The sequence below is a fragment of the Helianthus annuus genome, chromosome 8, assembly GCF_002127325.2.
Source record: "Helianthus annuus cultivar XRQ/B chromosome 8, HanXRQr2.0-SUNRISE, whole genome shotgun sequence".
Taxonomy (NCBI): domain Eukaryota; kingdom Viridiplantae; phylum Streptophyta; class Magnoliopsida; order Asterales; family Asteraceae; genus Helianthus; species Helianthus annuus.
In genome coordinates, this window is record NC_035440.2 from 48,123,262 (window position 1) to 48,195,350 (window position 72,089).

General features: G+C 36.4%; 6 protein-coding genes across 7 annotated transcripts; 5 read left to right on the forward strand and 1 right to left on the reverse strand.

The window, feature by feature from the left end:
* The first annotated feature begins 11,423 nt into the window (after window positions 1-11,423).
* On the forward strand, window positions 11,424-12,230 carry LOC110872842 (21 kDa protein). Its single transcript, XM_022121721.2, has one exon. It carries the CDS (start codon window positions 11,515-11,517, stop codon window positions 12,079-12,081), a length of 567 nt encoding a protein of 188 aa, XP_021977413.1. The 5' UTR covers window positions 11,424-11,514; the 3' UTR covers window positions 12,082-12,230.
* Window positions 12,231-21,160: 8,930 nt separating this feature from the next.
* Window positions 21,161-21,556, reverse strand: LOC110869972 (probable splicing factor, arginine/serine-rich 4). The gene has a single exon (XM_022119169.1). The coding sequence runs from the start codon at window positions 21,554-21,556 to the stop codon at window positions 21,161-21,163; it is 396 nt and encodes a 131-aa protein (XP_021974861.1).
* Window positions 21,557-23,148: 1,592 nt separating this feature from the next.
* On the forward strand, window positions 23,149-23,927 carry LOC110871097 (pectinesterase inhibitor 10). The gene has a single exon (XM_022120054.2). It carries the CDS (start codon window positions 23,272-23,274, stop codon window positions 23,842-23,844), a length of 573 nt encoding a protein of 190 aa, XP_021975746.1. The 5' UTR covers window positions 23,149-23,271; the 3' UTR covers window positions 23,845-23,927.
* An 8,112-nt stretch (window positions 23,928-32,039) lies between these two features.
* On the forward strand, window positions 32,040-35,011 carry LOC110872844 (erlin-2). Of its 2 annotated transcripts, none has more exons than XM_022121723.2 (7): window positions 32,040-32,254; window positions 32,317-32,520; window positions 33,457-33,602; window positions 33,711-33,857; window positions 34,002-34,177; window positions 34,244-34,352; window positions 34,791-35,011. In XM_022121723.2, the coding sequence occupies exons 3-7, from the start codon at window positions 33,591-33,593 to the stop codon at window positions 34,905-34,907; spliced, it is 561 nt and encodes a 186-aa protein (XP_021977415.1). In that variant the 5' UTR covers window positions 32,040-32,254; window positions 32,317-32,520; window positions 33,457-33,590; the 3' UTR covers window positions 34,908-35,011. The 2 variants fall into 2 exon arrangements, with proteins under 2 accessions (XP_021977415.1, XP_021977414.1); XM_022121722.2 differs by having other exon boundaries at window positions 32,041-32,254; window positions 33,963-34,177.
* A 3,172-nt stretch (window positions 35,012-38,183) lies between these two features.
* Window positions 38,184-55,390, forward strand: LOC110872845 (pectinesterase inhibitor 10). Its single transcript, XM_022121726.2, has 2 exons — window positions 38,184-38,870; window positions 55,269-55,390. Exons 1-2 carry the CDS (start codon window positions 38,287-38,289, stop codon window positions 55,273-55,275), a joined length of 591 nt encoding a protein of 196 aa, XP_021977418.1. The 5' UTR covers window positions 38,184-38,286; the 3' UTR covers window positions 55,276-55,390.
* Window positions 55,391-70,045: 14,655 nt separating this feature from the next.
* On the forward strand, window positions 70,046-70,236 carry LOC110871098 (NADH dehydrogenase [ubiquinone] iron-sulfur protein 5-B). The gene has a single exon (XM_022120055.2). The coding sequence runs from the start codon at window positions 70,046-70,048 to the stop codon at window positions 70,208-70,210; it is 165 nt and encodes a 54-aa protein (XP_021975747.1). The 3' UTR covers window positions 70,211-70,236.
* Window positions 70,237-72,089: the final 1,853 nt, after the last annotated feature.

The following is a 72,089-nucleotide window of genomic DNA, read 5'->3' on the forward strand; positions in this document are numbered from 1 at the left end:
GGTTCCTGGTATGGAGGGATAGGGGCCTGGTATGGGTAGGGATTCTCTAAGATCTCCCTAATGTATGCATCACTAACGTTATAGGGATCTTGAGGATCTAACCCTGGGTAGGCTCCTAAGTTGGGTATTGGCACATTTTCCTGTATCGGGTTTTGTTGCACATAGTCCCTAACATCGTCCCACCAGGGGTCGTAATCGTTTGGGTCTAGGGGATTTGGTGTAGGTACCCTAGGTATCTCCTCCGGGTTGAAATCATGCATTTCTACTTGATTTCCAAGGTTTTCTATTTCTATGGGTTGATCAGGAATTGGTGGTTGTGGTTGAGGTGCTAGCATTTGCTCTAGGTTTGGGTCAGCTGCAGTGGTTGCTAAAATATGGATATTAGCTATACCCCTATTAAGCATATCCTGGGCATAGGCATCGGTTTCTCTTTTAGCTGCGGCTAACACTCGCTGTTCCTGCAACTTTTTCATACTCTTTCTACGCTCATGTGCTCCCCTACTGAACCATCCCCTCTTTTTCTAAGGAAATGGCTCTTCAGACTGAACCTTAAACACAAAGATTCCTTCTTCCGTATCAGCAGAGTACCCTGAGAGGGCAGGTTGAGAAGAGGAGGTGCCTTCGCTCCTAGGCGAACCAGACAATTGACGATACGCGTCAGATGGTCCTTGGTCGCTCATACTGTAAACTAACAGATAGTCAGATAACACATAACAAGAAAGTACAATTATGCACGTATTTCCGTAATTTATTTCCTAACACTTTGAATTTTGATGTCAGCAGAACACTTCTATGGCTGAATCAGTGGCATAGCTTTGATACCACCTTCTGTCACAACCCCCGATCCCTACTTCCTGGGAACAGGCGGCCGCGAGCCAGTTTCGGTGGTATCGTGTTATTATCCAATTTGGCAGCGGAAATTTTCATTTGGACCGTAGTTAGGAAATATATTATCAGAGTAAACCACCACATTTTATAACATTAAACACATGGGTAAAACCCAAGTTTTCAGTGTAGACACTTTTATAGGAATAAATCCTATTTTATTTAACAAAACATCTATATTGTTTTTAGGTAACTTTATTGCCACTTTTCCAAGCCTCCAGTGCTGTCCAGCTGGCTTCTATTTGGCTTTCACATTTTGTTACCTGAAACGCGTTTTAAAAACATTTTGTCAGTGGGAAATACTGGTGAGTGAATCCCAGTTTAATCAAGTTTAAATAAAAAGTCACAGTGAACAGTATTGAGGGCGATCCCGCAATTACATTTGTTTCCAAGTTATATCAATTATCACCCGTTGGTACTGTCAGACCTGACTTGTGGAAATGTTACTCCTTGACCAGGTGGTAACAAATTTTGTATACAAAACCCCAACATACCCACGATAATTGTATTCTTACAAATACTCAATAACTGTTATTCGCATGGAAAGGTATTTAAGGTTTTGTAAAAACAATTAACAAAAGGTTTACAAAAAGTGGATCAACTCACATTGCTGTTTTAGGTTTTTCGTAAGGATTTCCTGGGAATAATCTATAAATTACACAAATGCACGTGTGTTAGTACAATAACCCATTTTAACATTAGTAATACCCTCCCCGAGACAGCATTCCAACGACTACGTCGGGCAGAACCACGACAGCTGTTACGGAACCCTAGATCAATCGTGCAGAGTATCTAATACGTCTCCAGGGGTTATAATACTTAAATCGTAGCAGAACCTCGCTATTTTAGGGGTATAATACCCGACTATAATGCCTCTAATTCAGAAAGTGAGATTGAGAATGAAATCGTGAACGACGGAAAGTGAAACCCGATGGCCTTCTTATATAGTGCAGAAATCTGGTCTCCACGCGGCCCGCGTAAAGCATAGGCCAGGGTTACGCGGCCCACGTTAACCTTGGTCAACAGAGTAGCTTAGCTGGGTCAGCTTGTAGACCCGCCACGATGTCGACACGTGTCAGCTCAGGATGCCTCTGCGTTTCATGATCTCACGCGGCCCGCGTTAACTAACATAAACTCTTACGCGACCCGCTTGAACTAAAGAAATCAACGATACCAGGTTCAACCCTGATACCGCCTGCGTGAATGGTTGGGGTGGGTCTACGCGGCCCGCCTCAGCTTAATATTTATTGTTTTTAATTCATTTTATATGTTATGATCTATCTCGAGCTCGGTTTTCACATACGGGTGTAATATAAGACATATTGGGACATTTTAAGATATACTAGGGGGTCAGAACTATTATGAGGGTGTTAGTTTTACCGAGGGTTGTTACAACATGTAACTCATTAAGTACATTAGCAATCCAGACTAACTCACAGGTGGCTGAGCACTTCGCTCTGTACTCAGCCTCTCCTGTTGATCGAGAAACTGTGCTTTGTTTCTTGCTTTACCAAGAAACAAGACAATCTCCTAAAAAAATGCAAAAAACCAGTAACTGACTTTCTCGAATCTGGACATTTTGCCCAGTCCGAATCAACATAACAAGTCAATTCTAAATTGCTACCTTTTTTAAACTTGATACCTTTTCCAGGACTTCTTTAAGTTTCTCTAAAGTCTTAAGGCAATCTTAAGATGAACAACTAAAGGTTTATGCATGAATTGACTCAAATACTGAATCAGGACGGGTTAACGACAAGTAAATAAGTTTACCTATTAATTTTTGAAAACTGGTAATATCCTCTAAATGACCCTTTTCTACACTAACCTTTTTATTAATAACATGACTTAACTCGATTGGAGTGTTAACGGGTTTACACCCTAGGTAACCAAATTCAGTCAATAAATCTAAACAATACTTCCTTTGATTCAGACATAATGGACAGTTCAAATGAGAAGAAATTTTTTGTAAGAAGAAAAAAGAAGAAATTTCAACCAATAAGAATGATTTATTTTAATTCATTTAATAGAAGTATTTAATGTTACTATAAGGGTACATTGGTAAATCTACATAGGTCATTAATTTGTACTCTTCCTCTTTAATAGCTAACTACATTAAATAATTTGTAAGTTATCTTCAAAATATATATTCTTTCAATAAAATAAAATAAATAATTTAAAGTGTAGGATAAATTACGAGTTGTGTATGATAAATTTCAATGTGTAGGATGAATTTGGAAATATTTAGGATAACTTTTGATTTGTGTAGGCAAAAAAAGTTAGTGTGGAGGATAATAGTCTTTATGACTAATTAATTATTCAAAAATGATAATAAATGAGATAAGTGAGAAAACTATTTAATGTTTTACAAAATTACCATTTGTTCTTTTTCTTCTCAATTAAATTTTCTTCTCAATTAAATTTTCTTCTCAAATGAACCTTCCCCTTTAGACATATACCTTCATCATTATAAACCACTTCCAATCTTAGAAAGTACCTAAGTATACCTAAGTCTTTAATTTGAAAGTTATCACGAAGAAGTTGTTTAATTCTACTTATTTCACCATCATTATTTCCAGTAATCACTATATCATCAACGTATACAAGAAGAACAATAAACACATAATTTTTTGACAAAGTATACAAAGAATGATCACAACAACTTTGCACAAAACCTACATTAATAAGAAATCAGTTAGTTTTTCATTCCATTTTCTAGGCGCTTGTTTTAACCCATATAACGATTTAATTAGTTTGCAAACCTTGGTCTCATTTTTAGAATAATAACCTTCAGGAAGAGACATGTACACATTCTTAGATATTGAACCATACAGGAAAGCATTGTTAACATCGAGCTGAAACAAGGTCCAACCACTTTTTACAGCTAGACTTAAAACGCACCTCACAGTTACCATTTTCACCACTGGTGAAAATGTTTCACCAAAATCCAACCCTTCCCATTGATTATACCCTTTAGCTACTAGCCTCGCTTTGTATCTTTCTGTTTCACCATTTTCTTTATATTTAACTTTATAAATCCACTTACATCCTATGGGTTTTCTATCAGCAGGTAAATCAACAAGTTCCCAGGTTTTATTTCTTAGCAAAGCTTCCATTTCTAAATTCATAGCTTCGATCCACTTAGGATCTTTCGAAGCTTCACTGTAACTACTAGGCTCAACAGTTTTATTTAAACTACTAATAAAACAAACTGTACCAGCAGACAAACAAGCATAATTAACAACTTTGTTTATGTCGTATTTTACACTATTGGACAAAACATAATCTTGGAACTTTTTTGGAACATAAATATTCCTTGAAGATCTCCTAAGACCAACAAGGTTTCCCTCAGATGGGCTGATCTCAGCATCTGACACAGCAGTGTCCTCTGCTCGACTAGACTCCTCCCTACCACTACTTTCTACACTAGACTCTAAGTTACTTGGTCCAGGAGTGGCAGATGTAGAGGGAACTGACTGCTAATCATCACTGACAGTTTTGAATTATTTTTGTAGTGTAGAATGTTAGATTTTGAAAGTCCGCCCTCTAATTTTATCAAAAACAGTACAGTACGACAAGTGTTGAAATGCTAAAATGGACTGACTCAAGTTATCAAACTTGAAACAAAGTTATGATGATTTGTATTTGATACCTGTGTTTGGTTTGTGGATGTTGTTAGACAATGTTTGAAGCTATTTAAATCTATAGAGGCCTTGAGATTTTAGAAAAGTCTTTGATAAATCGCCTATAAAATCCGGTATGCCCTAAGAAACTTCTGACAAGCTGGGCCAGACCCTCATACGGGCCGCGTAAGATCTGGGCCGCCCCTTAAGCGGGCCGCGTAGCCCGGTGTGTATTTATACGTACGAGAATACGTATCTTCTTGTAATTGTTAAGTATTCTTATACTAAATTTTGTATTAATTTTCCCGGAATAATATTTTTCTTGACAACCTCCTAGAAGCAGCTTTTCTTGCCACCAGACCTTTCTCCATCAATTATGAATCTGATGCCGCGTTTTGTCATATGGTTCTCATATACGTATTTACAGACGAATGTTTGCAAGCGTTTCGTGTGTTGAAGGAACAGTTGGTGAAGGCTCCTATCTTGCAACCACCGGATTGGTCGAATAGAAGGGTATTTTGATAACTTGCCATATGAAAGTAAGGATATTTTGGTAATTTACCTATAAAGATATTTTAATTTTAATTTAGGGTAAATTACTTTTTGAGTCCCTGTGTTAATCTTCGAACTAGTCTCTTTAGAAGCCACCCATCACCATCTCTCTCCAATCTCTTTCTCTCTATCTCCGATCGCCGGAGGCTTGACGAAGTGAAAACACCAGTTATACCCTCTTCATCATCGGGAGTAGAAGAAATTTCAGGTGTATTTTTCTCATATTGATCAAAAAAATTTAACAGATTTAAACTTTTATCAAAAACAACATTATCTTTAATCTGTTTAGACTTAAAAGGGTATACATGTTTATAAAATTTAACATCCCTAGATAAAAAAACCTTTTTTTCATCTAAACTCCAAAGTTTATACCCTTTTTTTACATTTGAGTATCCTAAGAAAACACACTTATAAGCAAGATAAGTAAACTTGTCAGGATCATTTAAGATCGTACTAAAACAAAGACACCCAAAATTTCTTAAATGGGACAATGAGGGCTTAAAACCAAACATTAGTTCATATGGAATTTTTCCAATTAAAACAAAAGATGGTAGCCTGTTAATAATATAAGCAGTAGTTAGCACACAATCACTCTAAAACCTCAGTGGTAGGCCACTAGGCCACCTTAAAACATCAATGCTCTGGCTATGTTTAAAAGATGCCTATGTTTTCGTTCAACAACCCCATTTTGTTGTGGGGTATATGAACAAGACGTTTGATAAATAATACCTTTTGTTTTACAAAATAAACTCATTTGATTATTCACAAATTCAGTACCATTGTCACTTCTAAACAATTTTACCTTCTTTTTAAACTGAGTTACAATTATTTCATAAAAAACCTTTAAATTTTCACTTCCATTTTATTTCTAAGAAGGTAACACCAAACAGACCTAGAGAAATCATCAACAACAGTCAGAAAATACTTGTACCCTTCATAGCTAGATACTTTATAAGGACCATAAATCCAAGTGAACTAGATCTCCTACTTCCTTAGATTTATGTTCACTTAGAGGAAAAGGAACACGAACTTGTTTAGACCTATGACAAATTTCACACAGACCATGTTCAACAGAATTAACTCCTAGACTGTCTTTTAAAATAGCCAGAACCTGATCTGAAGGGTGGCCTAACCTACTGTGCCACAAATTAGACCTAACAACACTATTAAAGCACATATTAACAGAATTAACATCTCAACCTACAAAATACAGCCCATTATCTTGCCTACCAATCATCAGAATTTTCTTTGATTGCAAATCCTGTAACATACAATTATTTTCATTAAACAAGACAGTTATAGCATTATCCTTGGCTAACTTATGCATAGATAACAAGTTCACACTATATTCAGGAACATAAAACACATCTTTTAACACAACATTATTCATTAACCTCAACTCCCCAATTTTTAACACACTAACACTAGTTCCATTAGGGTGACCAACCTTTAATCCACATTCAGAAACATCAACACAATTAAACATATCTTTATCATTTTTAATCATGTGTTGATTAGCACCTGAATCTACAACCAAACTATAATCATCATTGAAACTCACACAACTAGAACAACTAACAAATTCTGACACACATGAAGACATACCTCCTATATTAGACTTCACCTTATCTCCCTCGGACTTATCACCCACTAAGCTTATTAACTTTGAAATCTGTTCAGGAGTAAGCGGTAACGTAGACACAACAGAACTAGAAGGACCAGATTTTATTATTATTATTATTATTATTATTATTATTATTATTATTTCTAACAAAAGACCCACTAGTTCTCTTCTTCATACCAGGTGGATAACCAATTAACTCAAAACAATGATCAACAATATGACCTAACATGTTACAATTAGTACACTTTAAATTTGGGTTAGGTCCCCTAAAGTTTCTCCTTCTAGAGTTAAAGTTTTGATTAGACTCATTAGACTTAGCAACAAATGATACAGAGTGACCCTTTGACCCACTACTAGAGAGTCTATGTAACTCTTCTCTAGATATCAAAGCATAAGCAGTCTTGACAGAAGGAAATGGTTCTCTTGTCAACAAATTTGTCCTCACAGGTTGATATACATCATCAAGACCCATGAGGAATTGCATTAGCTTGATTAAAGTTGAAAAATCATTGTAGTCTTTGGCTGTTTGACAAGAACATGAAGGCAGAAAAATAAGAACAATGGAAAAAAGATATAGCGACAAAACAAAGGTGACAAAACTCTTATTAACCCAAACCAAAACGTTTACCCCCCAAGATCCCAAACGATCTTACAAAAGTAAGATCCAACCAAAGCAGAAATACAAGACGAATCTGGATAATCATCAATTGATGATCATCTACCAAGTAGCTATGATAATCTCTCAGCACATGAGAGAATACAAACAATACACTGAACTGCACAATACAAATCGCCCAGAACCCTAGTTTACACAAAGAGAAATTGGGGGGGGGGGAGTTCTAACAAACTACTAAATTAACTAAATTAACTAAAGCTGAAGGGGACATAAACTAATACTAAGGACGAATTCAAATGACGGGGAACACACTACCTAGGTCAGAATCCTACACATGTAAGACAACTCTATCGGTTATAGAACTAATGTGGAAACCGGGATCGTAAGATGCTAAACTTAAAGGATAACCAAACAGGACCTTCAACCCTTCTCGAGAAGACACCTATGGCAACCTATTAAGTTGTTCTAATACCGGTTTAGAGGATTCCTCGCAGGCTTTCCTAATGGAATAATAAAGTACCCTTATTCGACAATCTACCTCGCAACACACAAAGTCAATGGTAACTATGGTTTTTTGATTAGACTCAATAAGCAAATAGTGAAAGGGAAACTAGGGGATCTTCTCACAAAGTATCTAACCCTTGCAATCTAACACTAAAGACAAACCGACAACCTCTCACCTCTCAGCTATCGAGATTGTTAGAATACTTAACCATCTTCAAATTACAATTATACCCCTATGGATCACTACGTCTAGCAAACCATCTAATAATCAAAGACACAGTAATCGACCTAGCAAGCAACTATTATTTCAAAGACATTCAACTAGCCACATGAGGGATAATAATCATTCAAAGAACAAGATTAAATACGCATATACAAAAGATTATAAGAACCAAAGTTGTTTACTTTAATTATTTAATCCACAATTAAATCCAAAAATCCAATAAAAATAATTAGTCAAACATGGTGTTTGTTGAAATAATAAACTTGGGCCATTTCGTTCATGTGGGTTTAGTTATTTCTATCTGTTAGGCCAGTGGGTCTAGTTGTTAACGTGTTGTTAAGTGGTTATAACAGATTGTACAGCTGGGAGAAGTGAAGGGGTGCAAAGTGAAATATCTCGAGGAGTGTGAATATCATCCCTTCAGCTTTAGTTAATTTAGTTAATTTAGTAGTTTGTTAGAACCCCCCCCCCCCCAAACAACAAAACAATTAAGTACAGTTAGGTTAGAGTCAGTCTAGTTAGAGTTTAGTATACATAGTCAGTAGAGTCTCGTGGGTCCGACACTCGGACTTACTTAGGCTATACTACATTGACCGGTACAATTGCCGGTTGTGTGGTCTAGGTTTAAAGAGTCTTCGTTATAAATTTAAAACTTAGAGAGTCTAGTTTAGGGTTTGATTTTAGTTAATTTAATTAGACCACTTTTAGCACATTACATGGGCGCCATTGAGGGGGCGTCATTGACCTCTCACCAATTCAATAGCGAACTGCAATTGAGAGAAAGTGGTGGGGCCCATGTTTTCAACCAATCACATTTTTTGTTTTATTATTTTGTTTTTTTCCTTTTTTAATAAGATGACTTTATTTCATTAAATGAGTATTATTGAGAAGAAGCAATGGAGCCCTATGTCTACGTGGTGTAATCATGACGTTGAGGTGGCGCAATAGATCCCATAGTGGCTCCATTCCATACCCACCAGCCTTAGGGTCTGTTTGGTATGGGGCAATGGAATGGACGAGTGAATGGAATGGACGAGTGAATGGAATAGACAAAGGAATGAGATGGATCATTCCATTCCATGGTCTTGTTTGGTTACCATGTGGGAATGGAATGAATCATTACCTTGTAGTGTTTGGTGGGCAGGAAAAGAAGAAGGAATAAAATTGGCGATGGGTGGCGGTAGTCGATGGCGGCGGTGGTGGCAATGGCGATGGTAGGTTGTGGCGGTAGTGATGTTGGTGTTCGGTGGCAGAGGGTGGCGATGGTCGGAAGTGGTCCCGATGTTGTGGCGAAGGGTGGTGGCGGCATGTGGGCGGTGTTAGTGGTGGTGGCGCTGGTGTTAGGTGGCGGAGGGTGGCGACGATGGTGGGTTGTGGTGGCGGTGGTCGGTGGTGTTTGGTGGTTGATAGTGGCGTTGGTGTCGATGTTCGACGGCGGAGGGGGTGGTTGCGGCAACGGGTGGTGGCGGTGGGGCCGGTGTTTGGTGGCGGAGGGTGGCGGTGGTCGGCGGTGGCACGACGGGTGGCGGCGCCGGTGGTCGATGGCATAAGGTGGCGGCGGTGGGTGGTGGTGGCATTTGTGGAATGAATTTGAGGGAATGAGATGCCATATCTAATGGATGATTCCATTACCTTGATCAACCAAACATATTTTTTTTCATTCTCTCATCATAGTCCATTCTATTCCTCTCTCATTCTTGCATACCAAACACTACCTTAGGGTTTTTTTTTTTATTGGGAAATGTGTTGCAAAATTACATAGGAAAACTATACTTTTCTAGTAGAGGTAATCCTTCATCTTACCCCTTGGCAATACATCTTTGAGCCCTAGTTTTGGAGATAAAAGAGTTCGATCTTAGGATTTAAAATTGGGATATATACGAGAATGCAAATTCTATATCGTAGTTGAAGTCATACCAATTTAATATCCTATTTGGTGAAGCGGTAAAGTAGATGCTAAATCAGGAATAAACTACTAAACGTGTATGGGGATTTTTATTTTATTTTTATACCTACTTCTAAAATCTACCCCCTTTTCTCCCATAATACTTGAACTTTCACCACATAGAAGGACACCAAAACAACATTAGAAACTACAAGCCCTTTGCTGTATGGCATATTTAGTAACAGGCCAAAAAGATCATTAGCTAGAAAAAAAAACATAACATATTTTCATTGTTAGTAGAAAATAATCAACATAATGCATTTGTTCATTGTTAGTAGAAAACCTCGAGAACCACATAATGCATTTGTTGATTGTTAGTAGAAAATAATGAAAGTAGTAGGAGAGAAGCTCCGCGAAGTGCTTTGTATGAGAAACTACATGAATGTAATTGAATACATAATATGGGATATTTTCGGAAATCACTAGTACAAAAAAAGATTGGGGCAGTCAGGGCCCAATCTCAACATCAGTGCAAAAGGATAAAATTTATTTGAAGAAACTTTTATAGAAAGCATGCATGTGAGTGTGACTTGAACCATTCAAATATAAAATCAAAGGATACTTCTAGCTAAACAAACAGTAAGTAGTCAGAATCATACACCAAAGGTTAAGGGCATATATGTTTAAAATGTTAAATAACTTTTCATGATTCCAAATGTGTTTATAGGGATTGCAATACACATGAAACAAATAGTCGGTACAACTAATCGTTTTAACTACCTTGTAAAATGGTTAATCCAACCTTGGCCCCAAAGAAAATGATTCAAACTACTAAGTTGAGAGATTTAGTGATCTAAATATATTAGAACTACTATGCATCAATCTGGAACTAAACGTGGCCGTTCGGAATTTGGACCCCTCTCTCTCACATACACATTATATATTTTCTAATTTTTATAACAGGTGTTTGAATTTTTATTACTTGTGAGAAAAATGGATGTTTTTGAATGATGTTTGGAATCTGATATAGTGATATGTGACTGCTGAGGTGACGGTTTGTGAGTTTAAAGCATTGTGGATGCTCGAAAGGGGGTGGGATACGTAACTGCCAACACAAATTTCACTTAGATTCCTTCTTGAAATGTGATCTCGATCAAAAGATCTACTAGATAATAAAAACCGTAACGCTTTGGCAAAATTGGTATACACAAAAATCTGCATGTTTGTTAGAATGTGTGTGTAAGAGAGTAGTAGAGTGGCAACTAGCAAGTGGTTTGGAAAGTTGAATAGTTTCATTAGGCCCGGGTGATTCCACATCGCAATTGTTGTCCTATTTGAAGACCCCAGTGTCTCCAATGAATACCTCGCAGACTCAATAATTAAAGATAAGCCTTCTTAACTCAATTATGTCGGATACGAAAATCCGAATTCTCCTGATCAATAAAGGGTGGCTGATGGATGTATAATTATTGCAGCTTGTGAATATCCACTTGCAACATGTACAACATTCAGTTCCCTATAAATGTGGAATGAATTTGCTCCACTTTCATAACCAACCTCATTGGCTTCACACTAATAATTCTCTTCAGTCTTCACACACACAATATGGAAAGTTCATACTCCCTTATAATATTACTTCTCTTAACTTCGGCAATCTGTTTAATCTCGGCCCTTGAGAAAACAAATGTTGAGTTCATAAGAACATCATGTGGTTTAACAACTTATCCAACACTTTGCTTCAAGTCACTCTCAGCACGAGCTGGTGCAATCCAAACAAGCCCTAAGCTACTAGCCCAAACCGCTCTATCTGTGGCCCTTGACACCACCCGCACCACCTCTTCATCCATGGTTAAATTGTCGAAAGTGCACGGCATGGCTCCTCTAGAGGTTGCAGCCATGAAAGATTGCCTTGAGTTATTGAGTGACTCTATGTACGAGTTGCAAAGGTCACTTCACGAGATGAGGCGACCAGGTTCCAAAGATTCAAGGTTGGTGATGAGAGACATACAGACATGGGTCAGTTCCGCGATGACGGATGAGGACACGTGCACCGAAGGGTTCAAGAATGACCTGAAAATGGAAAGTGTTGTGAGAGGAAAGATTGTGAAGGCTGCACACTTAACCAGCAATGCTTTGGCTTTGATCAACAGTTATGCTTCTCTAAGTAGGTAAGAAAGAGACAATTTAATTAATGTAGCATATGTATAAATGCATAATTTTGTTTTGGTTCCCTTGTAGCAATGAGTGAATGTGTGGCAAACTGCAAATGTAATGAATTAATGAGTGGAAATATTATCTTATATGATTGATTTTGCTTGTCACCTCCTTTCTGCTAAGACTTCACCAATAATTATCATTATGTTGTGTTGTGGAATTCATTTTTTTAACAAATTTGTCTTAATTTTATATTAGATTGAATGAGAGAATGTCATATAACATTACTCAGAATCCTTTAATCGAATTTAGAGTTGTTGTTTAGTTGTTTAAATCATGAAAGAATAATTAAGAATCTTGTAAATTCTAACGGTCGAAAAAAAGAACTAAAGGCATAATTTAAATATCAGTTGCAAAACGAACAAAGAGAGGTAAAAAATAACACAAAATAATTTAAAAATTAAGTTCACGTGACAACAATCCTAAACAGAGTCAGTGGGCTGGTTCCGGTACAAACCTTATTTATCCTACAAACCATAAGAACAGATCCTAGCACTTAAAAAAAGTTAAATTAGCACATACTAAAACAATACATACATAAAAGTAACACTTTTGAATTATATTAGCACATGAAAATTAATCAAGAGAATTGATTTTAGCACATATGTGAAATGAAATCAGCACATTGAAAACAAAAAAAAGATCCAAATGAAGAATAAATTGCTTGTTAGCATAATTATAAGGAATTTGAGATAATTGATATTATTCAAGTTATCATTTTACCATTTCTATATGATTGGTTGGATGACACATGACACTTTCTAAATGATTCTTACAGTTTGTATATGAAATGTAGTTTGTATTTGATCATACTCTCTGAGTCATATGAGTGGTTATGTAAATAGTAATTGAAGAAAAACGCATAGGCTATCAAAGCAACCTCAAAATTAGTTTTTATATGTTAAATCGAGACTATTTACCTTTCCATTTTTTATTACGATATTATGCTTTATAAAATTGCGTCGTATTTATTTTTTTCTATATTTCGATAAAAGTTTTGTTTAAAATCGAATGGGTCAAACACAATTGATTATTTTATTTTATTTTATCTTTTTGCTATTTTTTATGATTACGAACCAAATCCGAACAACTTCGACATGGTTTCGTGGTATTGGGAGGAAACCGGGAATATTGTCGTAAAGGAATACATATTTACAACTACATTAAAATGGTTATTAACTAGTGTGGAGGAATGACCCGATTCGGTCATTCAAACTTGTATGACCCTTAGTAATTTTAACATTACTAAATCATTAAAGTAAACATTTTACATAAAAATGCCACTTAATAAAACCTTTACATCTTAAGTATTAAAACATGTTCAAATCATTCAAAAACTTAGTCATGAGTGTTTACATAATTCACTCTTAACTAAACAAAACAAGGTTTAACACGGAAGCTTCATTTAGATGTGTGTTCGGCTTTTGTTCTTCGCTTGATCTTCATCGGGATGCCTATAACATTCACCTATAGTCAAAACAAACATAAATGTTAGTTTTGATAGTTTTATAAGAAGTTTCAACAAGTCCCATGAGTCAAACAAACAAAAACAAGGAAATTTCAATTCCGGGGGTCGTCGCGTGTCGCGATAGGATTCCCAACACCTGTCGCGTGTCGCGCCCCAATTTTTGGCCTCCGTCACGTGGCGCGAGGATTACAGTTCTCCAGCAGGTTTTGTTTTGAAACCTGCATTTCCCAGCAATCTTAACTTTTACGAAAACAGTTATAACTTGCTCGTTATTTATCCGATTTGAGTCACGTTTCTTCCTACGTGATCGTAATTTGATTCTCCATCACATGGAGTTAAAATCCGACATCCGGATTAAAAATTTTCTAGATTTCAAGCCTCGGGTCAAATACTAACCATTTGAAAGTCATAAATAAGGAAGATATTCCCATATATCTTCGTGCATATACATCTCCGATAAGGTAGGGGTCGCCTAACTGACTTCCCAAAATATGGGGAAACCCTAGAAACTACCCATAAGTATAAATAGAGGAGTTCATTACAAAGGTACGACACATTATTCTCTCTACTCATTCTCTTTACTCCCACCAATGAATACTTAGTCTCACGTTGGAGGGTGATTACAGGAATAACCCCATTCCTGTAACGAGTCCTAATGGTGTCTTGTTTTGAAGACCAAGGATCGGACCACTTCTCATTGGATCAACCATGAGAGTCCACCGCAGCTTAATGAAAAATAGATCGTCCCCAAAAATAGTTGACCATGAAATTAGAGGAATTACTCAGCTTGGTTTCCTGGATAGATAGAAAATGAATGTTGTAATTGGTTTTCAAGCCCCTGACCCAGTCCACCTTTTGAGGGTTCCTCACCCCCTAAGATTTATAGATAGACAACTAATTGAAAACCGTTGTTAACACCTTCATCCTCAATCAACTTCTTGGTTTCCTCTTCAAATCCCTCTAAATTAATACCCACCTTAGAATCAACCATCTTAGTAATTTCTGCTTCCAGTTCTAAATTAATTCGAGAGTTAACTGCTGATGCAGGATCAGAGAAAAGAGAAAACAGGAATATGTGTACCTGGATCCAGATTAAAATTCGACCCCAACGGCTGCGCCGATGACCTCCGGGGGCTTCGCTGAACCACTTACATAATTTCTTCTGAGTCTTCAGTACATCGTTCAGATCCATTAACGTTAGCAGGGGTGTTTAGGCCGATAGATACTTCACCAGTCTCCGCATTTGACAAAAAGAGCGACTAGGTGGGCCCTGCATAGACCCCGAAGAAGGTGGGCTTCTAAATGCTCTGGGCCGTTTGCCTAAAGTATTTGTTGGATCCATGTTAAAACCAGGGGTATTGGGCTATTTCTGATTAGTCTCCAAATTAATTAGGTTTGGCCCACCAGTTTGGAAAGTGCCAGCAAGAGGGTTGGGGTCCTCGTTCTCATAATTTGTCCTTGGAACTTGGTCCGCCGAATTCCTATCCCCATGCAGCTCATGCATTTGGGAATCATAATTGTTATATGGCGTCATAACATGTTCCATAAACTCTTCGACTTTAGGCGTTGAATTTTCGTTTACCGGCGACTTTTCATTGTCCGGCACCGATTGTGGTGCCTCAACCTCCGGAGTCGGTGTAATTTCTCCCTCCTCCACCACGTCATCGTCTTTTTGGCTCTCATCATCATTTGGCTCCCATTCAGACAACTACTCAGGTTTTTCGACGTCAAGCTCCGATGACCAACAACCTGGAAGTTCCGAGGCCCATACGACTATCTTACGGTTTTTCCGGTTCACAATCACTGTTTCCTCAATACGTGACCCCTAAGATGTTACGATAGTAACCACACCATCCGAATTATCATGTGATTGCCATGGAAATTCTGATGGCTAACCGATTTTGTTACACCCCGACCATGTAAAACGACAAAACGTGGCGGAAACGTCGGGGAGTGTTGTAACAGAATCATTGTTTCACAACCATGGAATAAATAATTTCGTTCTATTGAATTAATGAACTCGTTGTTCTAATACAATTAAATAAGTACAACTATTATCTTTCAAATTTTAAAGTCGCTAAGGCACGAGTCCATCCTATGTATAGCATGCATCAACAATCATCACATAACAGTACCTGAAATATGTGTAAAAATAGGTACGTCAGCATAAAAATGCCTGTGAGATACATAGGTTTTATTGATTTTAGGATTCATGACTTATAAGTTTAAAGAAAAATGTTTAAGAAAAGTTAGTCATGATCCTTGTAAAAATGTTTTTGTTTTGTAAACCATATAAAATCGATAAGAAAATAGATAATATAAAAGAAAGATGTAATAAATAAACAGGTAGGTAAAAAATGAGTTTATATATATATATCGTTTGAAAAACAATATTTTGATAAAAAGGTTTATAGTATATATAAGAATATACTTTAGTTTTAAGAAAGTCGAATAAGTAATATATTAAAATATATTTCAGTTCCAAAATCGTTAACCCAAGTGCACTAAATAACGCCACGGTATGCAATGTGATGAAAACACTTATATATAAGAAGTACCAGCGGCGTATCTACCATGTTTTCATCACATTACACCCGTCCTGTTATCTAAACACTAATCCAAAAACCAGGAAGCACACAGGAAGCAAACTCGACTTTCTGATTTTCAGGACACTGAACGTGACGAAACATACTTTCAATGCTCTCGAACCACTGTAGGAGCCCAGTTGCTCCTTCAGAACCACTAAACTTGAGTGGGTTAGCTGAATTGAAGCTTTTGAAATTGCATAGAGCATTCTGGTTATTGTTGGCTTGATTCACTTGAGCAATAGTATCTGGGAGTACAACAGCCATATGTTGTGCCATAATATGTGCCATTTCGGCATTTGGAAGCGGATTTTCGCGTCGATGAGGCATTCTAAAAGGGGAAACAGGAAGGAAAACAAGTGAGAGGATTAGACAAAAAGAATGAGATGAAACAAAATTGATGAAGCAAAGATGGTGGTCATTTGTTTGTTACCACAAAGCAACAAACGATGCACGGTGATTAATCAAAGTAAATAGGTCAAAAATAATGTATCGCGAAGACATGCTCGCCTTAAGTGGACACTCACCCCATGAGTTCTCAGGTAAGAGTGACTGGTCCGATATTGCGGATTTATACGAACACTCTAGCCTTAGACAGAAAGCTCAGGGTACAGGCACCCACCCTTCCAGTTTGCACGTGTTCACATTATTTAGACCAACTCTGACGAGATTTTGAAAACTTAAAGGGTTCAAAACCTTATAATGAATCATCCTAGAACAGATGATTAGTTTTTAAAGCGGGAACGAAATTTGTGTTCTTATTGTGGTTGTCACCTAAAGATAGGCGACGGTATTGTTTTAAAACTAAACACAAGATAACTTGTGTTAGGGTCCTAGGAAGGTTATAGTCTAGGTCAAAGCATTACTAATAACCTAATTCCCTATAACCATTGGCTCTGATACCAACTTTTCTGTCACACCCCGACCACGTAAAACGACAAAACGTGGCGGAAACATCAAGGAGTATTGTAACAGAATCATTGTTTCACAATCATGGAATAAATAATTTCATTTTATTGAATTAATGAACTCATTGTTCTAATACAATCAAATAAGTACAACTATTATCTTTCAAATTTTAAAGTCGCTAAGGTACGAGTCCATCCTATGTATATCATGCATCAACAATCATCACATAACAGCACCTGAAACATGTGTAAAAATAGGTACGTCAACATAAAAATACCTGTGAGATACATAGGTTTTATTGATTTTAGGATTCACGACTTATAAGCTTAAAGAAAAATGTTTAAAAAAAGTTAGTCATGATCCTTGTAAAAATGTTTTTGTTTTGTAAACCATATAAAATCGATAAGAAAACAGATAATATAAAAGAAAGATGTAATAAATAAACAGGTAGGTAAAAAGATGAGTTTTTATATATATATATATATATATATATATATATATATATCGTTTGAAAAACAATATTTTGATAAAAAGGTTTATAGTATATATAAGAATATACTTTGGTTTTAAGAAAGTCGAATAAGTAATATACTAAAATATATTTCAGTTCCAAAATCGTTAAGCCAAGTGCACTAAATAACGCCACGGTATGCAATGTGATGAAAACACTTATATATAAGAAGTACCAGCGGCGTATCTACCATGTTTTCATCACATTACACCCGTCCCGTTATCTAAACACTAATCCAAAAACCAGTCGTTGAATAAATAGTATCTTAAATATACTTTAGTTGTTAAAATAGATAAATTTTCAGTAGTATATCAAAAGTATACTTTGAATTTATAAATAACATATTAAGCTATGTTTTGGTTTTACAAATAACATAATAAACTATGTTTTAGATTTTTAAAATAACATATTAAACTATGTTTTGGATTTTTAACAAAAGATATGTTGGTTTTGTACAATATCACATATGAGAGCATATCAAACTATATTTTTGGGAGTATAACTAAATATACAAAAAAATGTGATTTATGAATTCATTCAGACCTAGTGCATCAAAATACACCTTTGAGACTATAGGAATGCCATAAAGGCAATCCCTATTTGGATGGAGAAATAAATTGGTTTCAGACATTCCATGACAACAGGAATGGGGTGTCAAATCCTATAGCGCTATATCATACTACCAACCGGTCTGGTGAACAAAATAAGTACTATTCCAAACATTAATTTTATAATCTTTAAGAAAAACTAGAGTTTAAACCATAAATAATCATTCAGTTTGTATAAAGATAAGTACTAGTATGTATAATCAATTATACTTTTGAAAACAAGAACATAACAAATAGGTACACATGTTTCACCTCAAAACAGTTGAAAACAGTAAAAGAGGGGACTATGTACTCACTTGAGAGTGCTTAGAAGTCTTGAACAACTACCAAGCAAGCTAGAGGGAGCACGGAGATCAAACGGCACCTAATATAGGTAACTACATAAATAACCGGACCTAAATCGGGAGATCGGATAGTATGAGGTCTCGTGAACCAAATGAGCGTGGGAACTCATATGATATGGTTTAACAAGGCCTACATACTAAAATGAAACCTATCTTAAGTGCTTACGACCCATCACGACCCATTTAGGTAGCTTACGCTACTTTAACGCGTCGTTTGCGTAAAACGCGTTCGGACCGCCTAACTAATCCTATGACAAGTATTATATGCCTAAATATGTTTAATTAGGTTGCATAATCAGTTAAGTGACAAAATTTTGGGTTACATATGCTTAAATATCAATTATGCATAAAAAGAGTATTTTGGTAATTTTCCTAAGGCATATAAACTACCTATCATATGACTAACTAAACGAAGTGACCATAAGGTATAACCTCGGAAGGTTATTCCCTATACAACTATGGTCACTAATCATGTTTGGTCGGATCCTAATGATCGACCAAACGGGTCTAGTTCGGAAGTCTAAGCGGTTGTTTAGACCGCTTGACTTACGACTCTATCTAAGCACTAATCTAAAAGTGACGAGCTAAACATGCTAAAACATGTTTAGTTAAGTTAGAAAATAGGTTTTGATATCAAAACAAACGGTTTTGATACCTATGTAGTTTGGTTACAAAATACGCAAGAATACGCATTTTGGCCGAAACTACGACTCGTCACTGAGCCTAGATAACGTGGTAATCAGTAGGTATAGTCAGTATGGACTATAACCATCGTGATTATGCTAACGTTATGAAGTTTAAACGAACTTCGCATTGACCATAAACTGGTCAATGCAGAAAGTCAAACACAGTTTGACTTTTAAGCTAAAAACGAAAGAAAAGAACGAAGGAATACTTACAAAGGGTCCCTGCAAGCAAATCTTGATCCAAGTAGCTCAGGTATGAAGCAAAGGCTTCAAGTTAGAGCATCTTAGATCAGATTTGAATGAGGAGGAAGTGAAACTATGGTGGGTATTTATAGGAAAATCACAACCATTAGGATCGTTCCTCGATAAACGAGCTTGAATCTCAACCCTCCATGTGTGCCCATTGTATTTCAATACTAGGGGACCTTAATACCAGCCCATAGAATGCTCAAAAACCATTTGCAACACATGGGAACAGCTGGATCAAGCTGTTTACAACTTTCTACACATCTGGTAGGTTCACACGGCCCACGTAAGCATAGCCATTAGGCTACGCGGCCCACCTAGCCAATCTATTCAGAAATGACAGAATGGCCCCTGAACTTAAGAAACATGCATTTTGAGGTGTTTTTGATACGTTTAAGCCCCATTAACCTCATTTCAAGGCTCTAAAATGATGTTAAAGTATAGGGAACTCAAAAAATGCTCAAAAAATATCTCGGATGTCGGTTCGTTTGGCCGTACGGTTGCGTTGTTCGGTTAATTACGACGGAAGTCGTAACGAACGCAAAAACTATCCAAATTAAGCGACGAATGAAATTTTATCATGCCAAACACTAAAATAAAATATTTTAATGCTTACATAAATTTTTGGATGCCTGGATATACTCAGAAGTAAGATATGCGCGAAAATGCAAACTTATGCACTTTTTGACGCTTTTAGTCCCTATTGATCAATAAAGTTTATTTTAACATATCGAACCCCTCAAAGCCTATTTCTAAGCTGTGTAAAGGATATTTAGGGTATCTTTAACTTATGATCAAGTTACGGAATTTTCGTTACTATACAAATCGGTATAGTTTCGCAGTTTGACACAATTAGTCCCTGCGATCGAACAAACTTGATTTCAACATACCAAACCATCCAAAACTTATTTCTAAGTTATGTCAAGGTTATCTAAGGTATGTTAAGCCTATTTCACTATTCCCGAGTGTTCGTTGCATTAAACTGGTTATATTTACGCATCAGCGCGCGTATAACCCTCCAGAAAGCGATTTAAAGCTTGAAATCGAACAAGAATTGATATGTGCAAACGATGCACATATTTTTACAAATCCCAAGTATGAAATACAATATTTCATTGGTTTGGCATTTGTTTGATGGTTGAAGTGACATAGGTGTCACAGATTTTTCCGAATAACGACCCAATCCGCTCAAACAACACGTTGTCTCTTAACACGAATGGGACACCAGAGATTCGTATAGACACAATTCGCTCTAGTGGTAAATCCTCACCGTTCCAGACATAGTATTTTGAAAAGACGCTGGCTAGCACCCTTTCTAAGTCAACCATTGTTTGATTGGCATCTTGCCTACTGTGCAATGTGAGCAAAACACTCAACCACTTACGTAAGATAGTCCAAATTCCTTTAGTCCACCAGCTTCTAGGATCTGATTGACATTGTTAAGAGCCGCAATATCCTTTGCCATTCCTAATATGGATCTTCCAATACAATACAATGCAAAGCATATACCGAACCATTTCCATCCACTGTGATTGATTTCGAACCCTGGTCGTTATTCACAGTCTTGCCTTGGAACAAATCCAGAAAGGATTGTCCCTCCCGAACGAACGCTGGGTTTGACGGTCCAGCAGTATTAGCTTGATTATTGTTAAAACTTGTATTATCGTTTATAGGAGCCGATTATTTCGCCTGCCATTGTTTCCTTCCTCCCCTCATATCAGATGTATAGATAAACCTATTATGGTTCTTATCATATTTAGCCAATGAAACATTTAACTTAGCTTCGAAAATCCTTACTGTGTTCATTGCCTGTAGAACAAGGTCCACCTTTTCCGCAACCACGTACCGAACGAATCCAAAATAATTTCCACTTGAGTCCTTCTTCCGAGCAACATATGCATCAGTTATGAATCCGTGTGGCTGAAATGCTCTCCAAAGCAGAGTTTTTGAGACCCGATTAGGTAGATTTTGAACCAGAAACGTCATCTCTACGCCATCGGGAGGGGCCCTCTTGTTCTTCCGGTATTGTACTTCTGACCATGGAATCTCCCCTTCATAAATACCATAACCCGCCATACTCCCCCGGCTTTAGGTGAATACCAGATTTTTAAAAGGTTAATAGGATTCGTATCGCCCTAGCTAAACTATCACGATAGTCGCAATCAATAACAGACCTACTAAGCAATCAAAATCTGGATCCACTAACTTTCTACAACTACAAACCGGAAGACGAACAGGCCGCGAATGGATGAAACAGGAAAATCAAAGGAAGGTTAGATCAAGATTCACAGATAGACGTAAATCGATTAAACCTCACACTCTAATTCACTTTAATCTTCATCGTCGAGCCAACCTATTCATCTTAAAAAAGAGAGAAAAACTTACTTGTCTTGTATTGATGCGTCAATTATCATAGCTGATGCATTTTGGTGGACTAAATCACTAAAAAAAGTTTGGTGCCCCCAAGAAAAAGGATCTGCTATGTCATGTTGATCTGTTGCGTCAATGGAATCTAATATGGTGTGTGCCATTTTAAATATGTTGAGCTAAGGTGATAAAATCTGCCAAGCCAAAATGAAATTTGTAGTGATAGATGAAAATCTGTCACGCCAAATGACACACATCCCGCCTTAATTAATTAAGAGATTTAAAAGTCGATGACTATTTTGGTAATTTTGTTTTCATCAAAATGGATGATTTGGTGAGTTTCCGTTATTTAATTGACCACCGGGTGGTTCCACTTAGAACACATTAATTATGCAATTTTCGTATACGTCTCTAGAATGTGGATCATATCCAATATTATTGAAGACAAGCCCATCCATTGAATTATGTCGATCAGATCGAAATTCCAATAAGATGGCTAAAGGTTGTATGATTGCACTTTGTTGAAGAGCCACTTGCAAGGTATTTTGTCACACCTCACATTATCTTATACAAAAAATAATCAGAGCTTGAGATCATTTTATTAATTACTAGTATTAAGCCCCTGCGTTGCAGCGGTTGTCATAAAACTGTGTTAAGTAGTAGTAATACTATACCATTGTCAACGATCACCAACACCAGAAAAGCTCGTAAAAACAAAATAAATAAAAACAGGAAAAAAAATAACGCCGATCGAAAAGCAGACGTAAAATCTTTGAATCACGCACGCTCGTTGCTGAGAAATTAAACCGAAACGTAAAACATAGAAAAAAATAACTAAGTTCATCTAGGACCCGCTTGTTGGACGAACTTGTCAAACGCAGAAAAGTAGATGTGACGCGACGGGTCAGTCAAACAGGAAAAAAATATACGGAAAAATGTTGAACTCCGCGCGCACGTTGCGGTGTGTTAACTCACAAAATTTAGAACGAAACGAAAAGCTTGGGAAAGATGAAAAGTATGGTGGACCAAAGTTGAAAATAAAAAAGAGTTGGGATTAAATTGCAAAAGATGAAAAACTTTGGGTTAAAAGTAAAAACAAAGGGTCTAAATTGCAAAATTGAAGTTATTTATTAATTTTAGATAAAGATAAGAATAAAAATAAGTGATATCTATATATTGGTTATTAATTAATATTAATATTAAAAGAAATTTATTAAACAAATATAAATAAATTTTATGAGGTTAAAGAAGAGAATGACATGTGGCATTATTTGGAGTCTTTTATTATATGTTAGATTATTTATACTTTTAATTAAAAAAATTAATTACCACATTCCTATAAATGTGGATGAATTTGCTCCACTTTCATAACCAACCTCATTAGCTTCACATTAATAGTTCTCTTCAGTCTTCAAACACACAATATGGAAGGTTCATACTCCCTCATAATAATACTTCTCTTTACTTCCTCCATCAATTTTATCTTAGCCTTTGAGAAAACAAATGTTGAATTCATAAGAACATCATGTGGTTTGACAACTTATCCAACATTGTGCTTCAACTCACTGTCAACGCGAGCTGGTGCAATCCAAACAAGCCCTAAGCTACTAGCCCAAACCGCTCTATCTGTGACCCTTGACACCACCCGCACCACCTCTTCATCCATGGTTAAACTGTCAAAAGTGCACGGCATGACGCCTCTAGAGGTTGCAGCCATGAAAGACTGCATTGAGTTGCTGAGTGACTCGGTTTATGAATTGAAAAAATCACTTGACGAGATGATTCGACCAGGTTCCAAGGATTCAAGACTAGTGATGAGCGACATACAAACATGGGTCAGTTCGGCAATGACGGATGAGGACACGTGCACCGAAGGGTTCAAGAATGACCCCAAAATGAAAAGTGTTGTGAGAGGAAAGATTGTGAATGTGGCACGCTTAACTAGCAATGCTTTGGCTTTGATTAATAGCTACGCTTCTATGACTATGAGCAGGTAGTTCAAGGAAATTAGATGCGTAGCATGTAATATAAAAATGCATAATTTTATGTTGTTGTCTTTGTATCTATGTTTCTTCCATCCAACACGAAATGAAGTACTTTTTATCACAAAATAACTAAATTAGTGCATTTGTTGATTATCTGTCATATGTCGTTTATGGCATATTTTATCAAACAAATGGTCCATCCAATGCAAAAGGATGTAACTTAGATTTTGTTTTTTGGGTTATACTACTTTATTTGTGGGATAACACCAGACAACTTTCATTCAATAAAATTATTGTAAATAGTTTTTTCTTTTTCATAAATAAAGTTCAAAATATTGTATTTTTTTTATCATATATCGATTGTGGGTACCATACCAATAAGGGTTCCCGGGAGTAAGCTCAATGGTCACGCGGGCTGGGACAGGTTCCACTGGAACACCGTCGCAACTCCCGAATTGTCTATGCGGGTTGAATCATGAGTTCACGAACCCGTTGCTAGATGGAATGCTATTGGATGGTCGGTTGAAATAGGGAGAGGGGTTAAATAAAAAGGTGTCCCCTCTCTTTAGGGTTTGAGTGGGTTAAGGTGGTGTTATATCTTCGTATTGGTTGGGTTCATATGTTCAAATGAGTTACTAGATGGGTGCCATTTCCTCCAAAATGAACTGATACCAACCAGGTAATATCGATACTGCTATTAGATTATCAAAACTGATGTCAGCATTTGTTTTAAGGGTTTTCAATCGATATAACATATATTGTCACTTTTTCATAGATGTTTTATAAAATTCTTATTATACCATTGCGACACTCTTATATATAGGGTTAGGTTAACGTACAAATGCCCTTATCGTACATTACGTACGCGATAATCTCAGCCGTCAGATCTTTATCCTACATTGAAATCGCATGTTGTTTTTTTTGTAACAATTTCGCATGTTAATTTTGTAATGTGCGATTTCATCAAAATTACCACATGCGAAATTGTTACAAAAAACAAACATGCGATTTTATCAAAATTATCACATGCAAAATTGTTACAAAAAACCAACATGCGATTTCATCAAAATTATCACATGCGATTTCATCCATGCTATTTTATAACATGCGATTTCACTATATCGTACGTACTGTACGTTAAGGGATATTGTATTTTACACTTTACCCTTATATATATCCACATTTTGATATAAATTTTATTTTGAACAAAACCGTCACAACACGTGAGAATGACCTATATGTATAATATAATTATTTAATTACGTTGCTTTTGTCTGTTCTTAAATATATTTGTTTAGTTAACCAACTTTGAACCAAGGAACCAACTCTAGACCATCCAACTGTGCACCATCTTGCTTTGGGCTCATTCATCAAACACCAAAAGAGATGCCGATTTATAAAAACTTTATGGCATACACAAGTTCGAATTTTCTAAGCCATTCGAACAAGAAATAACAGCCCAATGTATAGACATAGGTGTGAGAGTAAACCCCAATTGAATAAGCTTGCCAAGCATCTCAGCCCTTCACTTGGCTTCTATGTGGGACACATTTTCGCTAGTTGTGAATCTCTCCTTTCGGATACTTACAAATTTTAAATTTTATATCTCACATTTACATACAACTATATGTGTTCAAATACAATGAACATCATTTTTCCACTGGTTTTCCAACAATCCCTCTTGTGACTGGAAACGGTTGAAAACACAAAAAAAATGTCCCCGTTGTGACGGCTTACTCATTCATCATATATAGATAGGTGTTACATTTGAACATTTTCTTATATACAAAGGGGTTGTTTGTTTACCTCTTAATGATGCTCTTAATGGTTACCTCTTACTGGTTCAGCACTTAATGGTTCAGACTATATGTTTCGTGAGTAGATGTCTGAAAGATTCAGACATTTGTCTCTAAATGGTTAACTATTATACATAGTCTGAATGGTTAAGACCTCTAATCTGAATTGATTAGACATTTGCCTCTGAAGGGTTAAGCATATACTGACTCTTAATGGTTCAGACCTCTTACTAGTTCAGCACTTAATGGTTCAAACCTCTTACTGATTCAGCACTTAATCATTCAGAAGTTACCAAACAAGCCCCAAGTCTCTTAGAAGTTAGCTGTCAAGAGTGATGTCCTTGAATGGAACTTGCTAGTTGTGTAGATGAATGGGATGGAAACTACACTACAATAAGAATAACTTTCATCTACGGATAAAAGACTAGTTGAAGGTGGGTGATATGGTAATCTCTCAAAATCGAAGTGTCGGTCAACACACTTTAGCGACAATCATCAGCAAATGTTTTAGCTGCAGTGTTATTGATGGAATTTAAAAAACAAGAAATATATTATTTTTACTTGTGGCAGGGCCGGCTAACTAAGGGTGCAGGATGGGCATGCGAATAGGCCCAAATCAATAAAGAGCCTGAAAATTAATTTTAAATTATATATATATATATATATATATATATATATATATATATATATATATATATATATATATATATATATATAGGGGGCTGCTAGAATGAGAACCACCCCGAGTTGTAAAAACCACGAGAACCACACCATCCGGGTCGCCGTTTACCACGATTTTTTTTTTTACAACTAGATGTGTAAATTATAAACACATCCGTAAAAAAAAAAAATATTTAAACGCCCCCCCTCCCCCCCCCCCTAAGGGGGTAGTTTTTTACACCACAAGTTTGGTGTTTTTATTTTTTTTCTTTTTTCTTTTTTTTTTTCACCAAACTTGTGGTGTAAAAAACTACCCCCTCGGGGGGGGGGGGGGCGTTTAAATTTTTTTTTACGGATGTGTTTATAATTTACACATCTAGTTGTAAAAAAAAAAATCATGGTAAAAGGCGCCCCGGATGGTGTGGTTCTCGCGGTTCTTACAACTCGGGGTGGTTCTCATTCTAGCGGCTCCCTATATATATATATATATATATATATATATATATATATATATATATATATATACGTAAAGGTTCCTATAAAAAAATGTTTTTTTGTGAGAAAGGTAAGAAAGAATCTACACCATTAGATTATGATCTAATGATTGAGATCATAATGGCAAAATTGTAAATAATGTTTACTATTAAATATATTAATTTTCTAGATTAAGGGTATATAGGTAAATTTAACATTTTTGAATTAAGAAACTAACAATAATACACATGTAACTTCCCCCCCTCTTTTTTAAACGTCAATAACTTTTTATACGTAACTTTTAAAAAAAATTACACCATAATAACACGAGCGTTTTTTTATCTTTAATATGAGTACCATATTGCTATACTTATATAAAGAAAAAAATATGTTTCGATCAGATGTTTAGTCCATGAATGGTGTTATATACTTACTCAATGGTGTTATATACTTGCTGAATGATGTTATATACTTACTGAATGGTGTTCTATACTTGCTGAATGATGCTTATAGAGATCTTTTAAAAAAAATCAAGTTCCTATAATTAAGGTGGCGGTTATGAGAAGTTTTTAATTAATTGAATTAATGATAAAATTACTTGTTTACCCTTTTGAATTAATTTAGATTTAGGACACATGTCATCTCCACAATATTTCTCACATTTCTCACACTTTTAACCTTTTTTACAATAACCTTACCCATAACTACTATATAATTATTTGTACATAAATATTGTAAATTAAATAATTATAAAAGATAATTAAATTAATTGAAAATTTAGTTATAACAATACTAAGTATTTGTACATAAATGTTGTAAATTGAATGCATACGATATAATTTTGAATACATATAATTTTATACACTAAGTAAATAAAAGAGAGTTATATTTTTTAAAATTACGTGTATTGACCGAGTTGAATATAATGTAATCGATTAACATATATAGTCGTCAAGACATATATATTTTTTATTAAAATATACTTTTTGTTAGGTTATCATTTATGTATTTTATTATTACTTGTATTTTCATTTATATTTTTACATTAAAAAGATTATTTATGCTTATTTTATTATTACTGAAATAGTTATGATTTGCATATCAATGTTAATTCCAAAGTCCATATGTTAGTGTACCAACTTATTATTATTATTATTATTATTATTATTATTATTATTATTATTATTATTATTATTATTATAAATTTCAAATAATTCTTTAATAATCTTAGAAAACCTTTTAAACCAATTAAATTTATCCTCGTCCATTGAGTTTTCAAATTCCATAAATTTGGTTTATCAAAAGCTCACCTCTCAACGATTGCAATTGCCACATAACAATTATCACTTCCTAATTTAGTGCATATAGGATAAATAGATAGGAAAAACAAAAGAGTAAAAAATAAAAAGATAATTCAACTAACTTATAGATGACCTTAAATTAATTAATAGTCATAATATCTATTTATTTAGGTGGGAAAATACAATTGAAATCATCCATAGAGCGCCATGTGTCCATATATATATATATATATATTTAAAAAAATCTGAATGTTTTTATAAATAAGAGCCTACTTAAAACACCCAAAGTATTTTAAATAAGGGCCTGCTTAAAAGTTAATAAAAATTGCCCAATTTTAAAACCCAATTAACAAGCCCAAGTGTAATAAACAAAAATAAGGGTCTGCTTAATTTGTTTTATCTATTTCATAACAATTATCGTAGTAATATGAATTTTTAGTATTTATATTTGATTGAATGATTGATGAGTTTATATTGTATGAATATTTGCGAACAGGGCCCAAATTTTTTATCTCGAACAGGGCCAAATATTTTTTTTTATTTTCGGAGACGGCCCTGACTTGTGGAGCTAGAAACTAAAAAAATTACACTTTTAATGACGGATCACCGACTGATCTCAATTAATTTTTCAGTTTTTGTGTCAAGATTTGTCGCGTATCCATCGCTAAAAAACCAGCACAATTTTTGTTTATATCCGCGCATATTTTTTTTTGAAAAGTTAACTTCATTAAAAACGTAGACACACCTCAAAACGAGGCTGTCGAAACACAACTACATATTTACAAACTTACACCAATCCTCCCAATTAATGTTCCTATTCTTTGATCTACTTTTATACCATAAAAATCCCACCGATTTGATCTAAGCGATAATATTATCGATCTTCATAGGATTGTTGTTGAACCTGATGCCATTTCTTGCCCTCCATAAACTCCAACACCCTAGTCTAACCAACCCTTTCAAAACTTCTTTCTGCTGCTCCCTCAACCCGACATGCTCATGAACCTCGATAAGATCTTTGAACAAAATATAAAGAAATTTGGGATCCTGCACCAGTTACAAATATGCCCCCATAGAGTCGCAGCAACATAACAAGAGAAAAATAAATGTTCCACCGTCTCTTCCACTTGCCGCAGAACAAGCATGATGGATCCGTCACTTCAATATTTCTTTTTTATTTAAGCCTCCGTCGTCGCAATCCTGTTCAACTCGGATCTCCAAATAAAAACGTTACACTTTAAGGGAAGCCATCTGCACCAATCATGAACATGAACTACCGGATCAGACCTGTTTTTGTTTAAGAGTTTTTTTACGGCTGCCACGCTAAACTCTTCATCAGCTGACCCAATCCAGCTCCAATTGTCGCTATCTTCTTTCGGCTCAAAATTATATAACAAGCTGCATAAATCCAATAACTCATTAACCTCTAGACCTACTGATATGGATCTACTCCACTGCCACTCCAAAAACCGACCGTTATCTAGGTGCTTAATCCGATCAGCCACCCTACATTTCTTATCCAGCTCAAGTTTGAAATGTTCCGGAAATCTATCTTTCAGAGGCTCATTAATAATCCAAGGATCAAGCCAAAAAGCCGTATTCAAACCGTTACCTACCGAGCTTTTAAAAAATCTCCTTAACTGGATTCCGTCAACTTGAATTTTCGATAGCAAACCCGCTATGTTGCACCATACTCCTCCCATCGATTTTCTTGTCGGAATAAAATCACATCCCGATCTCGTCACATGAATAGCTTCTATTACCTTTGTCCAAAGTTTATTTTTGTCGGATAAAAACCTCCATCCACACTTAGCTAGAAGAGACGTGTTAATATTTTTTAGCTTACTGATCCCGATTCCTCCGCTCTCCTTAGGAAGCGTCACCATATCCCATGCAACCCAATGAAGTTTCTTAATCGAAGCATCATCACTCCAAAGAAAATTCCTTATTTTCGATTCGAGATCCTTAACGACTTGAACTGGAACCTTATATAAGGAAAAATAATAGTTGGGCAAACTTTCCAAAACCGATTTTATAAACGTAATCCTCCCACCAATAGATAATAAAGATGCCTTCCATTTCGCAAGTCTTGCATCAAATATGTCATATACCGGTTTCCAACTAGAAACACGATTCATGTTCGCACCAACTAATAAACAGAGGTATTTAAATGGAAACTGGCCGTATTACATCCAATGAGATTAGCCGTTTCACTAATCTCCGCCGAACCCACTCCAATAGCGAAGATGTTTGTTTTTGACATATTGATTTTGAGCCCCAAGCAAGCATGAAAAATACGAAGAATTCGAACCACATTCGAAATGTTTGATTTTGACCAATCGCCCAAAATAATTTGGACTGACACTAATAGACTAAATATGCACGGATAATAGTGATCGTTGCTAGAGTCCGCTTTCGGAATTCAAAATATTAAACCGTGTCACTAATATCCTAGACACATATGATGGATAAAATTATTTCAACACATTGAGATTCAATGAGAAGCCCACTTCATTTAATTATATAATATATAATAAAACACAAAATCCAAAACTCGCCTCATATCAAGCAATATAGTAAGGTTAAAGATTGCATAATTGCAAGATAAGATCTAGATATATTGGCAAATAATTTGGTCTCGTGTACACATTATTAAACACATAAGTACAACTTCGGATCTTTTCATTAATTATTGTTTGTAGGCAAAGAATTTGGTCTCGTGTACACATTCTTAAACACATAAGTACAACTTCGGATGTTTTCATTAATTATTTGTTTGTATTTTGTAATCGTCTAATCATAAATCATAACTCAAGCTTAAATGTAGAATAATAATGCAGAACTTTTATATGGTGTTTTCACACTTTATGCAAATTGTTTTAAATCTAGAATCACATTATAGTGTTGGACATGTTAACTTTATAACAACTTTTATAAACTACATCATTCTATACAAAAGATTATGCCAAAACATTTACCATTGTGAATTGTTTTTTATATGTTTTATATTTAATTTGTTCAGAGTAATAGTAGAATTAAATGTCATTACCTGTTATAGAGACGTATTGACTCTTGACTTCCTTTGGATTCAATAAGGTGTTCGATAAGGTTTTATACTTGTGCCTTGAAAAATACATATAGATAAACTACCATATTTCATAATTAAATTGTAATTGATTAATCACTTTTTTATTGAAAAAACGTAATTCTTATAATAGATCCATAATGTCTTCGATCAGACGGTAAATCAAACTATTTTGTTTCCATCCTACATCCCAATCATCTGAACGAACGAAAGAATGAATCGTCATTCATTTGTATATGAGTTAGTCTAGCTTGTATTCACGTAACAAACCAATTTCATTTGCTTGTTTGATTTATCGACTAGTGTTGCAAATTCTTGAAATCGTGAGGCATAAAAGAGTTCACCAACACCATACTACGTAAAAGGCCATAATTCTAAAGTACGTTTTATTCCCTAAAAGAGATTAAAGCCATGGCCTCTCATATACCCCAATACCATGTGTTATCGTTTTATAAATTGTTACTGGCACATCAAAAAATGACTACAACATTAATGCCACGTATGCACGAGCTCTCACTCACTTTGTTTTTTCACTTTTAGTGTGTAATGTCTTTGAAAGTTTTTACTACCCATCACACATTAAAAATATTATTTTAGTTAAATAAATTAAAGAAAAAGAAAAAAAAGTAGAGATGAAATCTGATTGGTTGAAAAGCTTCAGACTCACCAACATTCATCATCTCATGCTCGTTATGAAAACAACAAAGGTGGCCTTTCACGTCTCTCGAGCCGGGGTTTCAAGTCCCTTCATATGCCACCTCACCGGGGCATTATATATACCTCTAATTTACAACATACTTGTGCAATAGGTACTTGTAACTCTTGCTTTATTTGTTTTGTATGCATAAATAACCTGTACATTTGCTTATATTGGTTGTACACTAAACCTTCTTTTGGAAGTTTTATATTTCTAGAAGATAGAGAATCATAAGATAGAGATGCAGATTCGTTGAGAGAGAGAAACGGTGGAAGGACCATCGTTTACGGTGGTTTACCAGTCGCGCACGGAGGCGCTTTTCAACTACCACCTACATGAGCGACACACAAAGAATCATCGATGAGGAGTGCGTTCCAGTGAAGTATGACGAGTCTCCGGCAAAGATCCGGTAAGTCTTTTATCATGTTACAATTTCAGTTAGATCGGCTGGCTCTTGATGTGTCCTTTCAGACCTTTTCCGGTAATAAATAATTCCGGCATGAATCCGGTCAAGTTCCGACCAAGCTCCGGTGAACGGAAGTCGCAGCGACCACCGCCGGAACAAAACCACCACTGCCGTAGCAACCGCCGCCAGAACCACTTCGCCAACAAGGAAATGTAGACTGCACCGCTATTGTCGCCGTCCTCTTTACCTTAATTGTCATCGTCTCCATGGTAAACACACCCACACATATTGACTTGAATACTTCATATCATATGCTTACACAATCACAACACTATGTTGCTTGCTTGATACATTCTATTATTTGTTACTTATAAAGAAACATTTGCTCGGTTATGGAACTCTTAGGGTTTGTTTTAGTGATGCCAGTGTTTGTTTGTATTTGAAAATTCATCCCAGATATTTTGTGTTAAATTGATGCCTAATTGTTTCAATTTAGGGACAGAGTTCTTTGTATGTTATCTATATCTTTGGGAGGCAATGTGTAATGTTCAGTTTTAACAGTCATAATGGAGATTCCACGGCCAGAATTACCATAGCCAATTACAGAATCACAACAATTTTTTAATATTCTACCAAAAAAAATTGTGTGCAGTTAAAGATTTATCAAATGTTTAAATAAAAACCAAAGGGGATTTAGTTTAGATACTACTAAGAGACAGATGGGAATTTTAGGATTTAATGAAGAATGCTGCTACTAAATTCGCTTTGGTTAAATCCCTTAGTAGGTCTGTAGGAATTCACTATATAATTAATTTTAACACACAAATCAAAACTAATGGCGAACCAACGCCGGCTGTAATCAACGCCGGCTGAAACCGAAGCCAACTGTAATCAATGCCGGCTGAAACCAACGCCGGCTGAAACCGAACAGTCATCTCCCCAACGCCGACTGTAATCAACGCCGGCTGAAACCGAACAGTTATCTCCCCTTTGTTGCGTGTTTTTTTTATATTGTCTCTCCTGCAGTGTGATTTTTGTTAGGGTTTTGAAAATTTTGAAAGGACAATTTTGGAATTTTGTGAAATATAATTAAAGAAGGGGATATATGCAATTGTTTTTTTAGGTTGGGTAAATATGCAATTTAAAAGCTATAGAGGGGGATATTTGCAATTCTCCCTTTATATAATGATTATATTTGTCTACAGGTTGTTAACCTCCTAAAAAAGGAAGCTGTTTATGAGACCCTTCTCAATTACGGCCTTACGGGATATGCGACAAAATCCATCACTAGATCAATCAATTCTGCAGTGTTCACTCCCTTCAAGAAGTTTATATCGACATGTTTGATCAGGTATTGACATAAATGCATTTATAATGTTAGCTTTATAGGCTTGCCCTTTTCGGCATTGTGATTGTTGCAAACGTTTGCATTTATAAAGCGCAAAATGTAAAATTTCAGATTGATGAAACAATGAAAGATGCCCTTCAAGCTGATTGTACACGTTATGCACCAAGCATTGAAATTATTAGTGTCCGTGTCACAAAGCCTAGAATCCCTGAGAGGGTAAGGCGGAATTTTGAACAGATGGAAGAAGAACGCACCAAGGTAGATCAATTGTCTACCTTTCAATATACAAAATAAGGAAACCTGGTGAACTTTGACCAATACCATAATATATTTTTGTAATGATCATGATGTGTGTGTGTATAGGTGTTGGTAGCAGTAAAAAGGCAGAGGGTTGCTGAGAAGGAAGCAGAAACACAAAAGAAGATAGCTATTACAAAAGCCGAGAAGAATGCTTATGTCAGCAAAATTGTAATGGAACAAAAGTTGATGGAAAAAGACAGTTTGAGAATGCAAAAAGAAATTGAGAATGCCATGTACATTGCTCGAGAAAAAAGCTTAGCTGATGCCAAATATTACCAGTGAGTTACTCTATTAATTTCTTGTACCAGTGTTTTAAGTTAGAATGATACTCCTTTTGAGTGTAGGACTATGAAAGAGGCTGAAGCAAATAAGTTGAAACTCACACCCCAATTTCTGGAGCTGAAATTTATCAAGGCGATTTCCTACATCACCAAAATGTTCTTTGGAAATAAGGTCATTTATCTCACTATCGTAAATAGCGAATACACCCATTGTGTTGTGCTATCACTTGAATATGATACACGTAACCAAACAACATGATGACAAAACGGGCGGGTCGGTAACACGTAAAACTCAACATTTATGTTTTCTTTTTTGTTTAAAACCACTAAAACTCTATTGTTACAGTTTTTATTCTATTGATTTTCACATAAAGCGATTTATGAGGTCGTGTTTATTAAAAATACACTTTGGTTGACTTTCGACCTAATTGACTATTTTGGTTTAACTTCCTTTTTTAAAATTGGACGCTAGAGGTTAAACATAACCTAGATGTACCCCAAGTGGGTTCAAATTGTCACTTTAACACGTATATGTAGGGTGAGGCTTGTAATATTCTCATGGTAATAGTATGAGGTTTTGCATTGTAATTTGTAAATGTGAACTCTGCAGATATCGAATATGTTGATGGATCAAAGGCTACTTGGGAACTTTTTGCGACATTTGAAAGGGAGAAATGTTAGTTACATAAGTTGCGCAAAGGATTGTGGCAAAAATGTATCAACTTAATGGAAATATAAATCTAGCCCCGCCGCATCGCGGCGGGTTACTTTTCTAGTTACTTTATAACACATAACCTAATAGAATTTAATGAACAGGGAAACCATGGATTAGATTAGGACATGTACATACTACTACCATAACTAACTAATTTAAAATTCAGGCTAGATGCGTGGCAATCGTAAGGGGAGTAAACATGCTTATTTTTATAAGCATGTTTAAGATTACAACTTATGTAACTTGCATAACCTATACAAGGGTAAACGTGCATAAAAATACACATGTTTAGTATTACTTAGTTTTAATTTTTAGTGTAAAATAATAAAATTTACACTATTTTATATGTTTTCATTCCAAAAATTAAACTAGCATTGAAGGTAAAAAAATATTAAAATTAGTAAAAAAATTTAAACAAAAACAAGTCAAAAAAATTAAAAAAAAGCAACCCAAAAGTTTGTTATCTAATATTTCATACAAAATTATATATATGTTTTTACAATTTGAGTGACCGGTTTCCTATCAACCTTTTCATGTACCCTCTAGTTGTGTCTTTAATTAATCCTGTTCATTTCGTTCAAATCCATCCATACGTGTATGTTCATCTCATTCAAATCTGAAGTGTGATTATACAACTTTTTAAACATCACGAGAAGTATCTAGGGTTAAAGATGCATCACCCTTCAACGTGATACTTGGTAGCTAAAAGCAGCATATCATGATTATATACCTGTTTAGAAAAATGTTTTTTGGAAATCAACTTTATGAAAAATTTATAGTAAATGACTAAGGTCACACACTATTATGGAAATGAGTATTATTAAGTCGAAATAATGAATTTCCACTTGAATATATTTTTCAAAATAACAAAATACAAAGTCTGGGCCATATTATTCATTAATAATACTAACATAACAAAATTCAAAGTCTGGGCCATATTATTCAATATAGCATGGCTAAAGGTTGCATAATTTCACGTTGTTAAGAGCAACTTGGAAGATATTTCGCCAAAAAACCTGAAGCACACGCTTGTACGCAATATTATTCTTAGAACATATAAGATCCTTTTCAGTAATTAAGTCTCATGATAAATAATGGGGTTACGGACTAACGGTCCATTAGCAAAGGCAGCGTCTTTAAAAGAAAGATCTTAAATTCAAGTCACACTGACAATAGATATTAAAAGAAATTTACCATACAAAAAAAAAAAACTTAATTGTCATGATATTTTAGGGGTTACCAGGAATCCACTCAGTTTAGAAAAAATAGAAACAATTAGTAGAAACATTGTATGATTTGGAAAAAAAATAGTAAGAATTAGTGAAAGTCTATAAAAAAAAACCCCCTGTAAAATTTTCCTGAATCCGCTATTGGTTCAACTCGTAACATTACTTATCAATGTTACTATATAAAGAAAGAATTTTGGCATTAAATCAAGTAGCTTCCTCCTCAATGTTTCATCTTCGATAGCTGATCCAAAACTTCTTACCTTTGACACCATCGCACTTAATTTTCTTGCAAAGATGTCAACCGAGTCTCCCGCTTTCATCTTTAATCCTTCAAACTCTCTCCTGAAAGTTTGAAGTCGTGTTTTCTTACCTGATCCACCACTAGATCCTTGTCTTTAGTGCATCCCAAATTTACTTGGCATTGGTGCAACTTAGAAGTTGTAGCACAAGGTCCTTGCGGTATGGCTTGAAACGGGAAACACGATGGCCATCTTGGACTTCCTTGGTTCCAGCGTAGTCCCATTTGCGGGGGTTCAATAGCTTCCCATATCCCGTTTGCATCCATAATGGTTCAGACCTTGACCGCCTACAGATGATAGTTTAATGACAACAAGGAACACCGATAACACATCGATCCTTCTTCTCTAGTAGGTACCGTTGTTGCCTTAGGTTGTGTTGTTTCCATCATCTGCTCGACAACTTTAATCCCTAGCTATTTGTAAGAAGCATGACATTGAAACGATCAACATGAATGACAATTACATTGACCGAATTAAAAAGTAGAAGACAAAGAACTAGCATCACATATCTCCATTATTATGAATTTGATTGTATCAACACGATGCTAGATATGCAAATCAAAGAGTGTGAGAATCGTTTTAATGAGGTAACATTCCGATTACTTACGTGTATGGGTACTCTAAGTTCATGTGATAATTTCTTTTGAATTTAACATTATAAAGAAACTAAGGTTGTTCGAACTATATCCATATATGATTTTGATTATAATAAAAAAAAGTTTGAACTCCTGATTATTTGAAAGCAGGTAAAAGAGTTGCCAATGTCTATTTACTATTATAAAATTGATAATGGAAACAAAGAAACACTTTTTAATTTTTTTAATTTTTATTGTTTTATCATATATCGTGGTTATCGTCAATTTACAGACACAAGTGTTGATAGATGTTTTTTTCATCGAAGTATGTAAATTTTATTTGTGTAACCGGATATTGGTATAAATATTGCCCCGTTTGATTGCAGTGAAGGGGCGGCCGATCCCCCGAACTTTTCGCCAAGTAGTGGAGATGTAGTTTTCATATAGAAATTTTTGGGTATATACGTTTTCGACCCCCTGTTTTTATAGAATTTTTTTGGTATATACGTTTTCGACCCTCGGTCGGAAATCTCAAACTTCGTCACTGTTTGGATGTTACATCAAATAATAGTTGCTTAGGAATGTTTCTATTGACTGCATAACTTTTAGAAAATGAAAGCTCGTATAGAAAAATTATATGTAATGACACTGGATTTTTATCATATATTTTCTAACTTCATATTTTTACTATGTAGTTTTCTAAGGATAATTAGGTCAAGAGAAAAAAAAAATATTATAGTGTATATGACTTGTTAATTAACTACGTCAAGAAAAAAAATATATAAATTCACTTACGTTCTTGCATGTAATATATCTACCAGTCTACTAGATAATTTAAAAGCATTACGTTTTTGCTGAATTTGCTTCCATAAATATCTACATATATGTATAGAGAGTGGCCCGGAAAGTTGAATACGTTTCTGCTTTCTAGACCCCACTGGTGCAAATACGTCCAATTTGACAATTACCTCACATAGGATTGCTTAAAATATCGAAGATAATAGGTATACTGCCAACATACGCCCATTATTTGTATCATGTCGATCATATATATCCAAATTCCAATTATATCTAACAAATACCATCTATTGGTTGCATAATATATAATATCTAACAAATACTCTCTATTGGTTGCATAATATATATTACGTGTTGTGAGGAGCAACTAGCAAGGTATTTTGTCAAATATCTGCATTAATTCAATTTCCTATAAATATGGAATGAATTTGCTCCACATTCATAAACAACCTCATTAGCTTCAAACTTCTTCACAATTCACACACACAATATGGAAGGGTTATACCCGATCAATTCTTTATCGAAGAACATCCTCATAATAATACTTCTCTTCACTTCCTCCATCACTTTAATCTCAGCTCTTGAAATAACCAATGTTGAATTCATAAGAACGTCATGTGGTTTGACAACTTACCCAACTCTGTGCTTCAACTCACTGTTAACGCGAGCTGGTGCAATCCAAACAAGCCCTAAGCTACTAGCCCAAACTGCACTATCTGTGACCCTTGACACTACCCGCACCACCTCTTCATCCATGGTTAAACTGTCAAAAGTGCACGGCATGGCTCCTCTAGAGGTTGCAGCCATGAAAGACTGCATTGAGTTGCTAAGTGACTCGGTTTACGAGTTGCAAAAATCACTTGACGAGATGATTCGACCAGGTTCCAAAAATCCAAGGCTAGTTATGAGTGACATACAAACATGGGTCAGTTCAGCAATGACGGATGAGGACACATGCACCGAAGGGTTCAAGAATGACACCAAAATGAAAAGTGTTGTGAGAGGAAAGATTGTGAATGTTGCACACTTAACTAGCAATGCTTTAGCTTTGATCAACAACTATGCTTCTTTAAGCAGCTAGTGTAAGATTAAATATATTATGTAATAATATTTAATCTATAGCCATCATAATCATTTACATTATATGGATCAAAATATATAACAATCCTATTAAATAATTAGTTGGTAATTGTTGATGGGCCCAATTACCCTTATTAACTAATTAGGGTTTCCTCCTGGATGCTTATATAAGGAGAATTATATGGAGGTTAAGGGTTAGACAGTTACACAATCAGATACCCTATTAGCCATAACATCATAATGTTCGACCTCCCTCTCCTACGGCCGATACCCTTTTCGGTTTTCTTAGTCACCATCATTAGATTGCACCATAAGGAGGAACCAGACCAAAACTGACAACTATGTCAAATACTATTGCTGCATCTACATCTGTATTCTCTGCTGGCTGTATTGATGCAATCAAAGGTATGTTTTCATGTTTTTCCATTATGTTTAAACAGAACTGAATCAACGTGTGGTATCAAAGCATATGTTGATTAGTCAGTTCTGTTTTTCGTATCCATAATTCTGGGATTGAAACTTGGAAAACGGATTTTTTGTAACTTTAAAACGGTGACAGCCGGTTTCGAGTCATGAAGATCGACTCGAGATCTCTGTTTTCGGGAAAAAAGATTAATTATATGTTCACTCGATTTCAACTGGGTTATGTTTTGACCGAAATCTGTTTAGAAAAACTATTAAAATTCAGGTTTTGGGTTCCAGAATTATGTTTTATGTTTTTTTAGGGTTCATCATGTTCTTAGGAAAATTCGAAAATTCTATTATGTTTTGGAATGTTTTAGGATTAATGAGTGTTTTTTCCATGTTTGATCCAATTTTATTTTTTAAGTTTATTCGAAAACTGTTATTAGATAAACCGTTATAATTTTCGAAATATGCTGATAAAATTAGATCATCTTAAAACAGGAAATAATATCTCATAATCCCTTAGAATTCGAATTTTCAGTTATGCTTTCACATTCACAGCTGTTAATAGGAAGCTTCGAGATCATCAGATTACGACTCGAGACCATCAGTCTCGACTCGAGACCATAAGGTCTCGACTCGAGACCATAAGGTCTCGACTTAAAATCATCAGGTCCCTAAACCTTCACAAATCGAGACCAACAGATCTCGACTCGAGACCATTAGGTCTCGACTCGAAATCATAAGGGCTCAAAGGTCTACAACTCGAGACAAAGGTCTCGACTCGAGACCATAACGTCATAACTCGAGACCATAAGGTTGCGACTCGAGACCGTGGTTGCGACTCGAGACCTCATCATGACTCGAGATCTCATAAGATATAGTAGTCGAGACCATGGTTTTGACTCGAGACAACAAGGTTACGACTCGAGACCTCATAACTGACTCGAGATCTCATAACTCAGTCGAGACTTGACTCGAAACCTCATTATTTTATGCTGTTTAATGTGAACTCACCGCGGAGTTCGATCCGCGCTAACGGGTGGTTTGCTATTAAATGATTGGTTTTTGTAATTAATTAGTTAATTAATGAGGATCAAATAATGTTTTACAAAACCAAAATGGCTTAACTTGAATGAGTTTTTGATATATCATTTCTGGCCAAAGCTGACTTGATACATCTACTTATCGTTCAAGTATTACGTAAGCTATGTTAAGTATGCATCATAAGCATGAATGTTTTAATATCTGGCCAAAGCTGATTTAATTCATTCATAGATGGCATACTTAACAAGTGCATAACTAAAGTGATTGTCTCAATTTCTGGCCAAAGCTGATTTGTTACAACCACTTTGCACACATGCTTAAATGATTACATTTCTGGCCAAAGCTGTTTTGTCTTCGTTTAAGTAGAACTTTAAGTAGTCTATTATTTTGATGTTAGTAATAGACATATCACAACCTCTTCACATAATGATCCTTATATTAATGATCCTCAATTAATTTTTGTGATCTTTTGTCTGCCTTATACTTAGTACCCATATTTTTTACTCACTATAATTTTCTTCTATAAATCAATATCTCATCCACTCTAATTCCTAAGCCTAAAATGTTTTGCTTTATTTAAAGTTTCTATAAGAATTAGCTCTTAAGTTAAATCCTTGATTATCTCTTAAGACACGATAATTCTATTGCTCTCTTCTGATAAAGCACTACAGAAGAAAAGTAGAGCATGATGATTAGGATAAATCGAACATGATGTCTCTTATGATAATCAAAAACTCTCTAACATAATTGCTATCACTAAAGTTATTCCAGATTAAGTTTTTCCTAAGACTAATCTATAATTGTGGAATAATCACAAGAACTCCTAAGGCGCATGTCTTCATTTAAAATTATAAATTATAAGGTTAAGTGGTATATGTGAACATATTATAATGTACAATACCATGACCCATAAAGTTAAGGGCTTACGCATGGAAATAAGTACATTTTCCAGTACATTACATACTAAGTTTTCATTTGTACAATTTGATGCATTATAAATCAGCTATAACACTCACAAGTACCAAAGTATAACGAGTGTGTTGATAAGCAACATATGTACATAGAAATAAATGTTTGAAACTAGAAAATAAGATTTTATTCACCTTACAACCACTAAAACTTTAAAAGAGGATTGTTCTAAGGTCCATAGACAAATTACAAGTGCTAATCCCAATGTTAAGGTTCTTCAAGGGAAAATCTCACTGCATAATTATGTCATTAGACTAGGCATAAGCAACGAGACTATCCATTATTCTAAAGAACAGTTGGATAAATTAATTAGATAGTAAATTACTAATGATATTTAAGTCTGATAATTTTAATATTCCAATTAACACATGATTAGTTGACTCTAGTTCCATACGTTTTCTTACCAGAACTTGACAAATAACTAACTAACATGAGAGTTAGTGACAAAATTAAATGTTAAGACTATAAGAACCATAATGAAGAGTCTTCCAACAACGCTTTTCGATACCTTATATATATTCTGGAGATTAATCAGAATATAGTATCATAATTAAGCAATGTTATGAAGGTTGTGAGGTTTGCATAGTCAACATAAAGTCACACTTATCTTAAGCTCTCCTCTTATTTGTTCTAAATACCTGGATAGAAACATTACTAAGATGAAACTAGATGATACCTTACTTTTTCACAACTTTTGTCATCATGATAATGAGAATTTGACAAAAGGTAAATGAGACTTATAAATTTCATCCATTAGAACCAAAATTCATGAGAAATCATGACATAGTTAATGAGGATGATTTTTTCATCTAATCTCATTTTAAGTGATTTTAAATCATGACGTTAAAGCCCTAAAATATGCCTTGGCTTAAGGAATAAGCATGGGTCCATCATAAGTCATTCATTGATATTCGTGGAACTTATTCCAAATGGAATATTCAGACATAATTCATTTATCATTTAACAGACTATCAACTTGTATCTAAATTTTGTCACATATGGCCCACGGTCTTAGAAGAAATTTATTCATACATATACTTTATAAGATTTCTATTAAAAATGTCCCTAAGTTTCTTATGACATCTGGACGTTAAAGAAATCAAATAAAGTCTAACATATATGTGATAGGTTCTTACGTCACGTAGCTCATTGAAACTTCTCTTGTAGCATTCTAGAGATATTAAAGATCAGTGGGAGCATTAAGTGTCTTAATAATAACTTGCAATAGTTGCAAGAGGTGGGGGAGTGAATCTTTTAAATTTACACCTCTTGTACAAGACATCGCTCCATCACGACATTGTTCTATCAAACCTTATCTCCTTAAATCTAATGCTACTCTTACAAAAGTTTCATTATTGCCTAATTGTGCGCGCACTTAGATTTCTTACCTAAAATAACATAATCCTCAACAAGAGAAACTACAAAGACTAACGTCATTAACTTGTTTCTCTATTAGAATTTGTTGGTCGTTACATATTGACCCTGCGCATGCTGAGTTCCTAAAAATTTCTAAGCTCGGTGGGAGCAGTCAAAGTCCTTATCATGATTTGCAAGGAATACAAGAGGCGGGGGGAAGAGTGTCATTAAATTTCACTCTGAATTTAACTCCGATTACACCTCTTGTATACCATACTGCACCAACCCTTACAACTTAGAATGAAAATGATAGCAACCTAACCAAGAGCTAATCCACAAAACTGAAACTTCTAATGAACCCAATAATCAACTCAAGAGGTCATCTAGGTTTAAAAGCCTACTAACTTTGATGATTACATACCCTCCCTAATGAAGTTGAAATGGATTTTGGAAATGTTTAATGATCCTATCTCTTAAAATCAAGCCATTAGCGTAAATCAATCATCTGAATGAAATAAAATTGTTTTCTAGTAAAACTGATTTTATGTGTTCGTGTAACGTTTGGGATTTGATTGAATTACCTTCGAGTGTTCATAACTAAACCAAATCCTAATATATGCGTTAAGACACTAAGAAGCTTGATTGATTGTCAAAGTTTATACTCAGGAAGAGATAAATTATTAAAGAATCTTTATTACATATCTAACAAAAGATTTCTTTGAGGATCACCACTGTTCTAGTAGCTTATAATAGTTTAAAGCTACATTAGATGAACATTATAAATAATTTTCCATGACAAATGGCTGACACATTTACATATTCATTAGATAACAACCTAAAGTTTCAAACTGAAGGTTAAAGAACACTTTATTTGTAAGCCAATAATATCCATGTATGGGTTAATGCAAACATCATAATGTGATGAAAAGCTAACGTAATTATTTTCATCAAGAATCAAGTGGATTAATGTACCTACCTCAAGATGAGTGGGAGCAACTAAAATAAACTTGTCTATATAGATAATATTCTTTTGACAAGTATATGTTACATAAGTCAAAGCATTGTTAACACAAACTTTGATATAATAGATCTCAGAGATGTCTCTTATGTAATAGATATCATAACGTACCGAGATAGACCCAATGGGACAATAGTTTCGTTCTATAAGTTTAACGTTAAATGGGTTCTTACATATGTAACAAAATACTGCTCTCCTTTAGAGGATAATAGGATAAATGAGATTATTTCCTTACGCTTCATAAATTGGAAGCCTTATGTAAGTTTAAGTCTATACTCGTTTAGATATTACTCACATTGCAACACACTAGATATGTCTAGATTAATGTGTAGCATCTAATGGAGTATTACAATATCTTTAAAAGAAACGAGAGACTACAATTTAAAGAAGAAGTGAGAATTAAAACCGGTTTATTACTCTAACTTTGTGATATTCAAAGATTATAAAATGTAATTTCGGGTATATATTTATGTCAGCAGACAAAACCTGTTTCATGGAGGAGTCATAATGCACTGATGTAAACAACCTAAGTTATAACGACATAATATAGTCACTAAATGTTGTTGGAAATTATCAGTGGACTCATAAGTTTATTTGTGACAACCCGTAATTCTGAGGTTAGTATGACTTAGATTCCACAACCTTTGACGCGTATCTCGGTATTTAATTATTTTATTTCGCGATCGTGCAAATTCATTTACTTACGTGTGTGTTGGTAATGCTATGTGTGCGAAGTGTGTAACGCGAAGTGTGTACTTGAAATCGTTTATTGGACCTCGCGTACCCGACTATTTAGATTTAACTTGTGTATGGGCCAATCGGACCTTATGGGCCTTAGTTAGTGGGTCGGGTAAGCGAGTCAGGACCACTCACGACATAGGTCCGCACCTAAGTCTTGATCCAATCCAATACCAATTCAATAATATGTTTAGTAAAGGGAGCCGGCCCATATAACTCTCGTTTTGCTAAGTAAGCCACCGACCCAAAACCCTCATCTTTATACCCCTGTGTACGTAACTGATAATGCACACACCAAACCCTACTTCCTTGTTCTGAGTGGCGACGGCATAGCAGGCTCTCCTTCGGAGCATAGATCACTCGGTTAGTATTATCACCCTCGATCTTTGCTGCTTATGCGACTGTGATTCTGTGACTAAGACCTCGTTTATACGCAACCTAGGGAACTCGTAAAAGGGACGGCAGTACGGAAGCTTCCACTCTCCGGTTTGGGTGCATCTTGGTCGACTGAATCATAGGTTATTACCCTTCATTTGTTTGTTATATGTTATATGTGTGCTTATATGCCAGTCAGATGTCGAGTAGGGTTAGAAACGAACTAGGGTTACGTATGGTCATGCATGAACTGTAATGTTAATTGTGTAAAGTATATGATTTGACTGCTTAATTGTTATGAACGGAACCGAGCCCAACCAAGTATATAGAACCCTATCGTGATGACTCATGGCCTCATAGTTATGCCATCTTCCAGATCGCATTACTAGACTGCCTTAGAACGTTGTGTCGGGTATTATCGAGCGAAACCGCAATGACTCATACGCATGAAAGAACCACTGTTGAATACTTATCCTACCTGATGTTATGCTGTGAATTGAAAGTGATATGCATTAGTTGATTTAATGTGTTGAATAGCATGGTGATAAGATTATATGCTGATTTAATTAAGCCCATAATAGTCACTAAATCAAGGAAATCGATGCATGTCCACAACTGTAGTGTATTAACATATGGTCAAGTTAGGGAATGTGAATTGATGCAAAGAGTGTGCTTGACAGATTGATTAGCCGTGTATGAGGTGTTGAACATGGGCCATGAAACTTGGGCCGTCCCACTTAAATAAATAACCGGATGGAGTGGGTTGTGTGTGATAATCGAGCCCACTAATGTGTATATACTAAACTATGAGAATGTGTGAACTAAATGAGTAAATGGTAAGTGATACAAGGACCGGACATATATACTGTTTATGCTTGTGGGAATTATCGTGTGATTCAATGTACTGTTTGACTTTAAAGACATTAAAGAATTGAATGATCATATGCATTTCTTATACGTGACTTATGTGATGATACTTGAAAATGAATTGTGAAACTGATAAACACCAAACACTCTCCTAGGTCGCGAGTATTGAATAAATTAACAAGTCGCTTGTCTAAACCGAGCAAACCTAAGGTGAGTTCATTGCTCTTTATCAAGCATGGATCCCAGGGAAGGGATAACGGGTAACGTTCCAAAGAGGAATGCATGTGTAATGAGATGTTGGGTATCGTACTCAGTTTTCTATCATTGTAAGACCACTATATCTACCGGTACGTTGCTTGTAGGGCAACGGGGGTTATTAGTTGATAGCGCTATTAGGTTTGGCACCCTCACGACGTTCGAGGAGAACGGGCGTGAACTAATTACCTTAAAACATGACCAATGCTTTGATAGAGGCATTGGGGTTGGCAATTACATATCATATGGCCATTCGGTAATCGAGTAATAACAACATCGAAACATCAATCATCACAATAATAAACAACCTATCGTCTTGCAAACAGTTTTACTCACAGTATTGATAACACAACATGGTAACAAACACAAACCTTGAACTCACCAGCGTAGTCTGACACACTTGTTACATGCTTGTAGGTAATCATTGAAGGAACTTGGGGAACTTGCCGTCTGATGCTGCTGGAGTGGTTGTGGTCATGATGAACAATTACATTGATTTGGTTTTGATACATTTACACACTTATACATTTATGCTTCCGCTCATTACTTTGGTTTTGGTTAAGTTTACAAACGATACATTATTTTCAATTGGGTATTTTAATACATTATTACTTGTGTTTGATATGATTGGTGGCTCTTAGTTGGATCGTTGCACCTCCAATAGGGACATACCCTAGGTGGTAATTTGGGGGTGTGACAGTTTGGTATCAGAGCCACTGGTTATAGAGAACTCGGTTTCAAAATGATTTCATAAAACCAGACTATAACCGAATTGATCCAACGATGACCATGACACTCAGCTTCAGATTGCAAGGTTCGTTCCTCGTTAGTTTACGCATTATATACCTAGTAAACGTAATTATATTCATAGCATGCATGGTAGCCTTCATGACACATTGATAGTGTAACATAACACTTGCATCTAGTAAATCCTAATCTTGTTGAGAGTGATTATTTGTGGATTGGGGTGGGAGAAACTTCAAACATAAGTTAAGAAGCATCGAGAGGAACATGCAAACCGCCTTATTATCATGGGTGCACACATGATAATAACGCGTGGTGCATGCAAATCCCAATGAGGCTTAACGAGTGTAAGAGGGGTTCTTCCCTGTTTGTGTATGAATATGGTAGATAACCGTTCCTAACGTGATAAAACTGAACACTTTCCTCGTTTTCGACTCCTAAACTAGTTCATTTCCATATATCTATAGAAACATGAGTGGACGAGGACACGGACGTGGTGGCATCAACATGACTCAGGCTGAGTTAACAAATCTGATAAACACACGTGTGGCTGAGGCTCTGGCAGCCTACCAAGCTGGTATGAACTATACCAAATACTTTTAATCCTGTATCGTGTGCACAACTCTTACCCTCGTGTTGTATTTTCTTTCACCCAGCGCACCCGAACAACCAGCCTGCCTGTACGTTCAAGATGTTTATGGATTGCAAGCCACAGACCTTCAGCGGGACAGAAGGGGCTGTGGGACTATTGAGGTGGTTCGAGAAAGCAGAGTCCGTGTTCGCTATGTGCAACTGCCCCGTGGGGGACCGCGTGAAATATGCGACAGGCACACTTGAGGATGGTGCCTTAACCTGGTGGAATGCCCAGGTTCAGCTGCTGGGTATCGATGCAGCAAACGCTACTACTTGGGATGACTTCAAGGAATTAATGAGGGAGGAGTACTGCCCTCGCGATGAGATACAGAAGCTAGAAAACGAGTACTACGATTTAAAACTGGTGGGATCTGAGGTTGAGGCATATGTGAAGCGATCGTATGAGCTGGCTGACTTGTGTCCGAATTTGTCTCGACCTATGTCTCGAAGAATTGAACTATTTATCAAGGGGTTACCTCCACGAGTGAAGGGTTTGGTTACTGCTGCAAACCTTAATAACTTAACTCAGATTGTTCGGCTGACTCACAAGATTGTTGATCAAGAGGTGGAAAGCAACTTGCTGCCACCGCGTATCTCTAAAGCTACTGCTACCACAGCCACTACTCCTACCACTGATAGTAAACGTAAGTGGAGCGATATGGACAAGGCGTCCAACTCGGTTCAGTCCCAAAAGAAGGCAGACACTGGCAGTACTCGCAGCTTTAGCCAGTCATCCTCTGTGAATCAAAGTCAGAACTCTTATGTGGGAAAGAAGCCTCAGTGTAGCAAGTGTGGGTTCCATCATTATGGGCAGTGTGCTCGGGTTTGTCGCAGATGTGACAAGGTAGGCCATGAGGCAAAGGATTGTAGGGCTCCTCAGCCAAAACAGCAGCAGCAGCAGACTCAGCCGAATCAGAGACAGCAGGGGCAGCAATCTCAGCAGGGTCAAGGGTTTAGAAAAGGGTGTTATCATTGTGGGGCTGACGGCCATTTCAAACGAGACTGTCCACAATTGAAACAGAATACTGGGGGTAATAGCAACGGGAACAACAATGCTGGAAGCAGTGGGGGCAATGTTGCGCGGGGGCGCGGGTTTGTGTTAGGAGCTGGGGAAGCACGGGATGACGGCAACGTGGTTACTGGTACGTTTTCGGTAAACGGTGTATATGCTTCTATTTTGTTCGACTCTGGTGCCGATTGGAGTTATGTGTCTTTGAAGTTTAGTCGTCAACTAGGATTAAGTCCTACACCCCTTGTATCGAAACACGTAGTAGAGATAGCAAACGGTAAAACAATTGAAGCATCGCATGTTCTGGTTGGGTGTAAACTCGATCTTCTGGGTCAGGTATTCGACATTGACCTACTCCCCATTACTCTTGGAAGTTTCGACATGGTGATCGGCATGGATTGGCTGTCCAAAAATCGGGCGGAGATTCTCTATAAGGAGAAGATTGTTCGTGTACCTCTCCTTAACGGGGAAATTTTATCGGTTCAGGGTCACCGCAGTGGGATCCCGGTTAGTATTGTTTCATCAATGAAGGCTCAGGAGTATATTCGTAAGGGCTATCCTGTTATTCTAGCCCTTGTTACTGATTCTCAGACTAACGAAAGGAAACTCGAAGACCTTCCTATTGTTCGAGAGTTCCCTGATGTTTTTCCTGAAGAACTCCCTGGTTTACCTCCACATCGTCAGGTGGAATTCCAGATTGATCTCCACCCAGGAGCAGCACCGATTGCTCGTGCTCCCTACCGTCTGGCACCAGGGGAGTTGCAGGAATTATCAAATCAACTTCAGGAGCTTTTAGACAGGGGTTTTATCCGACCCAGCTCTTCACCTTGGGGAGCCCCAGTTCTGTTTGTGAAAAAGAAGGACGGGTCTTTCCGCCTGTGTATAGATTACCGTGAACTCAATAAAGCGACAGTCAAGAACCGTTATCCTTTACCACGCATCGATGACCTGTTTGACCAGCTGCAAGGGTCAAGTTTCTACTCCAAAATCGACTTAAGGTCGGGTTATCATCAGGTGCGGGTTAGAGAGGAAGATGTTCCCAAAACGGCATTTCGAACGCGGTACGGTCATTATGAGTTGTTGGTCATGCCATTTGGGTTGACTAACGCACCAGCGGTCTTCATGGATCTCATGAACCACGTGTGCAAGCCATACCTCGACGACTTCATTATCGTTTTTATCGACGACATCCTAATTTATTCCAAGAACAAAGAGGATCATGCGCGACACCTACGTCTTATCCTAGAGCTCCTGAGGAGGGAGCAGCTGTACGCGAAATTTTCTAAGTGTGAATTCTGGATGCGGGAAGTACATTTTCTGGGTCATATCGTTAATGAGACGGGTATACATGTGGATCCTGCCAAGGTCGATGCTATTAAAATTGGGCGGCACCAACGAACCCTTCTGAAGTACGGCAATTTCTTGGTCTAGCGGGGTATTATCGTCGTTTTATTCGGGATTTTTCGAAGATTGCACAGCCTCTCACATCCTTGACACAAAAGAAAGTGGTGTATTCATGGGGAGCAAAACAGGAGAATGCCTTCCAGCAGTTGAAACAGAAATTGTGTAGCGCGCCGATTCTGTCTCTACCAGAGGGTACCGAAGATTTTGAAGTGCACTGTGACGCGTCAATTCAGGGTCTTGGTTGCGTGCTGATGCAGCGCAACAAGGTGATAGCTTATGCCTCTCGACAGTTGAAAGTACACGAGAGAAACTATACGACACATGACTTGGAGTTAGGAGCCGTAGTCTTTGCGTTGAAGATTTGGAGGCATTACCTGTACGGTACCAAGTGTACCATCTATACTGATCACAAGAGCCTTCAGCATATCTTCGACCAGAAAGAATTGAATATGCGTCAGCGTCGTTGGGTGGAGTTGTTCAATGATTACGAGTGTGCCATCAAGTACCACCCGGGTAAAGCTAACGTTGTAGCGGATGCTCTTAGTCGCAAGGAACCAAAGCCGAAGCGTATTCGTGCCCTACAGCTTACCATTCACTCTGATTTACCTGCTCGGATTCGTTCAGCTTAGATTGAAGCATTAAAGGAAGAGAATATCGAAGCTGAAGGATTACGAGGTCTACACAAGAAGAAGTTCGAGCAACGGTCTGACGATATCTACTACTTCATGGAACGAATATGGGTTCATTCATTTGGTGATCTTCGAGAACTTGTGATGGAAGAAGCACACAAGTCACGATATTCTATTCACCCAGGGTCCGATAAGATGTAAAAAGGTCTTGTATTGGTGGCCGAACATGAAAGCTATTATTGCCACCTACGTGGGTAAGTGTTTGACCTGTGCTAGAGTCAAGGCAGAATACCAGAAACCTTCGGGTCTACTTCAGCAGCCAGAGATACCCATGTGGAAGTGGGAACAGATCGCTATGGATTTTGTTACGGGGTTACCTAGAACACAGGCTGGGAACGATACTATATGGGTGATTGTCGACCGTCTCACCAAGTCAGCACACTTCCTAGCGATCAAGGAGACAGATAAATATTCGCAGCTCGCAGCAGTGTACCTTAAAGAGGTGGTTTCTAGGCACGGGGTGCCGACTTCTATTATTTCTGATCGAGATCCTCGTTTTACTTCGGAGTTATGGCAGGCTATGCATAAGTCGTTCGGTTCACGTCTCGATATGAGCACGGCCTACCACCCACAAACGGATGGTCAGAGTGAACGCACTATTCAGACGCTAGAGGATATGCTGCGGGCATGTGTGATTGATTTTGGGAAAGGATGGGAGAAGCACTTGCCGTTGGTAGAGTTTTCCTACAACAACAGCTACCACACCAGTATCAAAGCGGCACCATTTGAGGCACTGTATGGGAGGAAGTGTCGTTCACCTCTCTGCTGGGCTGAGGTGGGTGATAGTCAGATCACAGGTCCTGAGATGGTACTCGAAACATCAGATATGATCGTGAAAATCAGAGAACGTATGGCAGCTGCTCGTGACCGCCAGAAGGCCTATGCGGACAAGCGTGCCAAAGAGGTAGTGTTTGAAGTGAGTGACCGGGTCATGCTGAAAGTATCACCGTGGAAAGGGGTTGTACGCTTTGGGAAACGTGGCAAGCTGAACCCACGTTATGTTGGGCCGTTTAAAGTTCTTGAGCGTATCGGTAAGGTGGCTTATAGGTTGGAGTTACCTACTGAGCTGGGTAATGTTCACGACGTATTTCACGTATCACAGTTAAAGAAGTGTTATGCTGACGACCCATTAGTGGTACCTTTTCAAGAGTTAAAGATCGACGACAAGTTACAGTTTGTTGAAGAACCCATCGAGATCATGGACCGTGAGGTCAAAGTGCGTAAACACAGTCGTATTCCCATCGTTAGGGTTCGTTGGAACTCAAGACGTGGACCAGAGTTCACGTGGGAGCGCGAGGATCAGATGAAACTAAAGTACCCTCACCTCTTTCCCAAAGACAAAGCAGAGTCAAGCAAAACTGGTGAATCTCGGGGCGAGATTCCTCTTCAAGTTGGGGATGATGTCACAACCGAGCAGAACCCACAACAATCTTGATCTCCCCATCTCTCTCCCCAGCGGCTGCTTGTCAAATTTCGGGACGAAATCTCCTTCAAGTTGGGGATGATGTGACAACCCGTAATTCTGAGGTTAGTATGACTTAGATTCCACAACCTTTGACGCGTATCTCGGTATTTAATTATTTTATTTCGCGATCGTGCAAATTCATTTACTTACATGTGTGTTGGTAATGCTATGTGTGCGAAGTGTGTAACGCGAAGTGTGTACTTGAAATCGTTTATTGGACCTCGCGTACCCGACTATTTAGATTTAACTTGTGTATGGGCCAATCGGACCTTATGGGCCTTAGTTAGTGGGTCGGGTAAGCGAGTCAGGACCACTCACGACATAGGTCCGCACCTAAGTCTTGATCCAATCCAATACCAATTCAATAATATGTTTAGTAAAGGGAGCCGGCCCATATAACTCTCGTTTTGCTAAGTAAGCCACCGGCCCAAAACCCTCATCTTTATACCCCTGTGTACGTAACTGATAATGCACACACCAAACCCTACTTCCTTGTTCTGAGTGGCGACGACATAGCAGGCTCTCCTTCGGAGCATAGATCACTCGGTTAGTATTATCACCCTCGATCTTTGTTGCTTATGCGACTGTGATTCTGTGACTAAGACCTCGTTTATACGCAACCTAGGGAACTCGTAAAAGGGACGGCAGTACGGAAGCTTCCACTCTCCGGTTTGGGTGCATCTTGGTCGACTGAATCATAGGTTATTACCCTTCATTTGTTTGTTATATGTTATATGTGTGCTTATATGCCAGTCAGATGTCGAGTAGGGTTAGAAACGAACTAGGGTTACGTATGGTCATGCATGAACTGTAATGTTAATTGTGTAAAGTATATGATTTGACTGCTTAATTGTTATGAACGGAACCGAGCCCAACCAAGTATATAGAACCCTATCGTGATGACTCATGGCCTCATAGTTATGCCATCTTCCAGATCGCATTACTAGACTGCCTTAGAACGTTGTGTCGGGTATTATCGAGCGAAACCGCAATGACTCATACGCATGAAAGAACCACTGTTGAATACTTATCCTACCTGATGTTATGCTGTGAATTGAAAGTGATATGCATTAGTTGATTTAATGTGTTGAATAGCATGGTGATAAGATTATATGCTGATTTAATTAAGCCCATAATAGTCACTAAATCAAGGAAATCGATGCATGTCCACAACTGTAGTGTATTAACGTATGGTCAAGTTAGGGAATGTGAATTGATGCAAAGAGTGTGCTTGACAGATTGATTAGCCGTGTATGAGGTGTTGAACATGGGCCATGAAACTTGGGCCGTCCCACTTAAATAAATAACCGGATGGAGTGGGTTGTGTGTGATAATCGAGCCCACTAATGTGTATATACTAAACTATGAGAATGTGTGAACTAAATGAGTAAATGGTAAGTGATACAAGGACCGGACATATATACTGTTTATGCTTGTGGGAATTATCGTGTGATTCAATGTACTGTTTGACTTTAAAGACATTAAAGAATTGAATGATCATATGCATTTCTTATACGTGACTTATGTGATGATACTTGAAAATGAATTGTGAAACTGATAAACACCAAACACTCTCCTAGGTCGCGAGTATTGAATAGATTAACAAGTCGCTTGTCTAAACCGAGCAAACCTAAGGTGAATTCATTGCTCTTTATCAAGCATGGATCCCAGGGAAGGGATAACGGGTAACGTTCCAAAGAGGAATTCATGTGTAATGAGATGTTGGGTATCGTACTCAGTTTTCTATCATTGTAAGACCACTATATCTACCGGTACGTTGCTTGTAGGGCAACGGGGGTTATTAGTTGATAGCGCTATTAGGTTTGGCACCCTCACGACGTTCGAGGAGAACGGGCGTGAACTAATTACCTTAAAACATGACCAATGCTTTGATAGAGGCATTGGGGTTGGCAATTACATATCATATGGCCATTCGGTAATCGAGTAATAACAACATCGAAACATCAATCATCACAATAATAAACAACCTATCGTCTTACAAACAGTTTTACTCACAGTATTGATAACACAACATGGTAACAAACACAAACCTTGAACTCACCAGCGTAGTCTGACACACTTGTTACATGCTTGTAGGTAATCATTGAAGGAACTTGGGGAACTTGCCGTCTGATGCTGCTGGAGTGGTTGTGGTCATGATGAACAATTACATTGATTTGGTTTTGATACATTTACACACTTATACATTTATGCTTCCGCTCATTACTTTGGTTTTGGTTAAGTTTACAAACGATACATTATTTTCAATTGGGTATTTTAATACATTATTACTTGTGTTTGATATGATTGGTGGCTCTTAGTTGGATCATTGCACCTCCAATAGGGACATACCCTAGGTGGTAATTTGGGGGTGTGACATTATTAACTTCATATAATTAATGTTTTGAAGAATTAGTGTGATAAAGTCAGCTACCATAACTCCTTGAACAGTAAGTTCAAGAGGTGCTGCATTAAGTTTCGATACGCAATTAATTATTCGTTTATGAACGAATTGAGGAAACTAAGTTTTGTATCGAATACATTCATGATATGCTTAAGGATCCTATAACTGAAGGGCTATTACCCATAAGTCTTATTAAGAGAGCTCATAGACGGGTATTAATTAATAGTCATGCGCAATTGCATATCGTACTATGAATGACTAAGTATTAGTTAATTTTCCTCATCAGTTTGATTTTGTATGTCTATAAGAATATGTCAAGCTAGCATAATGGCATATAGACAAATATAGTTACAAATCAAACAAAGGGCTTACGCGTATTTTGATCATGATGATTAGGTTTTAAATTAAGGCTATAGTATGATTAATGGGGGTCCTGAGTCGCATAATGATTCAACGGCTGTATTTTTCTGCTATAGTACTTGTTTAAGGCTAAAATGAGTATTAACTCCTGATCAGGCTTATCTAATACTCATAGTAAATGATTATTCGGCTAAGTGGGAGAATGTAAGATTAAATATATTATGTAATAATATTTAATCTATAGCCATCATAATCATTTACATTATATGGATCAAAATATATAACAATCCTATTAAATAATTAGTTGGTAATTGTTGATGGGCCCAATTACCCTTATTAACTAATTAGGGTTTCCTCCTGGATGCTTATATAAGGAGAATTATATGGAGGTTAAGGGGTTAGACAGTTACACAATCAGATACCCTATTAGCCATAACATCATAATGTTCGACCTCCCTCTCCTACGGCCGATACCCTTTTCGGTTTTCTTAGTCACCATCATTAGATTGCACCCTAAGGAGGAACCAGACCAAAACTGACAACTATGTCAAACACTATTTCTGCATCTACATCTGTATTCTCTGTTGGCTGTACTGATGCAATCAAAGGTATGTTTTCATGTTTTTCCATTATGTTTAAACAGAACTGAATCAACAGCTAGTTCAAGGAAATTAGATGTAGCATGTAATGTAAAAATGCTTTTAAGTTTGTTACTTTGTGTCAATGTTTCTTCTATCCATCACGAAATTATGAAGTGCTTTTTGTTACAAAATAACTACATTAATGTATGTGTTGATTTTTTTAATCTCATTTCCTTGAGTATAGATAAGGTTGATGCTCACCAGGTATTCACATGTTATTGTTGCTAACAATTTAATGCTGATGTACATAGTAAAGAATGAAGATGTTTGTTGTTGCTAAGATTCATCATTATCATTGATACTGAATATTATGGACATTGTTGAGGTACTGAAGTTCATACTACTGAGAAGATCTCTATGCCAATATCGCATAGCTTACTGGTACCACCGATGACCTGTCATTGTTGGGGCCATGCAAGAACCTAAATAACCTAGGTAGCTAGAGTAAAGAGGGTATCGTATCCACGAGGAGCACGCGGTCAGTTTTACATGTTTTGTCTTATAATTTATTCTAAAACTTAAATTAAAGCTAACTTCTGTTTTTGATTTATCAACTATAACCAATGAAAATTGGAACTGATCCGAAACAAATATAAGAAAAGAGTGAACCAGGGGTTCAGGTATGATAAAACACAATTGATCTAGCTAACCTAGTGGGAAGCCATTAAGTGTGACTACGTGTATGATTAATCAAGTTGTAGATGTGGAATCGAACTTAAGGGTCCTGTTCACACAATACCAATTCAATTATATGAAAACAAAGTTCCAACACATTTATATCTTTAAAACGAAAAACCACAATTGAATCCAATCAAAACTTAAATGGTTGCAGACTCAATCCCATATACCTAGGTTAAAACAAGAAATGAAAATATCTAACACTAACCCTACGACTGTAGAAGATCACAAGTGAACTAGTCTCGCATCCGCATCACTAATCTTGCGTGCTTGTGCCTTTTTTCTCAGCTATAAACAACGCCCGAAAATCCCATACGCATCCTACTGCATCGAACTCTTTATGCCAATCCCAAGCGGCAATAACAGTCCCCTGTCTTAGTGTGTGATGCCCCCTTTTATTTTATTTTTTAGGAACGACAACTTTCATTAAAACGCTGCGAACTAGCAAGATGCTAGTGCCCAAAAGGAACAACAAAAACATAATTACATATCAAACATACATCAGTCCTTCCCAAGTTTCGTAAGAGGATATCGAGGGTTGTCTTCGAAAATCACAAAAAAAAAAAAAAAAAAAGAAATTGGCCCTGTGCGAGATAAAAAATTTGGGCCCTAGTTATTAATCGATTATGTTCATTTATTGATTAGACCCAACTCATTAATCCATTACATATTAAAACAGCTAGGCTTCTGAATTTGATTGTCAAAAATAGTTGGGCTTCTAAACTGTTGGGTTTCAACGTGTTTGGTTCATAAATCTAGACCCTTTAAATGATCTATGTAAATGGTTAAATGAGAAAAAAAACTTACAAATTTAAACAACAAAACATGTAAACTTTTTCTATAGAAATTAAATGGTTAAATGAGAAAAAAAAGAACTTACAAATCATAGGAAGCCCAAATTTAAATGTGAAAATTTATAAATTTAAACAAGATAACATGTAAAGTTTTTTTTATATAAATGGTTAAATGAGAAAAAAAAATTTATAAATCGATAGAGGCTTTGAAAATTCAAAACTAAAGGCTAAAAAATAAGCTTTACGAGGGCCTTTAGCCTTGTTAATATAATATGCTAAATGCCTAAATCAACACCTTGAGACCCAAAAAAAACATGGAGCAACCCAAGAAAAAACAAACGAAAAACCTACAGCTAATGGGATTCGAACTTGGAGCGAACGTATCCATAAACAAGTGTTGTTTCCATTGAGCTGAAAAGTTAATTTGTATATACTAGTTCTATAAAAAGTTTTTATATAAAATATACATATAATTTTTAAACATTTTGGGCCCTCTCTCATGCATTATAATATAGTATAGATATGGAAGTGTATATATATATATATATATATATATATATAGAGTGGGGATCCTGCGGAAAGTGTGTTTTTCCTAGAAAGTCTAGGAAGCGATCCGGGCCATCCAATGAGTGTGTTTAATGGTTGAGATCATCTTGGTGGCATTTTGGTAATATATGTTTCTTAAAAATATGATTATTTAATTAATCAGGGGTAGATATGTCATTTAGCACGTTTTAAATATGGAAATAACTGTCATTCCATAAATTACCTCACATTTCTTGCGATTCTCTCTCTCTCTCTCTCTCTCTCTCTCACTCCCTTTCTCTCTTTCTCTCTCTTCCTTCTATCCTTCATGAAGAAACATAACATCAAGAAAACACATCGTGACAAATGTCACACATCGTACAAACATGAATGGTAAAACACAGCGTCAAGAAATCCTCCAGCATTACCAGCATGAATGCTAAAACACAACAGTATTAATCTGCTTGCTGTTAAAACACAATGTCAAGAAATCCTCCAGCATTACCAGCATGGATGGTAAAAAACAGCGTCAAGAAATCCTCCAGCATTACCAACACGAATGCTTAAACATAACTGTATCAATCTGCTTGCTGTTAAAACACAATGTCAAGAAATCCTCCAGCATTACCAGCATGGATGGTAAAACACAGCGTCAAGAAATCCTCCAGCATTACCAACATGAATGCTAAAACACAACTGTATTAATCTGCTTGCTGTTAAAACACAGTGTCAAGAAATCATCCAGCGTTACCAGCGTGAATGCTTGCTGTTAAAACACAATGTCAAGAAATCCTCGATCATTACCAGCATGAATGGTAAAACACAACGTCAAGAAATCCTCCTTCTAAAACACAACTGTATTAATCTGCAACTTTTTTTTTGAATATACAGATAAAATTATTACCAAGAAGGTTCACATCTTACTATGTTTCGAAACCATCATTGAGAAAATCATGGAGAAACAGTTTCCATAATCTTATGCATTGTTAGTTAATGAGAGATAAAATTCCAAAAATAAAATAAAATGTCAAATTACACAAGTGCCTTTTTAGTTAAAATCCCTCCATGCCACATGTCACATTCTTATTGCTTCCTAGACTTTCTAGGAAAAAACCCATTTTCTACCCAACTCCTCATATATATATATATATAGGGTAAGGTTCATGCGAGAACCACCTTTATTGCGAGAACCGCGAGAACCAATGTGAACACAACCTAAAATAGCTAAAAAAACCCTAAAAAAAACCTAACCCCCACCCCCCCCCAAAAAAAAAACCCTAAACCCCCCACCTCCCCTCCCAAGCTAATGCTAAAAACTAAAACCCCCAAAAAACCTTAAAAAAACTACCCCCCCCCAAGCTAAAATGCTAAAAACTAAACCCCCACCCCTCCCAAGCTAAAATGCTAAAAACTAAACCCCCAAAAAACCTAAAAAAAATCTAAAAAAATCAAAAAAAAAAATCTAAATTTTTTTTTAATATTTTTTATGTTAAAATCGCTACTTTTAGTAGCAAAAAAAAAAAAAATAAAATTTTTACTAAAAGTAGCGATTTTTTTATAAAAAATATTAAAAAAAAATTTTGTGTGTTTTTTTAGCTATTTTAGGCATTTTTGGTTGTGTTCACATTGGTTCTCGCGGTTCTCGCAATAAAGGGTGGTTCCTAACGGATCTTTGTCCTATATATATATATATATATATATATATAGAAATCCGCTAAAATAAGAACCACCTCCAGTTGTAAGAACCGTGAGAACTACTTGATCCGGGGCGAGCTGGACCAAAATTTTTTTCATAAACGTAGATGCGTGTATTATAAACACATTTATAAAAAAATTCAAAAAAAAAAATGTCGTATATGTAGTTTTGAGCACCACAAGTTTGGGCTTACGGGTACCGTAAATATTAAATAATTTACGGTACCCGTAAGCCCAAACTTGTGGTGTTCAAAACTACACACACGACATTTTTTTAATTTTTTTTTACAAATGTGTTTATAATACACGCATCTACGTTTATGAAAAAAATTTTTGGCCCACCTCGCCCCGTACGGTGTAGTTCTCACGGTTCTTACAACTGGAGGTGGTTCTCATTTTAGCGGTCCCCTATATATATATATATATATATATATATATATATATATATATATATATATATATATATATATATATATATTGTTGGTGCATACATCTGTCGACTTGGTCTTGTATCGAGTCTTAGTCTTTGAATGTTAGATCAGGGCACATTGTACGGGTATATAGAGTTGTAGTAATGATTTCACACGAAAGTTGATTTCACACGAAATGGACATGTCATTTCGTGGGAAATCAGAAGATTGGTCATTTCGTGGGAAATCAGAAGTTGGTCATTTGGTGGGAAATTAGAGTTGGTCATTTCGTGGGAAATCAGCATGTTGATTTCGCTCCAAATGGTTGATTTCGCTCCAAATGGTTTTATGACATTTGGAGCGAAACCCCTTCCCCTATAAATACTGTCTTAGCGAAATCATTTGTAGAGATCTTGTTTCCGGTACCGAACTGCTGCCGAAGTGCCGTTTGACTTGTAATAGCTGTGAAATCAATATATAAGGCAATATTTAGTAGAACAAGTTGTTTTTCAAGTTCGTTTCTTGTTTTCCGCACTTGAAACGGATTAGAACACCTCCGATTGACTCGTTCGGGTCAGCACGCGATCCTACAAGTGGTATCAGAGCTCAGGACGAGGAGTTCTTGCCAAAACAACATCATTTTCTATTTTCTACACCTTCTTTTATCTGTCCAGGAAGATTTCACGGTCAGAATCGGACCAAATTTTCACAGAATGTTTGAAATTGGACATAGACAAACCCTTGAAAGTTTCACGTCAAAATTCAACCTAAAAATAGCAAAAATGGACCTCCTAGTTGATTTCGCTCGAACTGACTTAACCTGATTTCGCCCCAAATGCCCTGATTTCGCCCCAAAAGCCCCAATTTCACCCCAAAGACCCCTGATTTCGCCCCAAGACCCCTAATTTCGCCCCAAAGACCCCTGATTTCGCTCCAAGACCCCTGATTTCGCCCCAAAGCCTTGATTTCGCCCCAAAATCATTGATTTCGCCTAGGGCTGTAAACGAGCCGAGTCGAGCCGAGCTAGACCCAGCTCGAGCTCGGCTCGAACTCGATTCGAGCTGGCTCGGCTCGAGCTCGAATTTCAAATCGAGCTGAGATTTGAGGCTCGAGCTCGACTCGATAAGAATTCGAGCTAGCTCGGCTCGGCTCGATCTAGCTCGAAATAACAAAAAACCGCACAATTTTCTACTTAAAAAGCCCTTAAAAATGAATTTCTTCATAGACTAAGGGCCATAATTGCTATTTAATTTAACCATATGGCTAAATAGGCAATTATAAATAGTTAATTCACTTTGTACATTGTCTATACCTTCTTTTATAGGGGAAATACTCCCTTAGTTTTTATTTTCTAAGCGATGTGGGACAAAAAAAATGAAGGATGTAAACCTTATCGAGCCAGCTCGCGAGCTCACGAGCCGAGCCAGACCAAGCTCGAGCTCGGCTCGTTTACAAACCCAGCCGAGCCGAGCTGGCTCGTTAAAAACCGAGCCAATTTCGAGCCGAGCTTTCTTCGAGCTTTTTTCGAGCGAGTTTCGAGCGAGCTGCGAGCCACGAGTTTTTTGAACACCCCTAATTTCGCCCAAAACCCTTGATTTTGCTCCAGATTACCTGTGTAAAGATGATGATCAGCATTTTACAGCAAGCAGTTAAAGAAGACATCTTTTTCTTACTTCAACATAACGGAACTGCTAGATCAATCTGGGAGGCATTAATTCAGAAATTCAGAGGGAGTGCTGATATGATCAAAAACAAAAAGGCCTTATTGAAGAAATCGTTTGACATGTTTACTGCATTTGATCATGAAACCACGAAGCAAACCATAGATAGATACTATCATCTGGTTCTAGAAATGGGAAGATTGGATATTCAGAAAGATGATGATGAGTGGGCTGATAAATTAGCAGAAGCTTTACCCCAACAGAAGTGGGGAACTTATCTGATGATTGTGAAACTCATGAGGAAGACTGAGAGTATGAACTTGGCACAGTTTATCCAGAAGATTGAGGAATAGGAGCTGGATATTCAAAAGACTGCTATCATGACAAATCCAAATGCCAAGCAAGATGTCAGTCTGTACTACAGAGGGAACAAGTTTGAGGCCACTCCAAGTCAAAGTCCAAAAATTAGTACTGCATTTAGTGCTGATGGTTCTGCAAGTCCAAATGCAAGTACTACAACTCAAAGTAGTGGATATACTTCATCATTCTCAAGCTTTGATCCAAACAGCAACACACCTAGTCCTCAAAAGCAAAATCATGCTAACCTGTAGTGCAATGTTACTTTAACTATTCAGAATGGTCAGAATTTATCTCCTGAAGTGGCTAAGCAACATATGGCATCTCTTGTTGCTATGTTAGAGTCGTATGAAAGTTTGATTGCTGGAAGAATTGGTAATCCAATGCTCACAAAAGAAGATTACGACCAAATCGATGCAGAAGAGCTTGAGCTGATGGATGTGAAATGGTGTTTGGCTAGTGCATGCAGGAGAGGTGAAAAATTTCAACAGATTACTGGCAGAGATGAATTTTGAGGGATGGCCACCTCTCCACTTGGTTTTGACAAGTCAAAGGTTACTTGTTTCCGATGTAAAGGAAAAGGTCACTTTAAACGGGAGTGTAAAAACCAAGAATCAACTGGATGTCAAGAAAAGAGCAATTATTATTAGAAATCAATCTTTCATCAGATCGATCAACAACGTCAACAAAAGGAACAGAAAACTGCTCATGGGACAATGATTGAAGAAGCTAATAGGAAAGCTTATTTTGGGATAATAGATCAAAGTGATGAGGTTGTTGCACAGCGGTTTAGCTGGGACAAGTATATACCTAGTGGAACTAAACCTGATGTGGCACTTGTTACCAGAATTCTGAACCAAAATGAGGATTGTCAGAAAAGAATTCTGATATTTCCAGATCTTGGAAGTGATGTTGATACGGATGATGAGGAAGAATATCTTAACAAATGTAGAAAAAGCATTGATCCTGACAGTTTTAATTTTTTCTATGCAGATAAAGTTGAGATGCTGAATCAGAAGAAGATTGCTCGATTGCAGAGAGAGCTAGAAGCAGCAAAGCTACTCGCTGATGAAAAGGAGAAGACTGAAGCTGTAGAAACTAAAGTTGAAGCAATCACTGAGAATGTAATAGAAAAGATTGTTGAGATAGATAAAGTAGTGGAGAAAATTGTTGAAGTCGAGAAACTAGTGGAAGTTGAGAAAATTGTTGAAAAGATTGTCGAAATAGAGAAGATTGTTGAAGTCGAGAAGATTGTTGAAGTTGAAAAGACTGTCGAAGTTGAAAAGATAGTTGAAAAGGAAGTTGAAGTCACGAAGCCTTGTGAGAAATGTACAGAGTCTTGCAAAGTTTGTGAAGAAAAAGATAAAAAGATTGCTGATTTAGAGAAGATTAAGGAAGATTTACTGTCTGATGTGAAGTACGTGAAAGAGTCATACGATGTACTGAACAGGACAGTTGATGGGTTGAAAAGAACAAATGCTGAAATCGAGAAAGCAAATGACAAAATGAGTGCAACTTTGATGACAAAACAAAGCGTCATAAATGATTACATTGAAGATTGTGCTAAACTGAAGAAGGAGCTGGAACTTGAGAAAATTGAGAGTGAAAGGATTAACCGATTACTTTTGAGTTATACTACTTGTGATTATCTGATTGATCGGGTTTATCCTACTGTTCCTGGTCTTAAAGCTTTCAAGAAGAAGAAAGAAAAGGAAGAGGACACTGGTAAGCCACAAAGTGTCAAGTATAACAGATGTCCGCCTCCTATCTTTGAGAGTTATTCCCCCAGGAAACCAAACGAGGAACAAGTTGACAAGGCCCTAAACATCAAATTAAAGTCTGAACTCACTGATGAATTACCAGACAATATTGATGTCACATTCACAGAGTCTGACACTGATCATGAGTCTGAGTTAGTTAAGAGAGTTGTCGATCAGGTGTTGGATATGGATGAAGAGTCAAAGTCGGAGTCTAAGTCAGATATTTCGAGTTCGTCTGAGAAGAGTCCGAGTTTACCAGTTAAAAGGGTTTATAATAAAGAATTCTTGTTATCAAAGAATAATTTGAATGATGAAATGTTTAAGGTTGCCTATACCTTGAATAATTCGGACAAATTATTTTCTGATGAAGAATTCCCAATAAGAAGTGTTAAAACTGAAATGATCAAAAAGGTTTTCAATTAACAGAAATTAATATTTCTGAAATAAAAGATTTAAATCTTTCTGCAAAACATAAACCTTACACTTCAAGGATTCAACAAAGAGTAAACAAGAAAATGGGTTACGGTTGTGGTTATAATTTCCAAAAAAAACCAAACCATAATGGTAATCTCAAAAAGAAAGGTCTTGGTTTTAGTTCGTCAGAAAATTATAAAAATCAGAAAACTCATAAGCCAAAAACAAAATTTGTTTCAGGAGGAAGCTCAGAGGATGAACAGAAGAAACCATTCTGGAAGCAGTCAAATCAAGAGTTTCTTGCTGAAGTGAAGAAGAATGTGAGAAAGTCTGCTAAGAGAGTTGACAGAAGAACCTGTTTCAAATGTCAAGAAATTGGTCACATAGCTTGGAATTGTTCTAAGACCAATTACCAAAAATAGGGAGTTTCTTCTAACTCAAATTTGAAAAAGATTTGTGTTGATAGAAAAGAACAATTGGTGAAAAATGGTAATTTGTTTGAAAATTTAAGTTCTGAAAAGGGTGAAAGTTCAAAACGTTTTTACAAAAGAAGAGGTGATTTGAACAAACAAAAGTGGGTTGTTAAAACAGAAAGTAGTTCTGACAATGAATCTGATTCCATAAAATCAGAGGAGTCATCGGTTGAGAAAAGTGTTGTGATTTCCGTTCCAGAAGTGAACGATGAAAATTTTCCTAAATTGTCAAAGGAAAATTTAATGAAGAAAGTGGGAAAAGTTGAGATCTCAAATCAATTCTTCGTTGATAAGGGAGAATTTGATGTTGAGAAAGCTTTCAACGGGAATGTCAAGCACATTTTCGGGAAAATGGTTGATAAGAAAGTTAAGGATGCTAAAGAGTTTTATAAATCAAAGTGTTGGTGGGACAGATGTGTTCCAAAATCACCCAAGGCTGGTCAGGCTTGGGTGGATGTTATGTTTGATTAAACACCTGACTTGCCGGAGATCCCAAGTTTGTAATCGTGGATCAGGAATCGGCATCTTTCATGTTTAAAGAGGTTGTATGAAAGTTTTTGATAGTGTTAAAATTTACAGGTTGAAGGACTATGCCGGAGCTTCCAGGTTGGTAAGTGTGAAGCAGGAATCGGCACCCTGATTGGTAAAATGGTTGTGTAGATGTGATATTCCTACAATTGGTAGTGTGTTTTCTTCAAGTGGTACAGAGGTTGCTTAATTGCAAATGGTAAATCAGGGACATTAAGTTGTACTTGATTTACTATACATGATAAATAGATGAACAAAATGATGAACCACATCCCCGTACTTAACAAGTGCTAAACCTACAAGTGGTAAAAACAAACTCATTTTCCGGAAAATCATTTTGATTAAAATAAACTTAAGTGTCTTGAAATCTAAATGAGAAAATGGTTTGTTGTGAGAGGGAGTTCTGATTGTTTATGCCAAATGGATGGCGATTTGAAGTGATTTGATATCAGTTGTCACTTTAATTGTACAGTTTGTTTTGAATTTTTTCTTCAAGTGGGTCAAGAGTTTAGTTTGTTTTCAATTTTTCTTTAATGTGTTTGCGTTTTAGGGGGAGTAAAAATTTCACAGAAAATCCAAAAACATTAAAAAATTTGAAAAAGCCAAAAACATGATAAAATGAAAAATGAGTTTTGTTGTATAAAAGAGGAAATGATAGTACATCAGTGGACGATCACGACATGCTAAAGAATTGGAGAGTTAAAATAGTGATAAACGGTCTCACTGATGATGTGTCAGTAGGTTTTTGCTCATTTAATAGACTGTGACGAGATATAAACCTAAATTTCAAACTTGCTTAATTCGTGGGTAACATCTCTCGGATATATGGGTAACCCCCGAAATCTTGTTTGAAAGGTCCCTCTTTCTGAGATACTAGGTCTTTATGCTTAGTGATATCTGGGGTATTATCACGGGACTTCTGCTGTATGGAAGTACTGACCTAGTCCCCGGATAATACTTTCTGCAAATGCTTGAAAAAACGCCGCCCTCAGCAAATCGATGAAATAATAAAATTGATAGTCATTGCTGTTGTAAAAAAGATCCTCTAAAGGGGACCCACCAAAAGTCGAGCCGTCATCTCTCTGCTGAACGGAAGTTCTGACCTGAGCTCTCACGTTTTCGCACCTAATCCCTTACAGATATCATCTAGGTATACTCACCTGTAAGACTGAATATTGGGATTTGGATATGGGAGTATATTCTGAGGTGGGACACGTGAATAAGTTTAAGTGTTTAAGACATTAATCTCGTATCTCAAAACAGTTGAACTTTGTGTGAAAATTTAAGTGGATCAGTATACTGACAATCTAAGTGAATCGTTTAAAACTTAAAATGTTTAAAGCTTAACGGTGTTGTTGATTTGTCTCATAAACTGATATGATCCTCTTACACAAACTCGAAAAAATATTGTATGTAAATATTTCTTTACTGCATTTCATTTCGGTTATTTCTTAAAATTCCAAAAAGATTTTCAGTGTGTTTTGGCATAAATTTTTAAAAAATCCAAAAAGATTTTCGACAACTGATATTGAGGAGCTGACTTTCAAAATTCCAAGTGCTGAACATGATGAACAGGTTTGGGAGAATCTGATTGAAAAAGTTTTTCAGAGAAAAGAAATTTGTTAAACGATCATTGTTAATATCTGATTGTATATTGATTGTAGAAGAGTCAGTGTTGGTGCATGCAATTTGATAAATTGTTAAATATCTTATTCTTGTGAATCTTATGTTTTGGGTAGAGAATGTGTAGGATTTCCTGAGCTGGATAAGAGCCAGGTTCCAATACCTGAGGACTATGTAAAGCCAGGTTGCCATTCTGATGCTGTAAAAGTCAGACTTTGATCCTAGCATGTTTTGAGGGGGAGTCTCTTAGAGAAAGAATTTGAAGATGCAAGAGATAGATAGAGATTCTGGATGCCCGAAGACTGATCAAGACTGAAGATGCGAAGACTCGACACTTAAGACTCGTCAACATCTGAGGGGGAGTCTGTTGGTGCATACATCTGTCGACTTCGTCTTGTATCGAGTCTTAGTTTTAGAATGTTAGATCAGGGCACCTTGTACGGGTATATAGAGTTGTAGTAATGATTTCACACGAAAGTTGATTTCACACGAAAGTTGATTTCACACGAAATGGACATGTCATTTCGTGGGAAATCAGAAGAATGGTCATTTCGTGGGAAATCAGAAGTTGGTCATTTGGTGGGAAATCAGAGTTGGTCATTTCGTGGGAAATCAGCATGTTGATTTCGCTCCAAATGTTGATTTCGCTCCAAATGGTTGATTTCGCTCCAAATGGTTTTATGACATTTTTAGCGAAACCCCTTCCCCTATAAATACTGTCTGAGCGAAATCATTTGTAGAGATCTTGTTTTCGGTACCGAACTGCTGCCGAAATGCCGTTTGACTTGTAATAGCTGTGAAATCAATATACAAGGCGATATTTAGTAGAACAAGCTGTTTTTCAAGTTCGTTTCTTGTTTTCCGCACCTGAAACGGATTAGAACACCTCCGATTGACTCGTTCGGGTCAGTACACGATCCTACATATATATATATATATATAGGGCACCGCTAAAATGAGAACCACCTCCAGTTGTAAGAACCGAGAGAACCACTTTCTAGCCAGTAGATCAACAACAAGATGGATGAATGAGATTAAAAGTAACTAATATTAATATTAAATACATTTTGTCTTATTATGTCTTTAATATTTTAATACAAAAGGGTAGTTTAGTAAATTACTCTTTTTTGTCTTTTTGTCTTTATTATTTTTTATTACTTTTTTGTTTTATTATATTATTTTTTATTTTTTAAACAAAATTTTTTTATTAAAAGCATTTTTGAATTCAAATTTTTTTAACAAAACAATTTTTTTTTTGCGCGCCGGCTATTGCACGCCGTTTTTACGCCCGCCTTTTCACGCATCGTTTTTTAACGCGTCGTTTTTGCACGCCGTTTTTTACGCTCGGCTATTTCAAGTGTCGTTTTTTTGACGCGCCATTTTTTATGTCCCGTTTTAACGCGGCGTTTTTTACGTCCCGTTTTTTTCGCGGCGTTTTTATGCCCCGTATTCACGCCCCTTATTTTAGGCGTCGTTTTATAACACGGTTTTTTACATTTTACATTAAATAGTTTTTACATAAAAGTTTACGTTTTACGTTAAAAAAGTTTATGTTTTACGTTAAACTTTTTAAACCTTTTACGTTTTACGTTAAACTTTTTAAACTTTTTACGTTTTATGTTAAACTTTTTACGTTTTACGTTTTACGTTAAACTTTTTACGTTTTACGTTTTCTGTTAAAAAGTGTACGTTTTACGTTAAAAAGTTTACGTTTTACGTTAAAAAGTTTACGTTCTACGTTAAAAAGTGTACGTTTTATGTTAAAAATTTACGTTTTATGTTAAAAAGTTTACGTTTTACGTTAAAAAGTTTACGTTTTACGTTTAAAAGTTTACTTTTTTTGTTTTATGGTAAAAGATTTACGTTTTACGTTAAAAAGTTTACGTTTTACGTTACAACAAAAAAATGGGTAGAGTTTCCTCTATTTTTGGACGCCCCGACAACACAAGTTGTCGTTATTTTTCAAAGTTCAACAATTACTCAACAAATATGTACGTATGATCAATTTATATAAATGAAATAATTAGTAAATCCAAGTAAATTTTAACTAATAATTCGTCAAATTATTCGGTTCGAGCTCATTTTGCACGGTAATAATTTAAAACTAATAAGATTTCGCGTCGTTTAAACTTTTACCGGGTCTGGCTTTGACCGTCATTGACTGCTGTTGATCGGCAGTTTGACCATCTTTGACTGGTTGATAGGTTGACTTTAGTTGACCGAACTAGTATGACGTTAATTGAGTTGACCTGGAATCGGGGTCTGAACCGAACCGAGATGAACCTACCTAAATCGAAGTGAACCCGAAACAAACCTAAACTCGAACCACCAAAGACTACTTCCGTCAAAACCATAACTCCCGCATCACCACTACCATCTGAAACGATAACGACATGGCCCAAAGGTTGTGGATCTACAAAGAATTTGAAAGAAAGATGAGAAGGTTGAATCGTTACCGGATCTCCCACAACCTTCCATCAAAACCATAACCCCCGCATCACCACTACCATCGCCGACCAGATCGGAGCTCCGACGTACCCCCACCTTTACCGTCATCGTCCAAACACCACCACCTTCTCTCTCATCGAATCTCTCTCTCTGTCTTTGTCCTAACTGGCATCCGTCGTTTTTTTCTTTCTCTCTCTGATCTCCTTCTCCGGTTCCGACCACCCATCTACCGCCGCCGACCAACCACCTTCCGCCTCCGACCAACCACCTCCCACCATTGTCCGGGTATGGAGATGACAGAACGCACCCAAAAATCGCAACCACCACCGCCACCGACCAACCACCTCCCACCACCTTCTCTCTCATAGAATCTCTCTCTCTCTCTCTCTCTTTGCAGTCTCGTGAAGCGATGCAGAGATTGCAGGTCGTTGTTTCTTCTTTGAAGCCCATGATTGTCGTTGTTGTTGACGATGGAGAGAGGGAGATGGTCTTCTGTTGATTGTTAGTTTGGTTGGGAGGTTGAGAGAAGATGAGAGAAGCAGGATTTGCCCAGTTTCCTTTTATCCTTTTACCCTTTATGTTCTTTTATATTTTTAATAGATTTAAGAGAAAGAGAGATGAGAGATGTGATCCAAAAGTCTAGTGATATTAAATGCTGACAGAGAGAGAAAGAGAGATAGAGAGATAGAGAGATTTGACATATGAGGTAAATGACCAAAATACCCTTTAGGTTATAAAATAATATTGTATACGTCGCAAAGTCTGATTGGTGGAAAGTGGTTCTCGCGTTTCTTGCAACTAGGAGTGGTTTTTATTTTAGCGGCTCCCTATATATATATATATATATATATATATATATATATATATATATATATATATATATATATATATATATATATATATATATATATATATATATATATATATATATATATATTGGGGAGCGTAAAAATGAAAACCACCTCCAGTTGTAAGAACCGAGAGAACCACTTTCTAGCCACTAGATCAACAAGATGGATGGATGAGATTAAAAGTAGAGTAAACTACAGTTTTACCCCCTGTGGTTTGGGGTGATTGGCACCCTTACCCCCCTAACGAAAATAATTTCAATTTTACCCCCCAACGTTTGCTGTTATATCGCAACCTTACCCCCCGACCTCAAATTTGTTGACTGATCTGTTGACTATAACTTGAAATGACTATAATGCCCTTTCATATTTACCCCCTGTGTTTTGTTCACTCTGTGATATTACCCCCTGCCACCACTGCCACCTTCAGCCACCAACACAACTTAATATCCCTTTAAATTTGAGGCCCAAAAACAAAGCGAGGCCCACAATCAGATGAAGCGAGGGCGACCACCATCAACAACCGTGATTATAGGTTCAGAAACTGAAACGTATGGTCAAACTCAGGATCGAATCATGGCGTCTGGGTGGGGGATAACAGGGAACAAGGGAAGGTGCTACGACTTCTGGATGGATTTCAGCGAGTGTATGTCTGGTTGTAGAGAACCCAAAGACTGCTCTCTTCTCCGTGAAGACTATCTCGAGTGTCTTCACCACTCTAAAGAGGTTAAATCTCCTTAATTTGAATCCAATCGATATATTTTTCAACTTCATTTGCAAATTGAAGATCGGTAGATATACATACATATATATATATATATAGAATTGCGCTAAAATAAGAACCACCTCGAGTTGTAAGAACCGCGAGAACTTTTTGATCCGGGCCTTGGTGGACCAAATTTTTTTTTTTCAGAAACGTAGATGCATGTATAAAAACAACATTTGTAAAAAAGAAAATTCAAAAAAAAATGTCGTGGGTGTAGTTTTGAGCAACACAAGTTTGTGTTTACAGGACCCGTAAATTTTCCGACCAGATTTACGGGTCCCGTAAACAAAAACTTTTGGCGCTCAAAACTACACACACGACATTTTTTTTTGAATTTTTTTTTTACAAATGGTGTTTATATACATGCATCTACGTCCATGAAAAAAAAATTTGGTCCACCGCGCCCCCTACGGTGTAGTTCTCACGGTTCTTACAACTCGAAGTGGTTCTCATTTTAGCATTCCCCAATATATATATATATATATATATATATATATATATATGATTGTTGTTGTATTTAGCCTTTTAAACCCTAATTTTGATGATTTGCACATTCCGCTGTTTACTAAATTGTATTATCAGATTATGTTTGTATATGTTGATGATGTATATGTATCTGATGAATATATGATGTAGGTAATTATTTTAGAAAGTGAATGTGCACTTGCACTTTTGGATTTCAAGTTGATTTTGATATACATTCTGTTTGTTGTAGCTGTCATTTGTTAATTTTAATTTTGAAGCTCATTAGTAACAAATCTAGCTATAATTTGTTATGCGCAAGGAGAGTATGAGAGTTTTGAAAATTATTATAGTTTTCCGGATGTGGCACACCGGAGTTGCAGGTTTCCGGTGACGGAAGTAGTGGTGGTGTTGTATATGAAAGGATTATTAAGTTGTGGTGGTGGCTGGAGGTGGCAGTGGTGGTTGTGGTGGTGAATGGCGGTGGCAGTGGTGGCATGGGGTAATATCACAGAGTGAACAAAACACAGGGGGTAAATATGTAAAGGCATTATAGTCATTTCAAGTTATAGTCAACAGATCAATCAACAAATTTGAGGCCAGGGGGTAAGGTTGCGACATAACAGCAAACATTGAGGGATAAAATTGCAATTATTTCGTTAGGGGGGTAAGGGTGCCAATCACCCAAACCACAGGGGGTAAAATTGCAGTTTACTCTTAAAAGTAACTAAAATGAATATTAAATACATTTTGTCTTATTATGTTTTTAATATTTTAATCCAAAATGGTAGTTTAGTAAAATTACTCTTTTTTATCTTTTTGTCTTTATTATTTTTTTATTACTTTTTTGTTTTATTATATTACATTTTATTTTTTAAACATAATTTTTTTATTAACAGATCAGTCAACAAATTTGAGGCCGGGGGGTAAGGTTGTGACATAATAGCAAACGTTGAGGAGTAAAATTGCAATTATTTCGTTAGGGGGTAAGGGTGCCTATCACCCCAAACCACATGGGGTAAAATTGCAGTTTACTATTAAAAGTAACTAAAATTAATATTAAATACATTTTGTCTTATTATGTTTTTAACATTTTTATCCAAAATGTTAGTTTAGTAAAATTACTCTTTTTTATCTTTTTGTCTTTATTATTTTTTATTACTTTTTTGTTTTATTATATTACTTTTTATTTTTTAAACATAATTTTTTTATTAAAAAGCATTTTTAAATTCAAATTTTTTTAACAAAACAATTTTTTTGCGTGCCGGTTTTTGCACTCCGTTTTTACGCCCGGCTTTTTCACGCATCATTTTTTAACGCGTCGTTTTGCACGCCGTTTTTTACGCTCGGGTTTTTCAAGCGTCGTTTTTTTAACGCGCCGTTTTTTACGTC

What these genes read in the sequence shown, in the direction of transcription:
- LOC110872845 (XM_022121726.2), top strand. Translation starts at nt 38,287, where the DNA reads ATGGAAGGGTTATACCCGATCAATTCTTTATCGAAGAACATCCTCATA.
- LOC110871097 (XM_022120054.2), top strand. Translation starts at nt 23,272, where the DNA reads ATGGAAGGTTCATACTCCCTCATAATAATACTTCTCTTTACTTCCTCC.
- LOC110872844 (XM_022121722.2), top strand. An exon ending in TGGAAGAAGAACGCACCAAG is followed by an intron (nt 33,858 to 33,962) that starts GTAGATCAATTG and finishes GTGTGTGTATAG; the next exon opens with GTGTTGGTAGCAGTAAAAAG. An exon ending in AAATGTTCTTTGGAAATAAG is followed by an intron (nt 34,353 to 34,790) that starts GTCATTTATCTC and finishes TGAACTCTGCAG; the next exon opens with ATATCGAATATGTTGATGGA.
- LOC110872842 (XM_022121721.2), top strand. Translation starts at nt 11,515, where the DNA reads ATGGAAAGTTCATACTCCCTTATAATATTACTTCTCTTAACTTCGGCA.
- LOC110869972 (XM_022119169.1), bottom strand. Translation starts at nt 21,556, where the DNA reads ATGGCGGGTTATGGTATTTATGAAGGGGAGATTCCATGGTCAGAAGTA.
- LOC110871098 (XM_022120055.2), top strand. Translation starts at nt 70,046, where the DNA reads ATGGCGTCTGGGTGGGGGATAACAGGGAACAAGGGAAGGTGCTACGAC.